We start from the raw sequence: 72,089 nt of genomic DNA on the forward strand, positions 1-72,089 counted from the left end.
GGGAAATTGGAGGGGGAGATGAACCATGAGAAACTATGGACTGAAAAACAATCTGAGGGTTTTGAAGGGGTTGTGGGTGGGAGGTTAGGGGAACCAGGTGTTGGGTATTATGGACAGCACCTATTGCATGGAGCACTGGGTGTGGTGCATAAACAATGAATTCTGTTACGCTGAAAAAAAAAAGAAGAAAATAAAATGAAAACAGTAAAAAATAAATAAAGAGCATTTTAGTGATTTTTAAAAAAAAAAGTATGTTTCAACCAAGATACTGAGAGGTCACAGATAAAGGAGTCAAGAACCCACACATGAGTGAACTGAAGTGAGAATATTTTCTTCAGGAAGGATTCTCTAACAATATCAATATCAATATCAATAATAATACCTAGTGCTTAATTATATTGGAATGGTGTTTTTCAGATTTTAAAGATAAAAAACATAAAAAACATTTTTCAGATAAAAAACATAGTACATGAACTATATGTGTGTATATGTCGCATAATTTTTTTTTTTTAAACTATAGGGAAACTTAGGGTAAGGTTACGCAAGTATTTGACTCCATTTTTCATATGAAAGATAAATTTCAAGGCATTCAAGTCACTTGGCCAAGGATGGTACAAGTTCTGCCATGTTCAATCTTGTTAGGAATCAAAATTTTAAAAGATATTTAATTTTTATTCTTCAAATGCAAAGGTTTTTCAAATGCAGTTAGTTTCTGAATCTATAGATGGATCTGGGAAAGGCTTGGACTTTTGCAGATTTACAGAAATTCACAGAGGATTAAAGGCAGCTGGAGATAACATAACAGGGGGTGCCTAGGTGGCTCAGCGGGTTAAAGCCTCTGCCTTTGGCTCGGGTCATGATCTCAGGGTCCTGGGATCGAGCCCAGCATCGGGCTCTCTGCTCAGCAGGGAGCCTGCTTCCTCCTCTCTCTGCCTGCTTCTCTGCCTCCTTGTGATCTCTGTCTGCTAAATAAATAAATAAAAATCTTAAAAAAAAAAAAAAGGCAGCTGGAGGTATCATAACATGGAACAAAAAGAAGGATTTCTGAGGTCAGCCCACTAGTCTTCCCATGATGTCACGTCTTTTCTTCTCTTTGCAGATTAAACCCTTGTCAAGTGAACCTTACCTGCAGCCACTAGTAAGGTGATGAATAACAGTCTGACTGAATTCATTCTGTTTGGGATGACACAGGATGCAGGAAAGCGGAAAGCAGTATTTGCAATCATCTTGATGTTTTACCTTGCCACACTGTTGGGGAACTTTCTTATTGTAGCGACCATTAAAACAAGCAGGACCCTTGGGAGTCCCATGTACTTCTTCGTATTCTATCTGTCCTTTGCTGATGCCTGCTTCTCTACAACCACAGCCCCCAGATTGATTGTGGATGCCCTTTCTCAGAAGAAGACCATTTCCTACAATGAGTGCATGACTCAGGTCTTTGCAGCCCACTTCTTTGGATACATGGAAATCTTTTTTCGTTTTTATTGAGATCTTTTCATGTGCCCACAAGCCATTTATACATTTTCTTCTGAGAAATGTCTATGCGAGTCCTTCATTTTAATCTGGGTGTTTATTTTATTGTATTTATATTTTTATTTATTTATTTTTCCTTAAAGTCTTTTTATTTATTTGAGAGAGAGAGTGAGCACACAAGCTAGGGGAAGAGGCAGAGCAAGAAGCAGACTCACCACTGAGCAGGGAGCCTGAGGCAAGGCTCAATCCCAGGAGCCTGGGACCAGGATACGAGCCAAGCCTAAGGCAGATGCTCAAACAACTGACTCAACTCCTAGATGCCTTTCATTGTGTTGTAAGATGCAGAAATTCTTTATGTACTCTGGCTATCGATACCTTATCAAATCTAATACTTGCAAATATTTTCTCCACTTGTGTGCATTGTTGTTTCACATTATTGGTGGTGTTGCTTGATGCACAAAAGTTCTTAATATTGATAGAGTACAAATTATCTATTTCTTTTTGCCAGTGTTTTTGAAATCATTGCCAAATCCGAGGTCATGGTTTTTCTTCTATGTGTTCTTGTAAGAGTTTTATACTTTTAGCTAGATTTTAGGTCTTGATCCATATTGAGTTAATTTTTGCATATGGTATGCATTAGGGGTTCAATTTCATTCCTCCTATATGGATATCCAATTTCACAGCACCATTTTTTGAACCACCTGTCTCTACCCCATGACTACTCTTGATATCTTTGTTGAAAATCATTGAGTATATATGCAAAGATTTATTTCTAGGCTTGAATTTTATTTCATTATGATGTCTGTTTTTTTGTCAATATCACACTCTTTTGATTATCATAACTTTGTAGTAAGTTTTAGAACCAGGAAGTTTTCCATTGTTGTTGTTGATGTTGTTGTTGTTTTCTTGCCAATATTATTTTCTCTGTTTGAGTTCCTTGACATTCCCTGTGAATTTTTGGATGGATTTTTCTATTTCTCAAAAAATTTATTATATTTTTTTTGTATTTTTATAGGGTTTACACTGAATCTATAGATCAGATTAGGTAGCATTAACATCTTAATGACATGAACTATATCAGTTCATGATAGTCTTTCCATTTCTTTGTGTCTTTCAGATTATCTTTCAGCAACATTTTATAGTTTTGAACTATAGAAGACTTTTGTCTCCTTACTTATGTTTATTCTTAAATATTTATTTCTTTTAATAGTGTTGTAAAAGGAATCATTTTCCTAATCCTCTCTGGTTTGTTCACTGATAAGAGAGAAATTCTATGTATTTTCATGAAAAAAGTTACCTTTCAAAAATTGGGTAGAGAAGGAATGTACCTCAACATAAAGGGTCATTTATGACAGATCCACATGTAACATCACACTCAGCAGGCAAAGGTTGAAAGCTTTCCCATCACAATCAGGAATAAGATGAGAGTGCCCAGTCTCACCCCTCCTTCTCCCAAAAGCATTGAAAAAAAAAATCCCTGTGATATTTTTAGCAATTTCTACTATAGATTAGGCCATCAGTGAAGTGAGATCATTTTACTTACTTACTTAAATTTTACTTAAAGTTATTAGCTATGACAGTGTTTCTGATGGTAGCAACTATCTCAGTTTAAGCATCATCTTTGAAGAAAGGCCTTCACTGATCATATTCTTCCTAGTAGAATTCTCCCTGAGTACCTTGTTTGTCTTCTTATTAACACTGAAAAGATTATGATTCATATATTGAATTGTCCCTTTATTTATTGTCTGATTCTATTATGAGAATATAAGGTCCTTAGAGGAAGACACTTTTGCATATTTTTTGCCTATTTCATTAATTGCTGTGTCCTCACTCATAGCAGGGTTCTTGGCAGTAAATAAGCACTCCAAATGTAAAATTTTAAATTTAAAAATAAAAAAAATGGGTAACTATTATGTCTAAATCAGTGAATAAATATGCAGAACATCTAACCACACTGCAAGGTAACATAAATTGACTATTAAAAGAAAGGAAAGAAAAACTTGCTATGACAAGTGGGGAAATACATGATAAATTAATCTTCCTTAACACAACATAGCGGAGCTGAAATTTTATTCTTGACTGGTGGTAGTCTTACAATCGTTCTCATGATATATTTCTTTTTATGTAATATCTTGCTGACCCTAACTATGTGATCTGACGTAATACTTCTTCCTATAGATACTTTTAAAGATTTTGTGGAAATTCCCATTGAATTTAATTAAGCAAGAATTAGTCCTGGACACTTCCCAATTCTAGAACTTAATGAGGTGTTTGGTTAGAAGGCATAAAATGCTCAGCGATCTTTGCTTGTGTTGGGAAGAAGATACTATGCTCCTAACAACTGATATATATTTTTTAGGGGAGTTCTGTTAGTCTTACAGCATTACCTAAAGAAAAGCACAAGGATGTCTCTTAAAATATCAAGTCAGCTAATCTGAGCAAACCGACAGGACAGAATGAAGTTGACTAATGAGTTTAACGGTATTTTTCTATTTAGACATTAGTAGGAAAGAAGTTACTTGAGAGAAGTCTTCCTCGGGAATGTCTGGTTGCTATCACCTTATGTAAGGTGTCTTTTCGATGAATTCTCCTAATTTGATAAATTTTTGATTTCTGTGTGGACCCTGGACGTCCTAGGAAGTAATTTACAGTACAAATAAAAGCAACTTTATGAATAACCAGAAGACTCCACAGAGAGAATGGACAGGCAGTTGAGTGAAATAAAATATGTCCTCAAGTAATAATGCAGCTTTTTACCCTCTCTTGTCAGACTGGATGATAGAAGAAGTCCACGTTCCTGTGAATGAGTAAAAAGTGTTCCTTCAGATTGCGGACATATTTTCATAAGGTAAGAACAACAGTAAATAGTGGATACCAGGCTTTGCAATTGTGTATCTTTATTATGTTAAAGATTACTTTAGATAAAGCAAATTTGGATTGCAGTTCTAGATTTATCATAAAGATTTATCTTAAAAATGAATGACTTTGGAAAAATTAACTAGATGTTCTGAGTCTCCATTTTTCAACTATGAAATGAGGATTATAGTTCCTGTTACTGTAATAGAAATGTGATTCTTTAAGTTGTGAGCCTGTGAATGGAATCCCCTGTAGTTGTTGTGAGCAGTGGAATGATCAGATCAGAATCAAATCTAAAAAGGATCATTTGGACTGCATCAGGGCCACAAACTGATGGAAGCCAGAATGAAAGGGGAGGGATGTTGTGGGAGGCTAGTGCAGTGGACCAGAAGTGGTGCGGGGAGGGGAATGATCAAGTTAGTGTTCTATTTTAGAGGGGGTTAATAAGATTTATTAAAGGTATCAGTAAGCTATACAAGAGCAAGAATGGCATGAAGGACATGGTGATATTTCTTGTCTGAGCAATGGTATGGGAGGTGGTACTATTTAATTAGATGGGAAACCTGTTTCTTGATGAACATTAAAAATTTCGTTTCAAAAGTACTGAATTAATATCCAACTGGAAAAGTTCAGAGTTGGAGATCATATATATACATATATATATATATATATATATATATATATATGAATTCATATATATATATATGAATATATATGAATGAATATATATGAAGAACAACAGTGGAGTGCTTTCCCATTTACTGGTCAGGGAAAGAGGGCATATCCATCCAAAGATTCTAAGAAAAAAGTCTCAAGGAAGATGCAATCCAGGGCCGCAAACTTCCATTCCTTGTTTGATCCACTCACTTCAAATATGTCAATTACCTTAAAGAGGCCTCAAGTATTTAACTTTTATGACTTTATAAATTGTGTATCTTTGCATGGAATTCCCTTGCCTTCTTTTCTTGTCCTTTCAGTTTTCCTTTGCAACTCAGTTAAAGCGTTGCTTCCTCTAGGAAGCCTTCTCTGACTGCTGTTTGCTTGTGACCTTCACACTGTGCAACTATTTGTATATTATCACTTATTACATTGGTGAGTATTACGTATGTTATCACTGAGTGTTGAAAACCATGGCTTATTCAACTTGGAAATCAGAATGTCTGTGATACATGTGACATAAACAGGTACTCCTGCCACAATCTTTTCATTGAATGAGTCAATAAAAGATTAATCTTATAATGCATTTAAAAGTTTTCCCCCTTGTTTTGTAGACCACTTACTTCTATTAGGAGACGTCAGGTCCTATGAAGGCTACATGGAACCAAGAAACAATGTAACTTACTTTGTCCTCTTGGGCCTCACCCAGGATCCAAAGGAACAGAAGATCCTTTTTGTTATGTTCTTGCTCTTCTATATTTTGACTGTGGTGGGAAACCTGCTCATTGTGGTGACTGTAACTGTCAGTAAGTCCCTGGACTCACCTATGTACTTTTTTCTTGCTAGCTTATCATTTATGGATGTCATTTATTCATCTTCTATTTCTCCCAGATTGATTTCAGACTTGTTGTTTGCAGAAAATACCATATCCTTCCAATCTTGTATGACTCAGCTATTAACAGGACATTTTTTTGGTGGCTCAGAGGTCTTCCTTTTGCTGGCAATGGCCTATGACCGCTATGTGGCCATCTGCAAGCCCTTGCATTATTTGGTGATCATGAGGCAGTGGGTGTGTGTTGTGCTGCTGGTAGTGTCCTGGGTGGGAGGTTTTTTGCATTCAATAACTCAAGTTATCACTATTTATAGGCTCCCATTTTGTGGTCCCAATGTCATGGATCATTTTTTGTGTGACATGTACCCCTTATTGAAGCTGGTCTGTACTGACACGTATGTCATTGGCCTGTTAGTGTTAGCCAATGGAGGGCTGATCTGCAGTATTGTGTTTATGCTCTTGCTCATCTCTTATGGTGTCATCTTGAACTCTCTAAAACACCTTAGTCCAGAAAGGAGGTGGAAAGCCCTCCAGACCTGTGGTTCGCACATCACTGTGGTGGTCTTCTTCTTTGTTCCATGTATTTTCATGTATGTAAGACCTGCTAAGACCTTCGCCATTGACAAATCATTGAGTGTGTTTTATACAGTCATAACTCCCATGCTGAACCCATTGATCTACACCCTGAGAAATTCTGAGATGTTAAATGCTATGAAGAAGCTTTGGGGAAGAAATTTTATATCTTTGAGTAGATAAATGTATCATTCACCATGAAGAGAAGTATTTGACATTAGGGTCCATATCTTTGGATTGCAGAAGTCCTCTTTTTTTATTTTTTTAAATATTTTATTTATTTATTTGAAATAGAGATCACAAGTAGGCAGAGAGGCAGGCAGAGAGAGGGAGAAGCAGACTCCCCACTGAGAAGAGAGCCTGATGGGGCCTTGATCCAGGACCCTGGGATCATGACCTGAGCCGAAGGCAGAGGCTTAACCCACTGAGCCACCCAGACTCCCTTCAGAAGTCCTCTTAAGTTTGATCGGACTTCCTTTATTTGTAAGAATTTAAGTAAATTATAATTAAAGTATGAAGAGTTTCCCTTGTGGCTAGAATGTAAGGTCCATAATACCTTGTTAATCTCTTCACTTAGAAATGTGTAATGCCTCTATAGCAAAGAATCCATGCTATGTAATGAATCACTGAGGACATTTTTTTTTATGATTACATTAATTTTTAGTTATTTAAAAATTTTTTAAAAACATTTTTTCTGAGACAGTATTATTTTTTTAGAGTCTATCAGTTAAATTTATCCTTTTTGTTATATTATTTGTAATAATGCTATGTAGACTTCATTATTAATTTTTAGGTTGCTTTAGATAAACATATTTAGACTAATACTTTTAGCTTACATAAGAAAAATTGAAGTGTAATAGATAAAAATAATAATATTGAAAACCTTACAGAAAGAGATAAAGTATAGAATAAAGTTCTGTTTAACTCTCAGCATTGTTTCCAATTCTCTTACCCAGAGGCAGTTGCTTGATCTGTATCTTTAAGCTCCTCAGGGAATAATCTATACAAATTCAAGAGTAAATATCTATGTGTGAGTCTTCTATGTGTATGCAAATGCCTTACTATAGAACTTTTATTAAAAGATTTTATTTACTTATTTGGCAGAGATCACAAGCAGTCAGAGAGGCAGGCAGAGAGAGAGGATGAAGCAGGCTCCCCGCTGAGCAAAGAGACTGATGCAGGACTCCATCCCAGGACCCTGGGATCATGACCTGAGCAGAAAGCAGAGGCTTAACCCCCTGAGCCACCCAGGCACCAGTATTGATTTATTTTTAATTGAAATATAGTTGACATAAAATATTACACTAGTTTCAGGTTTATATCTTCGTGATTCAACAGTTAAGTACACATGATAGTCGGTGGGATTAGGGAGGGAGAGAGGTCTTGAGCAATCCCTTGGAGAGCCCTCATTTTTCCAGACCCCTTGACTTGGGCTCCCTCTGTTTTTCATGGCAGGAAGCCTGGCCTCTGACTTGGCATTCTTGTATCCACAAGGGGATGGGGGTGGAAGGGATGGGTGGGAGGCCTAGAGCACTACTGGGTTAAGCCTCTCACCTGGCTGACCATCCTTTATCCTCCTGGTGGGTCAGGAATAGAATCAGAGCTGTGGCCAGATGTGGAATTTTGGGGGATTTCCCTATGTCTCCCTGCCATATGAGTTCTGCAGAGGGACAGCATACCGTAGACATCAGGTTAGGGTGGAGCGGGTGCTCCTAGGCAGCCTCAAGACCTCTCAATGGGAGGGCAAGCTAGGAACTGAAGTGGAAAGCCAGCTCCAAGGATGCTTTTCTTGAGCAGAGGAAAAGCTGGAGATTAACCCTGCAGAGTCCCAGAATATCAAAGTTCTGCAGAAAGATCTGGAATGATTTGCCAAGCCCTGAGGCAGAAGAGGATCACTCTAAGATATACCCAGGCCCACGTGTGGCTCACCCTGAAGATTCTTTTGGGAAGGTGTTTCACCAAATAACCTTATCTGACCCTTTGAGCCTCAGTACCTCAGTTTCTACAACACATGTAAGCTTCGGCCCCTGCTACAAAAGTGGATAGTGGAAGCTGACAACAACGAAAATCTGCAGGAGATATACAAAGTAGGGATCCTTGTGCGGGCCCGAAAGAGCAAGTGAACAAGTCTGGAGAACCCTGTGAAGTAACCTGGAGAACATGCTCCTGTAGTGCCTGAAACTCACCCATGTGCAGATCAGCCCCATTGCCCAGCAGCTGGGGCATGAGAAGAATGTGGTCTGACTGGACTTATGCAATGGTCATCAGCAGGGACTACTGGCCAGGAGAGGATTTTGAGGCTGCTGGGTCTCTTTTTTCAAGGGTACCAGTATCCTTTCTTCCAGGACCAGGGCCCAGCTAGGTACCCCTGCCTATGGGACTCCCACTTCACTACCCTATACTCCTTGATTCATTTCCCTGAGGGTGGAGCCTTTCCCTCAGGGTCTGTCACCACTCTAGGCTCTCCCATGCTTTCAAACTGAGGTGTTGGCCCTTCCCAGGAATAGGGGTGGGGGACAGAGGAGAGGGGAGAGCTAGGGAACAGTACCTGGGGTTTGTCCCAGGGCTTTGGGACATTCATTCACTGAGAAAGGATTTGGGAACACAAAAGATGTAGGGGCTAGGAGTTTGGGGGGATTAGTTGGAGGCAATTCAAAGTTCAAGGATCCTTTTTTTTAATCCCTGAATCACTCATCACTTTGTTCTTAAAGAAGCCTGGGACACAATAAACCAAAAAGTCCATTACAGAATGCTGGTCATGAAAAGTGTAGCTTCCATCTGTTACCATCCATGACCAGCCAAAGTCCCCACAATATTATTGATTATTCCTGCTAGGCTGTACTTTTCATTCTTGTGAGTTATTTATTTTATTTGCCAGATATTGTACCTTTCAGCCCCTTCACCTACTTCCCTGATCCCTCCACTCCCTTCTCCCTGGAAGCAGGTATTTATTCTCTGTATTTATGAGTCAGTTTTTGTTTTTTGTTTGTTTCAGTGTGTTGATTAAATTCCACATAAAAGTGAAATCTTTTGCAATGTCTTAAAGATATGCCATACTAGTCCATATAGATCTCTTTGTTTTTCTTATACTCCAGATACTCACTTAAATATATACTAAAATAAATATCTCCATTCCTCTTCATGTTATTACTTTTTTCTGTAATGAAGAAATTTATAATTGTGTGTTTGTGAATATGTGCAGGTATGAGTTGATAGGAGAGGACTTGTTAGGAATGTATTTGAGTCAATGGTCAGATAGCTAAATGTTGAATTTCATAGTTATTGCCAAATTGTTGTCCTTGAGATTGTACTAATAGCTACCCTGCTGCTCAGTCTGTGAAAGTACTTCTGTCCATATTCTCCACAACCACTCACAGATACATATTCATGGTATAAGGCAACCAGAAAAATTGCAATCTTTCTCATATTATTGAGTTTGGATATCTTTTCATGTGTTTAATGAATCATCTATTTTTTTTTTGTCTATTTTGTGTAATTGTTGATCTTTTCTATACTGTTATTAGTGAGTACTATCCTTTACTGAAGAAATTATCTCCTCCACTGTTGTATAAGTATTTGATATTTTTCTGTTATTGAACTTGTGATGTGTTTTAATACTTGTATACATTATAGAATGCTTTTGGCATGTGAGTAATGTCCTTACTAATTTAATATTAAATTATTTTTGGCTTATATATCTTCCTTAAAAAGACTTTCCCCATTTCATTCATACCAAAATATTCTTCAATTGCTTTTATAGCTCTTAATTTTAAAGCTTTGTTGAGCTCATATAACTTACATTAAAACTTTTGATCCATCTAGAATTTATTTTTTTATAGGCATTAAAGAGGTATGGATTTTTTAGTTGGTTTTCTAAATTGCAGTGTTTTTAAAGTTTCATAATTTTCTTTATGTCATTGACTTGAAGTCCTATTATATCTAGAGCTCCATATACACTAGGATCCCATCTAAGATTTAATTCTGTTTCATTTATCTCTATTCCTGTCCCAGTTGGTACACAATAAAATTGCTTTATATGTAAAACATTTTGTATATACCTCATTTTTTATTCAGATTTATGTCTATGCTTATATATTTACATTTCAAAGAAGATTTTAAAATAAAAAATGGTTTTACACTGAAATAAAATAAATAAGTTTAACATTAATGGAGGGCATGTATTGCATGGAGCACCAGGAGTGGTGTGTAAACAATAAATTCTGGAACACTGAAAAGAAATTAAAAAAAATAATAATGGGAAATAATAAATTGACAGATTAAAGTAAGTTTAAATAAAATAATTTTAAAATAAGTTTAAAATAGTTTAGATACAAGACAGTATTATTTTTAAGAAGATCCCATTTAAGAAGATTAATTTAGGAAGAGTTTACAGCTTTCTAGTACTGAGAGTTGTTATCCATGAGTAGGTCTTTTCATTCAACAAGTCATCTTTCATGACCTTGGGTACCGCTTCCATTTTCTGCCCAATTGAGTTAACACTTCTAGGTATCTGCTGTTCTCCATCCATGGCGCCTGAATGCTGCTTTGCACTTTTTTTTTTTTTTAAGATTTTATTTATTTATTTGACAGAGAGAGATCACAAGTAGGCAGAGAGGCAGGCAGAGAGAGAGAGGAGGAAACAGGCTCCCTGCTGAGCAGAGAGCCCGATGCGGGACTCGATCCCAGGACCCTGAGATCATGACCTGAGCCGAAGGCAGCGGCTTAACCCACTGAGCCACCCAGGGGCCCTGCTTTGCACTTTTGCTTTAAGGAAAACCATCTCTTTCAGGAAGTGTGTCTGAAGTCTTTGCTGAGCATCCATGTGTTCATGTGCAAACATCTGTACTATGAAATCATCACAACTGATGGGGATAAGGGTTCCTCTTTCAGTTGGCATGTGCTAGAGCCTTTGTCCTTGCAACCTTTCAGGTCCTCTTCACAGTGTGGCTGCCTGTGTGTGCTTCCACTGTCATAGACCACTCATGCATGACATAAACCTTTGGCTGAAACTTATCTGCATAGACACTCATTCTCTTGGTCTCTTTGTTGGTGTCAACAGTAGGTTCATACCCCAAATAGCCAAAAGAATGTTGAAAAAGAAAACCAAAACTGGAGGCATCACAATTCCAGACTTCAAGCTTCATTACAAAGCTGTAATCATCAGATCAGTTTGGTGCCTGCATAAAAACAAACAGATCAATGGAACAGAATAGAGAACCCAGAAATGGAGCTCAATGCTTTGGTCAACTAATCTTGGACAAAGCATGGAAGAATATCCAAGTGAAAATAGTCTCTTCAGCAAATGCTGTTGGGGAAATTAGACAGCCACGTGCAGAAGAATGAAACTTTCTTATGCCATACACAAAAATAAGCTCAAAATGGATGAAAGACCTAAACATGAGGCAGGAATCCATCAAAATCCCACTGGGCAGCAATGACCATTGTTCATCATCCTTGGCCTCTGATACAGCAACTTCTTACTAGACATGTCTCAAGAGGCAAAGGAAACAAAAGCAAAAATGAACTATTAGGACTTCACCAAAAGCATCTGTAAGCTAAGGAAAAAATTGAAAAGGTAACCTCTGGAATGGGAAATGATATTTATATGTGACATATCTGATAAAGGGTTAATGTTGAAAATCTATAAAGAAGTTATCAAATTGAGCACACAGAAAATACTCCAGTCAAGAAATGGTGAGAAGACATCCAGATGGCTAACAGACATATGAAAAGATGTTCAACATCCCTCATCATTAGGGAAATACAAATGAAAACCATGATGAGAAACCACCTCACACCTGTCAGGATGGCTAAAATGAACAACAGGTGTTTGTGAGGATGGGAGAAAAGGAACTCTCTTACAGTGTTGGTGGAATGCAAAGTGGTGCAGTCACTCTGGAAAACAGTATGAAGTCTTCTCAGAAACTTAAAATGGAACTATCTTATGATACAGCAATTGCTCTACTAGGTATTTACCCAAAGGACACAAAAATACTGATTTGAAGGCACACATCCATCCTGATGTTTATAGAAGCATTATCAACAATAGAAAAATTATGGAATAAGCACAACTATTCATTGATTAATGAGTGGATAAAATAGATATGTTGTGGGTACACACACATACACAGACACAGACACAGACACACACACACCCTGAAATATTACACAGCCACCAAAAAGAATGAAATCTTGCCATTTGCAGTGAGGTGGTTAGATTTAGAGTGCATTATTCTAAGGGAAATAAGTCAGTCAGAGAAAGATAAATACCATATGATTCCACTCAAATGTGGCTTTTAAGAAACAAAGCAGGTGAACATAGGGGAAGGGGAAAAGTAAGAGAAGGAGGCAAACCACAAGAGACTCTTAACTACAGAGAACAAAGGGTTGGGGAGGGGAGGAGGGTGGAGGATGGGTTAGATGAGATGAGTATTAAGTATTAGGATGAGTATTAAGGTGGGCATTTCTTGTCATGACCACTGGCTGTTATATGTAAGTGATAAATCACTGATTTCTTCTCTTGAAACTAATACTACACTATATCTTAACTAACTAGAATTTAAATAAAAAAACTTTAAGAAGGAAATAAAATAAAAAAGAAAAAGGAAATTTCAATTTGCATAAAGAAATAGAGCCCACGAAGAGTCAAATTAAGGCAAAATAAAATATTTTATTTATCTTAAGAATAAATTTAAACTTTGAAAGAAATTTCAAAAATAATTTAAACTCTATATAATTTTTCCAGTAGTACAAGAAATTAGATGCTCTGTAAACATACTAAAATGTAAAATAAAAATCATTTAGAGAGTGAAATAGGAAAAAAAACATCTTAACAAATTGGGTATAGAAGGAATTTACCTCAACATATAAAGGCCATATATGGCATATCCATAGCTAACATCATACTCAACAGGGAAAGGTTGAAATCTTTCCCACTGTAATTGGGCACAAGATGAGTGAGCCCAGCTCCCACCTCCTTTTCACATAAAAATGGACTAAAAATCCCTGTGAAAACTGAGCCTTTTGTACATATAGGTCATGCCATCAGTGAAGTGAGAACAAATTACTTAGAATGTTTTCTTAATTTTACTACCTATAACAGTGTTTCTTATCAGAGTCACTATCTATCCTTGCATTGCAGCTTTAACCTTACCTTCAAAGGAAGGCCTTCCCTGATCGACTTCTCCATGTAGAAATCTCCATGAGTACACTGTTCACTTATTATTAGCCTTGAGAAGACTATGTTTAGTTTACTAAATTGTCCCCTTATTTACTGTCTGACTCTCTTATGAGAATATAAGGTCCATGTAGGAAGGACATTTTGCATAATTTTTTCCTTAATTGCTATGTCCTTACAGCAGGTTTCCTGGCAGTAAATAGGAACTCCAAATTAAAGAAATTATTAATTTAACAAATAGTTATTATGCCTAAATATGTGAGTAAATAAAATGTCTAACCACACTAAAATTGACTATTAAATAAAAGGAAAGAAAAAGTTGCTATGACAAGAGGGAAAATATGATGAATTAATCTTCCCTAACACAAAATGGCTGGGCTGAAATTTTGTTCTTGACTTGGTAGTAGTTTTACAATGGTTGTAAATGTATGTTTTTTGTTTTTTTGTTTATGTTACCTCTTTCTGACCCTAATCATGTGATTTGGCCTAATAGTATCATTTTTTTTAAAAGATTTTATTTATTTTTTTGGCAGAGATAGACACAGCGAGAGAGAGGGAACACAAGCAGGGAGAGTGGGAGTGGGAAAAGCAGGCTTCTCGCTGAGCAGGGAGCATGATGCCAGCTCCCCAGGACCCTGAGGTCATGATTTGAGCCCAAGGCAGACACTTAACCAACTGAGCCACCCACGCGCCTGACCTAACAGTATCTTTATAGGGATATTTTTTAAAGTTTTTTATGGAAATTTCCAGTGAATTTAATTAAGCAAGAATCAGTCTTGGACACTTTCCAATTCTAGGACTTAATGAGGAATGTGGTTGGAAGGGATAAAATGCCCAGTGATCTTTGATTGTGTTGAGAAGAAGATACTATGCTCCTAAAAAATGATACTCATTTTTTAGGAGGTTTCTGTTAGGCTTAAAGCATCATCCTAATGAAAAACAGAAGACTCTTAAAAATCTCAAATCAGCTAATCTGAGCAAGACATCAGGACAGAATAAAGATGACTAAAGAGTTGAATGATATTTTCCTATTTATGCATTAGTAAGAAAGAAATTACTTGAGAGAAATCTCCCTGGGAAATGACTAGCTGTTCCCCTTCTTATGTAAGTATGGGGTTTTCTTGTCTTTTTGAGAAATTATCTTATTGTGCCAAATTTTTGTTTTTCTTTGTAGACCCTGGAATTCCTAGGAAGTAATCTACAATGTAAATAAAAGCAACCTTCTGAATAACCAGAAGGCTCCACGGAGGAAATAGTTAAATGAAATTAATATATCCTCAAGTAATAATGCAGGATTTTTGCCCTCTCTTGTCAAACTGGATGACAAAAAAATTCCAGGTCCCTGTGAATGTGTAAAGTGTGTTCCTTCAGATTGTGGATATGCCTATACAAGGTAAGAGGAACAATAATAGCAGAGACAGTTTTTGCAATTGTATGACTTATCTTTATTATGTAAATTCAGATTACTTTGAGATAAAGCAAACTTGGATTCTAATCCTAGTTTTATCACTCAAAAATGTGTGACATTGGAGAAATTAATGGGGACTACAAATCCTATTACTGTAATATAAGATGTGATTCATTAAATTGTGAGTGAGTGTTTGGAATCCACTATAGTATTGTGAGCAGTGGAGCCATACATCAGAATCAGATTTAAAAAGGACCATTTGGCTGCATCAGGACAACAAACTGAGGGAAGACAATGCAAGGTGAGAGATGTGGCAAGACCCAGAGTGCAGTGAGAGAAAAGTGAGGGGAGAAGGGAAATGATTATGCTTGTGATATATTTTAAAGGGGGTTGAAAGGATTTGTTAAAGGTATCAGCATGTGATATGAGATCAAGAAATACATGAAGGACACTGTGATATTTCTTGGCTAAGCAAGGATGTGGAAAGTGGTACCATTTAGTGAGCTGAAAACTCCTATGTTTATCATGGAATATTAAAATTTAATTTCATAAGTCCTGGAATGATATCCATTTGGAGATATTCGTAGGTAGAGATATCATATATATGAAGTTCAAGAATTAAGGGAGAGGCACAACACTGGCATGCATTCCCATTTATTGGTCAGGAAAAGGAGGCATATCCAACCAAAGACCATAAGCAAGAGATCTCAGTGAGGGAAGAGACAGTCAAAGGCAGTGATCTTCCATTCCTAGTTTGATCCACTCACTTTGAGTATGTCAGTTACCCTAAATAGTTCTCAAGTACTTCATTTTTGTGACTTATAAACTGTGCACCTTTGTGTGGAATTCCTTTGTCTTCTTTTCTTGTTTTTCCTCTTTTCTGTTGAAACTCAGCTAAAGCATTGCTTCTCTTGGAAGCCTTTCTTGACTGATGTTTGGTAATGTATTCCTACCCCTGATCTTTCCATTGTGTGACTATTTTTGTAATGGCACTTATTTCATTGGTGATTATTATGTATGCTATCAGTGAGGGGAGGAAACCGTGGCTTGTTCGACTGGAAATTATAACATCCATTACACATTTGACAGAAACAGATACGCCTTCCACATTCTTTTAATTAAATGAGTCAATAGAAGATTAATCTTGTAATGCATTCAAAAGTTTTCCCCCTTGTTTTGTAGACCACTTCTTTCTATTAGGAGATGTCAGCTCCTACGAAGGCTACATGGAACCAAGAAACAATGTAACTTACTTTGTCCTCTTGGGCCTCACCCAGGATCCAAAGGAACAGAAGGTCCTTTTTGTTATGTTCTTGCTCTTCTATATTTTTTCTGTGGTAGGAAACCTGCTCATTGTGGTGACTGTAATTGTCAGTAAGACCTTGGGCTCACCTATGTATTTATTTCTTGCTAACTTATCATTTATGGATGTCATTTATTCATCTTCCATTTGCCCCAGATTGATTTCAGACTTATCGTCTGGAGAAAATACAATATCCTTCCAATCTTGTATGACTCAGCTATTTACAGAGCACTTTTTTGCTGCATCAGAGGTCTTTCTTCTGCTGGTGATGGCTTATGACCGCTATGTGGCCATCTGCAAGCCCTTGCATTATTTGGTGATCATGAGGCAGTGGGTATGTGTTGTGCTCCTGGTAGTGTCCTGGGTGGGAGGTTTTCTGCATTCAGTAATTCAAATTATCACTATTTATGGGCTCCCATTTTGTGGTCCCAATGTCATTGATCATTTTTTCTGTGACATGTACCCCTTATTGAAGCTCATCTGTACTGACACGTATGTCATTGGCCTGTTAGTGGTGGCCAATGGAGGGATGATCTGCACTATTGTGTTTGCGTTCTTGCTCATCTCTTATGGTGTCATCTTGCACTCTCTAAAGAACCTTAGTCCGGAAGGGAGGCGGAAAGCCCTCCAGACCTGTGGTTCCCACATCACTGTGGTGGTCTTCTTCTTTGTTCCTTGTATTTTCATGTATGCAAGACCTGCTAAGACCTTCCCCATTGACAAATCATTGAGTGTGTTTTATACAGTCATAACCCCAATGATGAACCCACTGATCTACACTCTGAGAAATTCTGAGATGACAAATGCTATAAAGAAGCTCTGGAGAAGAAATACCATGTCTTTTAGTCGATAAGTGTATTATCCACCATGAGGAGCATTATTTTACATTGGATCCCATTTTCTAAATAGGCAGAATTCTTCTTAAAATGATCGAGTCTCTTTGTTTAAAATTAATTGTTAATTAAAGAATTAACAGGATGATTGTGCTACAATAACATTTTCCTTCTTGCTATGTAAGGTCTACAGTGTCTTGTTGATCACTTTATTAGAAAGGTGTAATGCTTTTATCTCAAGGAGTTAATAATGGGTAATGAATTAGTGAGGAGATTTTTATATGATTACAATAATTTTAATTAAGTTATGTTTTAAAATTTGTTTTCTGAGATGTGTATTATTTTTATTTAGATTCTTGTTATTTAAGGTAATCTTTTTATTATAGTCTTTATATTATTTAATGATGTATAGACTGTCTTGTATATTAAATTTCTGCTGCCTTAGATATAAAATAAGTGTTTTCATAAGAAAAATTGAAGTGTGATGGACAATAGTAAGCAGTACAAGAGCAGATCCTGTACAACTGGAAACAATGTTGAATAAATTACCTACTTCTCTCTCAGTGTGGTCTCTACTCCTCTTGCCCAGAGTTAGTCTTGATCTGTTAAAGACTCATGAGGTAAAAACTTCGCAAATGCATTTTGACTTAAATACAAGTATGTATTTTTTTCTCTGTGTATTTAAATGTTTGCCTTTATTATGCAACTTCTTTTTTAAAAAATACACCTTTAAGTTGGCATAGTTTTGCTTATTTCTATGTTTTTAACTGAAGTATAGTTATCATTCAACATTACAGTAGTTTCAGGAATATAGCATAGTGAGTCAACAATCCTGTACATTAAGAGATGCTTTTAATGATAAGTGTCGTTTTAATGTGTTACCATATAAAGTTGCTACATTGTTTTTGATTGTGTTTCCTGTGCTGTCCTTTTCATTCTTGTGACATATTTATTTTATCACTGAAACTGTGCTTTTCATCCCCTTCACCTATTTTTGCTTATCCCTTCATCCCCTTCTGTTCTGGCGATGACCAGTTTGTTCTCTGTATGTATGAGTACATTTCTGGGTTTTGTTTGTTTCACTGTTTTTTTTTTCTTTTTCTTTTCTTCTTTTGAATTCCACATATAAGTGAAATCTCTTGCAACATTTTGAAGATACTCCACACTAGTCCATAAGATCTCTTAGTTTTTCATGTACTCCATATTACTGATTTATAAACATTTACTAAATAATAAATGTATTCATTTCTGTTCATGTTTTTACTAACCTTTTCCTACAAATTCTTTTTTGCAATAAGTATGTGTTTGTGAACATGTGCAAGTTTGAGTTCTTAGGAGTGGAATTGTTGATCTATGTATTTGAAACAATGATCAGATAGTTAAATATGAGTATTCATAGTTTTCGTCAAACTATCATGCTTGAGATTGTATTAGTAGCTAAACTGCGTCTCATAGTCTGTGAGGGTATTTGTGTCCACATTCTCAATAAACCGTACCTGATAAATATTGTAGTAGAAAATAATCTCATTAATATGAAATCTTTTTCATACTATCGAGTTTATTTTTAATATGATTTATATTCCTTTTTCTGTGAATCACCTATTAATGCTCTTTTATATAATTCATTCAATCATTGATCTTTTCCATAGTGATTTTTATGATTGATTACATTCTGAGGGAAGGATACCTTTATTGTTGTGTATGCAGCAATTATGTTTCTGGCTTGTGATGTATTTTTAGCTTTTGTATAGTTTGTAGAATCCTTTTGGCATGCAAAAAATGTTCTTAAGATTTAATATTTAATGTTGTTTGGGGTTGTTATCTTTAAAAGATTTTCCCACTTCACTTATACCAAACTATTCTTAAACCATTTTTCAGGAATTATTATTTTTAATTTTCTTTTTAAAAAATTTCTTTTCAGTGTTCCACAATTCAGCAGTTAATTTTTAAAGCATTTTTGAGGTTGTATAACTTACATTAAAATTTTAGATCCATCTGAAACTTTTTGATATAGGAGTTGAAGATGTATGGAGGAATAAGTCAGTTTTCTAAATTTCAGGGTTTTTTTTTTTTTAACATTTGCATACTTTTCATTTTGCCATTGACCTGAATCCTGAGTATTATATTCTAAAGTCATATTTTTATTTGGATCCAGATCAGGACTCCTGTTTCATTCATCTCTTTGTTCATGTCCCTACTGATACACAATATTATTGCTTTCATATATAACATATTTGTGTTACACATAGGTTTCTGGATGGACCACATGGATTCTTAGTGACGACTTAAGTCATGCACTTCCTGAAAGAGATGGTTTTTCTTACAGAAAAATGCCAAGCATCATTTCAGAGGTCTTAGATGAAGAACAGCAGATATCTAGAAGGCATAACTCACACAGGCAGAAAATGGAAGCAGTTCCCAAGGTCATAAAAGATGACTTGTTGAATGAAATGACCTGCTCATGGATAACAGTTCTCAGTACTGGAAAACTAAGTCTTCCTAAATTAATCTTCTTAAATTGAATCTTGTTAAAAATAATAACTGAGTTTTGGTTTATATCTAAACTATTTTAAATTTATTTTAACTTATATATAACCCATTTGTTTTATATACATTATCACATACATCATGAGATGAGCAGTCTCTCATTACTATTCTTTTTCAGATTAATGTATATTCTTCCATATTACCTTTCAAAAACAAGTTTAAAATAAAATAATAAATTTACATTGAAATATGATAAATAAGTTTAACATTAAAATAACTTGATAAGTTAAAAGAAGTTTAGAATAGTTTAGTCACAAAACAAGTCATGTATTATTTTTAGGAGATTAACTTTAGGATTAATTTAAGAAGAGTTTTTTTTAACATTTATTTATTTTGAGAGGGAGAGTATAAAGGCCTGTTTAGCGAGAGTGACTATCTCGGTTGAACAGCTCTTTTGTTGTTTATGTAGTAAAATATGGTTGACCGGTCCCACATAACAGAGCTCAAATACAAGGGAAGGTCAGGTCAGGTAGAGATAACAGAGCCCAAATACAAGGGTGGCTGAGGTCAGGTGGAGATAACAGAACCCAAATGCAGGGATGACTCGGGCCAGGTGGAGACATCCAATCATTGGAACACACATACTGTCTCCCTAGCTACCAACAAGTGTGGGCCCCACCTTTTGGGTGCCTTTTGGGTGCCAATTCTGACCAAGGTGATAGGCTAGTTCAAATAGCTTCTATGGAGTGAATTGTAATTCAATTGGCCACCCATGTGTGACCTAACATGACTGTGCAGCTTTCTTTGTGTGTTGCAATCTCATTGGCCACCTGTGTATGGCCAGGCTCAACCACATGGCCTTTGCTCTATAAAAGTTAGTCTGTGAGGCTGGGGGTGTTCGCCCTCTCCATAAGAGGTGGCCCGGACCAGTTGGTTTGATTCTCAATGCTTGGCATGAAATAAAGCTTTGCTTGATCTTCGCTTTGTATCAGTCTCGCTCCTTTGATCACGGACCCATCACAGAGTCTTTGTCCCTAGAGAGCAATTCAACCTCTCAGAGATATGCACTAAAAGGTAAAAATAATCTCTCCCCATGATCCTCAGAGTGTGCTGTCTGGCCAGGTTACCTGCCTGCCTCTTCTACAGGAGTAGGGCAACATCCTCAGATCTCTGTCCTAGCCAAGCCCAGGGACTTCTGAAACTCCTGCGTTTGACGCCCATTGGTTGCAAAAACTTAACGAAATCAGCCACTCTAATTTTCCATTCCAATGGCTTTGAGGAAGTCTACTTCTTGTGTGTATCCCTGTGTGTTCCACTCCCTCTCACCATTCTGTGCAATCAGCAATCCCTCCCCTCTGCATCACTGCATGAAAATGGGTATAGAAATACCTATTTGAGACTGTGATATCCATTATTTTGTGTATATACCCCAAAGTGGAATTGTGGCTCATATATTTTTTTTGTTAATTTTTTTAGGAAGTACCATGCATTTTCCATAGGAGCTACATCAGTGTGCATTCTCAGCAACAATGGAGAGTTGTTTTTGATCTCTCTGCTGTCTTACATGTGTTACAATTTTTACACCTTGTGGGCATTGCTCTCCTGTTGGGTGTGAAGTAGTGTTTTGATTACCATACTTTTGTAGTTAATTTTAGAACCAGGAAGTCTTCCAATTGTTTGTTTGTTACCCCAGGGTTATTTTGGCTTCTTAGCATGCCTTGAGTTTCCACGTGAATTTTAGGATGGATTTTTTTTATTTCTGGAAAAACTTTTTTTTTTTTTTTAATTTTAGTAGGACATGTTTTGAATCTGTAGATCACTTTAGCTAACACTGAAAACCTAGTAGAATGAACCATATAAATTCATGAATGTCTTTCCTTCCTTTTATTTGTGTCTTCTAGAATATCTTTCAACAACACTGCAGTTTTTCAGCATAGAAGACTTTTGGGTCCTTGTTTAAGCTTATTCTTAAGTATTTTGTTCTTTTCAATGTTCTAGTAAAATAAATTGTTTTCTTAATCCCCTATGGATTTTTAAATTGTAGCACAGAAATTTAATATGCTTTCATGTTAAAAAACAAAAACAAAACAAAACTTCTCAACAAAATTGGTATAGAAGGAATGTACTTTAATATAATAATGGCCATATATTACCAAGCCACAGCTAACATCAACTCAGCATGGAAAGGTTGAGAACTTTCCCACCGTAGTCAGGAAAAAGATCAGTATCCATGCTCATCACTCCATTTCACAATAGCACTGGAATAAAAATCCCTGTGAAATTTTTAACCTTTTACATATAGGTGATTGCATCAATGAAGTGAGAACACATTACTTAGAATATTTACTTAATTTTGCTACCTAAAATAGTGTTTCTGATGGTAGCTACTAGCTCTATTTCTCAGCTTAAACATTACCTTTGAAGAAAGGCTCTCCCTGTCATCTTTTTCTGCTTTTTCTGCTACCTTGTTTGCTGTTTTATTAGCCATAGTGAAGCTTATATTTAGTTTAGTAAATTGTCATCATATTTGCTGTCTAACTCATTATAAGAATATAAGGTCCAGGTAGGAAGGAACTTTTGCATAATTTTCCCCACTATTTCTTAATTACTGTATCCCCATTCATAGCATGGCTTCTGGCAGTAGATTGGAGCTCTGAATTAAAGAAATTAATAGTTTAATAGTTATTTTATATATAAACATACATCTAGAACATCTAATCATCTTTTTTTTTAATTTTTTATTTTTTATAAACATATATTTTTATCCCCAGGGGTACAGGTCTGTGAATCACCAGGTTTACACACTTCACAGCACTCACCAAATCACATACCCTCCCCAATGTCCATAATCCCACCCCCTTCTCCCAAACCCCCTCCCCCCGGCAACCCTCAGTTTGTTTTGTGAGATTAAGAGTCACTTATGGTTTGTCTCCCTCCCAATCCCATCTTGTTTCATTTATTCTTCTTCTACCCACTTAAGCCTCCATGTTGCGTCACCACTTCCTCATATTAGGGAGATCATATGATAGTTGTCTTTCTCTGCTTGACTTATTTCGCTAAGCATAATACGCTCTAGTTCCATCCATGTTGTTGCAAATGGCAAGATTTCATTTCTTTTGATGGCTGTATAGTATTCCATTGTGTATATATACCACATCTTCTTGATCCATTCATCTGTTGATGGAAATCTAGGTTCTTTCCATAGTTTGGCTATTGTGGACATTGCTGCTATAAACATTCGGGTGCATGTGCCCCTTTGGATCACTACATTTGTATCTTTAGGGTAAATACCCAATAGTGCAATTGCTGGGTCATAGGGCAGTTCTATTTTCAACATTTTGAGGAACCTCCATGCTGTTTTCCAGAGTGGCTGCACCAGCTTGCATTCCCACCAACAGTGTAGGAGGGTTCCCCTTTCTCCGCATCCTCGCCAGCATCTGTCATTTCCTGACTTGTTGATTTTAGCCATTCTGACTGGTGTGAGGTGATATCTCATTGTGGTTTTGATTTGTATTTCCCCGATGCCGAGTGATATGGAGCACTTTTTCATGTGTCTGTTCGCCATCTGGATGTCTTCTTTGCAGAAATGTCTGTTCATGTCCTCTGCCCATTTCTTGATTGGATTATTTGTTCTTTGGGTGTTGAGTTTGCTAAGTTCTTTATAGATTCTGGACACTAGTCCTTTATCTGATATGTCGTTTGCAAATATCTTCTCCCATTCTGTCAGTTGTCTTTTGATTTTGTTAACTGTTTCCTTTGCTGTGCAAAAGCTTTTGATCTTGATGAAATCCCAATAGTTCATTTTTTCCCTTGCTTCCCTTGCCTTTTGCGTTGTTCCTAGGAAGATGTTGCTGCGGCAGAGGTCGAAGAGGTTGCTGCCCGTGTTCTCCTCAAGGATTTTGATGGATTCCCTTACACCACACACAAAAATAGACTCAAAATGGATGAAGGACCTCAATGTACGATAGAACATCTAATCATCTTTAAGGCAGGATAAATTTAGTAATAAATGAAAGGAAAGAAAAACTTGCTATGACAAGTGGGGAAATACATGAAATTATTTTTTCCCGAATGCAGCATGACTGGGCTAAAATTTTATTCCTGACTGGCAGTAGTCTTACAATGGTTCTAAAGCTATTTTTTTATGTTACATCTTTCTGACCCTAAATATGTGATTTGGCCTCCTAGTATCTTTTCAGAAGTATTTTTTTAAAGTTTTTTTTTTGTGTGTGTGGAAATTCCTAAGGAATTTAATTAAGGAAGGATCAGTCTTGGACACTTTCCTATTCTAAGACTTAATGAGGAACGTGGATAGAAGGGATAATATGTCCAGTGTTCCTTGCTCATATTGGGAAGAATATGTCATGTTCCTAAAAACTGGTACAAATTTTTGAGGATGTTTCTGTTAGGTTTAAAGCATTAGCTAATGAAAAACACAAGAATCTTTCTTAAAAGTACCAGGTCATCCAATCTGAGCTAAGCAAAAGACAGAATGAAGATGAGTAAAGAGTTGAATGATATTTTCCTCTTCAGAAATTAGCAGGAAAGTAATTACTTGAGAAAAATCTCCATTGGAAATGTCTGGTTGCTCTCATTTTATGTAAGGATAGGATTTCCTTTTCTTTTAGATAAATTATCCTAATGTGCTAAATTTTTGTTTTTCTCTGTGGAACCTGGAATTCTTAGGAAGTAATCTACAATATAAATAAAAACAACCTTCTAAATAACCAGAGGACTCCACGGAGAGAACGGGCAGAGAATTGAATGAAATAAAATATGTCCTCAAATAACAATGCAGCTTTCTGTCTACTTTTGTCAAACTGGATGACAGAAGAATTCTTGGTTCTAGTGAGTGAGTAAAAAGTGTTCCTTGAGCATGGACTTGTCTTCCTAAGGTAAGACTTGTTGTTTGCAGATTTGTTGTTTGCAGAAAATACCATATCCTTCCAATCTTGTCATTGTGTGAGTATCTTTATTATGTAAAAGTTAGATCACTTTGAGATAAAGCAAAATTGGTTTCCAATTCTAGTTTTGTCACTTCAAAATTGGTGAACATGGGAAAAATAGATGTTCAGAGTCTCATTTTGTTCAAACATGGAATGGGGATTATAGTTTCTATTACTGTAAATATGAAATGTGATTCATTAAATTGAGAGTGAGTGAGTAGAAGCCACTGTAGATGTTGTGAGCAGTGGACTGATCAGATCAGTATCAGATTTAAACAGGATCATTTGGGCTATGTTAGAAGAAAAAAAAAATAGTGGAGGCCAGAATGAAAGGGAAGAGACAATGCAGATGTCTACTGTGGTGGGCCAGAAGTGGGGAGGGATGGGAAATAACCGACTTTGTGATCTATTTCAAATGGGGCTAATAAGATTTGTTAAAGGTATCAATATGGGATATGAGAGCAAGAAAGGCACGGTGATCTTTCTTGTCTGGGAAGTGATTTGGAAGGTGGAAGCATTTAGTCAGATGGCAAATACCTACATTTGTGGCTAAAAATTAAAAATTTAGTTTTATAATTTCTGAATTAATATCCAGTTGGAGATGTTCAGAGTTGGATATGCTGCATATATGAAGTTTAAAAATTAAAGGAGAGACACAACATTGGAAAGGTTCCACAGTTATTGGTCAAGGAAAGAGGGCATATCCAACCGAAGACTCTAAGAAAGAAGTCTCAGGTAGAGAAGAAACAATCCAGGGCAGTGACTTTCCATTCCTAATTTGCTCCACTCAATTGAAGTGTACCAGTTACCAGGGATCTTGAGTATTTCACTTTTGTGACTTTATAAACTGTGCACCTTTGCATGGAATCCCTTGCCTTCTTGTCCTTCCACTTCTCCTTTAAATCCCAGGAAGGACTTCTTCCTCTGGGAAGCCTTCTTTGTTTGCTATTTGATTAATATATTCATAACCACTGACCTTTGCATTGTGTGACTATCTTTATATTGGCACTTATTTCATTGAATATTATTATGTATGTTATCATTGAGTGTAGAAAATCATGACTTGTTCAACTTGGAATTCACAATGTCTGTGACACAAATAGATACTCCTGCCACAATATTTTACACAATCTTTTAATGGAATGAATCAATAAAAAATTACCTTATAATGCATTTAAAGGCGTTCTTTCCTGTTTTGTAGATCACCTGGCTCTAATAGGAGAAGTCACTCCCATCCAGACTAGATGGACCCAAGAAACAATGTAACTTACTTTGTCCTCTTGGGCCTCACCCAAGATCCAAAGGAACAGAAGGTCCTTCTTGTTATGTTCTTGCTCTTCTATATTTTGACTGTGGTGGGCAACATGCTCATTGTGGTGACTATAGCAGTCAGCAAGACCCTGGGCTCACCTATGTACTTGTTTCTTGCTAACTGGTCTTTTATCGATATCACTTATTCCTCTTGCATTTGCCCCAGATTAATTTCAGATTTGTTGTTTGCAAAAAATACCATATCCTTCCAATCCTGTATGACTCAGCTATTTACAGAGCACTTTTTGGGTGGCTCAGAGGTCTTTCTTCTGCTGGTGATGGCCTATGACCATTATGTGGCCATCTGTAAGCCCTTGCATTATTTGGTGATCATGAGGCAGTGGGTGTGTTGTGATGATGATAGTGTCCTGGGTGGGAGATTTTCTGCATTCAGTTATTCAAGTTAGCACTATTTATGGGCTCCCATTCTGTGGTCCCTATATCATTGACCACTTTTCCTGTGACATGTACCACTTAATGAAATTGGTTTGTACTGACACATATGTCATTGGCCTATTAGTCGTGGCCAATGGAGGGATGATGTTCACTATTGTGTTTGTGTTCTTGCTCATTTCTCATGGTGTCATCTTGTACTCTCTGAAGAACTTTAGTTCAGAAGGGAGGCGGAAAGCTCTCCAGACCTGTGGTTCTCACATCCTTGTGTTGGTCTTATTCTTTGTTCCATGTATTTTTATGTATGTAAGACCTGTTAAAACCTTTCCCATTGACAAGTCATTGGGTGTGTTTTATACAGTCATAACCCTCATGCTGAACCCACTGATCTACACTCTGAGAAATTCTGAGATGAGAAATGCTATGAAGAATCTCTGGAGTAGAAATGTCATATCTTTTAGTTGATCAGTGTTTTATCTACCATAAGGAGAATTCCTTTACATTGGACCCATTTTCTGAGAATGCAGAAGTATTCTTAAAATGAATCTGAGAGTTTTGAAGGGGCGGGGGGTGGGACGTTGGGGTACCAGGTGGTAGGGATTATAGAGGGCATGGATTGCATGGAGCACTGGGTGTGGTGCAAAAATAATGAATATTGTTATGCTGAAAATAAATAAAAAATAAATTAAAAAAATAATTCTGTGTTCCCATTTTTTTCCCCAACAAATTAAGTTAATGATAATTAAAGATGAACTAGATGATTGTGTTATAATAACACTTTCCCTTCCTGCTAGAATGTAAGGCTCATAATACCTGTAAGACTTCATTTAAAGGTGTGATGCCATTATAGCAGGGATTCAACAATAGATAAAAATTAGTGAGGAAATTTTTATATGGTTTTACTAAGCTTTAATAAGTCTGTATTTTCAAGTTTTTTTTTTTTTTTTTCTGATAGCTAGCATTATTTTCATGTCATTTAAGGTAATTCCTTTTGGGCACGAAGGTGGCTCAGTTGGTTAAGTCATCTTCCTCTTGGTTTGGATTCAGGTTATGATCTCAGGGTCTTGATCCCTGGGTCAGGCTCCCTGCGCAGTGTGGAGTCTGTCTTGTCTCTCTCCCTCTGCTCTTTACCCTGCTTTCTCTCTGATTTTCTCAAATAAAGAATTAAAAAAATCTTAAAATAATAAAGTAATTCTTATTATATTATTTGTGATATTTAATGATGCATGGAATGTTTTGCTCATTAAATTTTTGTTGCCTTACATATAAAATAAAACGTGTAACACTTCTGTTTTTATAAGGAAGATTGATGTGTAATAGAAATTAATAGAAAAGCTAGCCTTACACAATGGGATAAAATGCTCAAAAAGTTTTGGTAGTTTATATGTCTCTAGAAATGCATCCATTTCTTCCAGATTACCTAGGTTTTTGGCATATGATTGCTCATAATATGATCTTATAATTGTTTGGATTTTTTCAGTGTGGCATGGTCTTTCCTCTTTCATTCATGATTTTATTTATTTGAGTCCTTTCTCTTTTCTTTTTGATAAATCTGGCCTAGGATTTATCAATATTGTCAATTCTTTCGAGAACCATGTACTAGTTTAGTTATCTGTACTACTGTTCTTTTGGGTTCTATTTCATTGATTCCTGCTCTAATCTTTCTTATCTCTCTTTTCCTGCTGCGTTTAGGCTTTCTTTTCTGTTCTTCCTCCAGCTCCTTAGGTGTTAAGGTTAGGTTGTATATTTGAGACTGTTCTTGTTTCTTGAGAAAGGTATGTGTTCTTACATACCTCCCTCCTAGGACTGTCTTTGCTGAATACCAAGGTTTTGAACAGTTGTGTTTTCATTTTCATTTGTTTCCATGACTTTTCCTTTAATGTTTCTTTAATTTCATGGTAAACCAAATAATTTTTTAGTAGGATGCTCTTTAGCTTTCTTGTATTTGAGTTCTTTTGACATTTCCTCTTCTGATTGAGTCCTAGTTTCAAAGCACTGTTGTCTGAAAATATGCTGGTAATGTTCATGGTCTTGTGGTACTGGTTGAGACCCAATTTGTGGCCCAGGATGTAATGTATTCTGGAGAATGCTCCATGTGCACTTGAGGAGTATGTGGATTTTGTTGCTTTAGGATGGAACATTCTGAATACATCTGTGAAGTCCATCTGGTCCATTGTGTCATTCAAAACCTTGTTTCCTTGTAGATCTTCCATTGAGATGATCTGTCCATTTCAGTGAGGGGGATATTAAAGTCCCCCACTATTATTGTATTAGTATCAATGTGTTTCTTTACTTTTGTTATTAACTGACTTATATAATTGACTGCTCCTTTGTTAGGGGCATAAATATTTACAGATGTTAGACCATCTTGTTGGATAGACCCTTTAATTATGATAGTGTTCTTCCTCATCTCTTATTACATTCTTTGATTTAAAATGTAATTTTTCTGATGTTAGGATTGTCACCTCAACTTTCTTTTGATGTCCATTAGCATGGTAAATGGTTTTCCACCCCCTCACCTCAAATCCAAATATATTGTTGGGCCAAAAATGAGTCTCTTGCAGACTACACATCTGTGGGTCTTGCATTTTTATCCAACTGATATCATACTCTATGTCCTTTGATTGTAGCATTTAGCCCATTTACATTCAGAGTAACTGTTGAATGATAGGAATTTAGTGTCATTGTACTACCTGTAACATCACCATTTCTGTATATTGTCTCTATTCCTTTCTGGTTACTTTTGGGCTCTCCCTTTGCTCAGAAAGTTCCTTTTAATATTTCCTGTAGGGCTGATTTGGTAATCACAAATTCTTACCGTTTTTGTTTGTCTTGGAAGCTTTTTATCACTCCTCTTGGAATGACACCCTAGCTGGATAAAGTATTGTTGGTTGCATATTTTTCTTGTTTAGCACCCTGGATATATCATGCCTGTCCTTTGTGGCCTGTGAGGATTCTGGAGAGTTAGCTGCCAATCTAATATTTCTACCCTGGTATGTTATAGACCTCTTGTCCTGAGCTACTTGAAGGATTTTCTCCTTGTCTCTGAGATTTGCAAGTTTCATTATTATATGTCAGGGTGTTGAACTGTTTTTATAGATTTTAAGCAGGTTCCTCTATGCCTCCTGGACTTGGATGCCTGTTTCTGTCCCCAGGTTAGGGCAGTTCTCCACTATAATTTGCTGCAATGTACCTTCTGCCTCCCTCTCTCTTATCTTTTTTTTCTCATATTCCAATTATTTAAATATTGTTTCTTTTGTGGTGTCCCTTTTCCTAGAATTCTCCCTTCATGATCTAGTAGTTATTTATTTCTCTTTTTTTTTTTTTTTGACATTTGAAGACTATTTTTATTTATTTATTTATTTATTTTCCTTCTTTTTTTTTTTAACTTTTAATTTTTTATTTTTTATAAACATATATTTTTATCCCCAGGGGTACAGGTCTGTGAATCACCAGGTTTACACACTTCACAGCACTCACCAAATCACATACCCTCCCCAATGTCCATAATCCCACCCCCTTCTCCCAAACCCCCTCCCCCCGGCAACCCTCAGTTTGTTTTGTGAGATTAAGAGTCACTTATGGTTTGTCTCCCTCCCAATCCCATCTTGTTTCATTTATTCTTCTTCTACCCACTTAAGCCTCCATGTTGCATCACCACTTCCTCATATCAGGGAGATCATATGATAGTTGTCTTTCTCTGCTTGACTTATTTCGCTAAGCATGATACGCTCTAGTTCCATCCATGTTGTTGCAAATGGCAAGATTTCATTTCTTTTGATGGCTGCATAGTATTCCATTGTGTATATATACCACATCTTCTTGATCCATTCATCTGTTGATGGACATCTAGGTTCTTTCCATAGTTTGGCTATTGTGGACATTGCTCCTATAAACATTCGGGTGCATGTGTCCCTTTGGATCACTACATTTGTATCTTTAGGGTAAATACCCAATAGTGCAATTGCTGGGTCATAGGGCAGTTCTATTTTCAACATTTTGAGGAACCTCCATGCTGTTTTCCAGAGTGGCTGCACCAGCTTGCATTCCCACCAACAGTGTAGGAGGGTTCCCCTTTCTCCGCATCCTCGCCAGCATCTGTCATTTCCTGACTTGTTGATTTTAGCCATTCTGACTGGTGTGAGGTGATATCTCATTGTGGTTTTGATTTGTATTTCCCCGATGCCGAGTGATATGGAGCACTTTTTCATGTGTCTGTTCGCCATCTGGATGTCTTCTTTGCAGAAATGTCTGTTCATGTCTTCTGCCCATTTCTTGATTGGATTATTTGTTCTTTGGGTGTTGAGTTTGCTAAGTTCTTTATAGATTCTGGACACTAGTCCTTTATCTGATATGTCGTTTGCAAATATCTTCTCCCATTCTGTCAGTTGTCTTTTGATTTTGTTAACTGTTTCCTTTGCTGTGCAAAAGCTTTTGATCTTGATGAAATCCCAGTCGTTCATTTTTTCCCTTGCTTCCCTTGCCTTTTGCGTTGTTCCTAGGAAGATGTTGCTGCGGCAGAGGTCGAAGAGGTTGCTGCCCGTGTTCTCCTCAAGGATTTTGATGGATTCCTTTCGTACATTGAGATCCTTCATCCATTTTGAATCTATTTTTGTGTGTGGTGTAAGGAAATGGTCCAATTTCATTTTTCTGCATGTGGCTGTCCAATTTTCCCAGCACCATTTATTGAAAAGGCTGTCTTTTTTCCATTGGACATTCTTTCCTGCTTTGTCGAAGATTAGTTGACCATAGATTTGAGGGTCTATTTCTGGGCTCTCTATTCTGTTCCATTGATCTATGTGTCTGTTTTTGTGCCAGTACCATGCTGTCTTGATGATGACAGCTTTGTAATAGAGCTTGAAGTCCGGAATTGTGATGCCACCAACGTTGGCTTTCTTTTTCAATATCCCTTTGGCTATTCGAGGTCTTTTCTGGTTCCATATAAATTTTAGCATTATTTGTTCCATTTCTTTGAAAAAGATGGATGGTACTTTGATAGGAATTGCATTAAATGTGTAGATTGCTTTAGGTAGCATAGACATTTTCACAATATTTATTCTTCCAATCCAGGAGCATGGAACATTTTTCCATTTCTTGGTGTCTTCCTCAATTTCTTTCATGAGTACTTTATAGTTTTCTGAGTATAGATTCTGTGTCTCTTTGGTTAGGTTTATTCCTAGGTATCTTATGGTTTTGGATGCAATTGTAAATGGGATTGACTCCTTAATATCTCTTTCTTCTGTCTTGCTGTTGGTGTAGAGAAATGCAACTGATTTCTGTGCATTGATTTTATATCCTGACACTTTACTGAATTCCTGTATAAGTTCTAGCAGTTTTGGAATGGAGTCTTTTGGGTTTTCCACATATAGTATCATATCATCTGCGAAGAGTGATAATTTGACTTCTTCTTTGCCGATTTGGATGCCTTTAATTTCCTTTTGTTGTCTGATTGCTGAGGCTAGGACCTCTAGTACGATGTTGAATAGCAGTGGTGATAATGGACATCCCTGCCGTGTTCCTGACCTTAGCGGAAAAGCTTTCAGTTTTTCTCCATTGAGAATGATATTTGCGGTGGGTTTTTCATAGATGGCTTTGATGATATTGAGGTATGTGCCCTCTATCCCTACACTTTGAAGAGTTTTGATCAGGAAGGGATGTTGTACTTTGTCAAATGCTTTTTCAGCATCTATTGAGAGTATCATATGGTTCTTGTTCTTTCTTTTATTGATGTGTTGTATCACATTGACAGATTTGCGGATGTTGAACCAACCTTGCAGCCCTGGAATAAATCCCACTTGGTCGTGGTGAATAATCTTTTTAATGTACTGTTGAATCCTATTGGCTAGTATTTTGTTGAGTATTTTCGCATCTGTGTTCATCAAGGATATCGGTCTATAGCTCTCTTTTTTGGTGGGATCCTTGTCTGGTTTTGGGATCAAGGTGATGCTGGCCTCATAAAATGAGTTTGGAAGTTTTCCTTCCATTTCTATTTTTTGGAACAGTTTCAGGAGAATAGGAATTAGTTCTTCTTTAAATGTTTGGTAGAATTCCCCCGGGAAGCCGTCTGGCCCTGGGCTTTTGTTTGTTTGGAGATTTTTAATAACTGTTTCAATCTCCTTACTGGTTATGGGTCTGTTCAGACTTTCTATTTCTTCCTGGTTCAGTTGTGGTAGTTTATATGTTTCTAGGAATGCATCCATTTCTTCCAGATTGTCAAATTTATTGCCGTAGAGTTGCTCATAGTATGTTCTTATAATAGTTTGTATTTCTTTGGTGTTAGTTGTGATCTCTCCTCTTTCATTCATGATTTTATTTATTTGGGTCCTTTCTCTTTTCTTTTTGATAAGTCGGGCCAGGGGTTTATCAATTTTATTAATTCTTTCAAAGAACCAGCTCCTAGTTTCGTTGATTTGTTCTATTGTTTTTTTGGTTTCTATTTCATTGATTTCTGCTCTGATCTTTATGATTTCTCTTCTCCTGCTGGGCTTAGGGTTTCTTTCTTGTTCTTTCTCCAGCTCCTTTAGGTGTAGGGTTAGGTTGTGTACCTGAGACCTTTCTTGTTTCTTGAGGAAGGCTTGTACCGCTATATATTTTCCTCTCAGGACTGCCTTTGTTGTGTCCCACAGATTTTGAACCGTTGTATTTTCATTATCATTTGTTTCCATGATTTTTTTCAATTCTTCTTTAATTTCCCGGTTGACCCATTCATTCTTTAGAAGGATACTGTTTAGTCTCCATGTATTTGGGTTCTTTCCAAACTTCCTTTTGTGGTTGAGTTCTAGCTTTAGAGCATCGTGGTCTGAAAATATGCAGGGAATGATCCCAATCTTTTGATATCGGTTGAGGCCTGATTTAGGACCGAGGATGTGATCTATTCTGGAGAATGTTCCATGTGCACTAGAGAAGAATGTTATTCTGTTGCTTTGGGATGAAATATTCTGAATATATCTGTGATGTCCATCTGGTCCAGTGTGTCGTTTAAGGCCTTTATTTCCTTGCTGATCTTTTGCTTGGATGACCTGTCCATTTCAGTGAGGGGAGTGTTAAAGTCCCCTACTATTATTGTATTATTGTTGATGTGTTTCTTTGATTTTGTTATTAATTGGTTTATATAGTTGGCTGCTCCCACATTGGGGGCATAGATATTTAAAATTGTTAAATCTTCTTGTTGGACAGACCCTTTGAGTATGATATAGTGACCTTCCTCATCTCTTATTATAGTCTTTGGCTTAAAATCTAATTGATCTGATATAAGGATTGCCACTCCTGCTTTCTTCTGATGTCCATTAGCATGGTAAATTCTTTTCCACCCCCTCACTTTAAATCTGGAGGTGTCTTCGGGCTTAAAATGTGTTTCTTGGAGGCAACATATAGATGGGTTTTGTTTTTTTATCCATTCTGATACCCTGTGTCTTTTGACAGGGGCATTTAGCCCATTCACATTCAGGGTAACTATTGAGAGATATGAATTTAGTGCCATTGTATTGCCTGTAAGGTGACTGTTACTGTATAGGTCTCTGTTCCTTTCTGATCTACCACTTGTAGGCTCTCTCTTTGCTTAGAGGACCCCTTTCAATATTTCCTGTAGAGCTGGTTTGGTATTTGCAAATTCTTTCAGTTGTTGTTTGTCCTGGAAGCTTTTAATCTCTCCTTCTATTTTCAATGATAGCCTAGCTGGATATAGTATTCTTGGCTGCATGTTTTTCTCGTTTAGTGCTCTGAAAATATCATGCCAGCTCTTTCTGGCCTGCCAGGTCTCTGTGGATAAGTCAGCTGCCAATCTAATATTTTTACCATTGTATGTTACAGACTTCTTTTCCCGGGCTGCTTTCAGGATTTTCTCTTTGTCATTGAGACTTGTAAATTTTACTATTAGGTGACGGGGTGTGGGCCTATTCTTATTGATTTTGAGGGGCATTCTCTGAACCTCCTGAATTTTGATGCTCGTTCCCTTTGCCATATTGGGGAAATTCTCCCCAATAATTCTCTCCAGTATACCTTCTGCTCCCCTCTCACTTTCTTCTTCTTCTGGAATCCCAATTATTCTAATGTTGTTTCGTCTTATGGTGTCACTTATCTCTCGAATTCTCCCCTCGTGGTCCAGTAGCTGTTTGTCCCTCTTTTGCTCAGCTTCTTTATTCTCTGTCATTTGGTCTTCTATATCACTAATTCTTTCTTCTGCCTCATTTATCCGAGCAGTTAGAGCCTCCATTTTTGATTGCACCTCATTAATAGCTTTTTTGATTTCACCTTGGTTAGATTTTGGGGGAGGAGTCAAGATGGCGGAGAAGTAGCAAGCTGAGATTGCTTCAGCTAGCCGGAGATCAGCTAGATAGCTTATCTAAAGATTGCAAACACCTGAAAATCCATCGGCAGATCGAAGAGAAGAAGAACAGCAATTCTGGAAACAGAAAAACAACCACTTTCTGAAAGGTAGGACCGGCGGAGAAGTGAATCCAAAGCGACGGGAAGATAGACCCCCGGGGGAGGGGCCGGCTCCCAGCAAGCGGCGGAGCAACAGCGCACAAAATCAGGACTTTTAAAAGTCTGTTCCGCTGAGGGACATTGCTCCAGAGGCTAAACCGGGGCGAAGCCCACGCGGGGTCAGCGTGGCCTCAGGTCCCGCAGGGTCACAGAAGGATCGGGGGTGTCTGAGTGTCGCAGAGCTTGCGGGTATTGGAACGGGAAAGCCGGCTACAGAGACAGAGCCGACAGTAAGCTCGCAGCTCCGTGTTACCTTGAACCGGTCGCAGGCTCGGTGAGCTCGGAGCGCGGCCGGAGGTCAGGCAGACGGGAGTAACTGGGCGCTGTTCTCTGAGGGCGCACTGAGGAGTGGGGCCCTGGGCTCTCGGCTCCTCCGGGCCGGAGACCAGGAGGCCGCCATTTGTATTCCCGTCCTCTGGAACTCTACGGAAAGCGCTCAGGGAACAAAAGCTCCTGAAAGCAAACCCGAGCGGATTACTCACCCCGGCCCCGGGTAAGGGCGGTGTAATTCCGCCTGGGGCAAAGACACTTGAGAATCACTACAACAGGCCCCTCCCCCAGAAGATCAACAAGAAATCCAGCCAAGACCAAGTTCACCTACCAAGGAGTGCGGTTTCAATACCAAGGAGAGCAGCAGAATTCCAGAGGAGGAGAAAGCCAAGCACGGAACTCATGGCTTTTTTCCTGTGATTTTTTTTAGTCTTGCAGTTAATTTAATTTTTTCTTTTTCATTTTTTTTTTTTCTCGCCTTCGGGTAAAATTTTTTTTTAACTGTTACCTTTTTCTTTTTTAACGATTTTTTACTAGTTTATCTAATATATATATATATATTTACATTTTTCTTAGGTGTTTTCTTTCTTTAAAAATATTCTTTTCTTTTCTTTTTTTTTTTTTTTTTTCTTTTTTCTTTCTTCCTTTTTGAACCTCTTTTTATCCCCTTTCTCCCCACTCACGATTTTGGATCTCTTCTAATTTGGTTAAAGCATATTTTCCTGGGGTTGTTGCCACCCTTTTAGTATTTTACTTGCCCCTTCATTTACTCTTATCTGGACAAAATGACAAGACGGAAAAATTCAACACAAAAAAAAGAACAAGAGGCAGTACCGAAGGCTAGGGACCTAATCAATACAGACATCGGTAATATGTCAGATCTAGAGTTCAGAATGACAATTCTCAAGGTTCTAGCCGGGCTCGAAAAAGGCATGGAAGATATGAGAGAAACCCTCTCGAGAGATAGAAAAGCCCTTTCTGGAGAAATATTTATTTCTCTTTTTTCTGAACTTCTTTATTCTCCATCGTTTTGTCTTCTGTATTGCTAATTCTTTATTCTGCCTCATTCATCCTAGCAATTAGAGCCTCCATGTTTTATTACATCTCATTAATAGCCTTTTTTATTTCAACTTGGTTAGGTTTTTAGTTCTTTAATTTCTCCAGAAGGGGATGCTCTAGTGTCTTCTATTTTTTTTTTTCTCCCAATCCTAGCTAGTATCTTTATAATTGTTATTCTGAATTCTAGTTCTGATATCTTACTTAGGTACATACTGATATGGACCCTGGCAGTCAGTTCTTCCTCTTGTTCTTTTTTGAGGTGAGATTTTCTGTCTTGTCATTCTGTCCAGAGAAGAATAGATAAATGAGAGAAGAAAGTATTAAAATGGAAACAACAACCCCAGAGAAATATGCATTAAACAAATCTGAAGAGACCCAAAATCAAACCCAAAAAGAAAGAAAAAAAAGAAAAAAAGAGAATATAGTCAGATAGATGAACAGAACAATACAGTGAATCCTGTGTCCTGAATCCTTTTAAGGGCTTTTCATTCATACCAAAGTATTCTTCAAGTTTATTTTAGTACTTAATTCTTAAAATATTTTTGAAGGGTGCCGGGGTGGCTCAGTGGGTTAAAGCCTCTGTCTTTGACTCAGGTCATGATCCCAGGGTCCTGAGATAGAGCCCTGAATTGAGCTCTCTGCTCAGGAAGGAGTCTGCTTCCCTTCCTCCCTGTCTGCCTGCCTCTCTGCCTACTTGTGAACTCTCTTTCTGTCAAATAAATAAAATATTTAAAACAACAACAACAACAACAACACATTTTTGAGGTTGGGGCATCTGGCTGGCTCAGTCCTTAATCATCTGCCTTTGGCTCAGGTCATGATCTCCAGGGTCTTTGTATTGAGCCCTGCATGGGTCTCCTTGCCCAGTGGGGAGCCTGCTTCTTCCTTTCCCACTCCCCCTGCTGTGTTCTCTCTTTCTTTGTCTCTTTCTCTGTCAAGTAAATAAATAAACTCTTTAAAAAATATAACATTTTTGAGGTTGTATATCATACATTAAAACTTTTGCTTCATAAGCATTTTATTTGATAAAGGAGCTAAAGAGGGATAAAATTTTAATTGCTCTTCTAAAATTTAGGTTTTTTTAATACTTGTATAATTTTCTTTGTACCATTAACTTAAAATCCTGACTATTATATTTAACTACCAATATATATTTGGATCTGATTCAGGACTTAATTCTGTTCAATTGGTCTCTTTATTCATGTTACAAGTGATATGTAATATAATTGCCTTGATATATAACACATTTTGATATGTGATAAGACTAATAGTTCCTCATTACTCTCCTTTTTCAGAATTATGCATGGTCTTGCATATGTACATTTCCAAATCAAGTGTAAAACAAAATTGTTAGTTTACATTTAAATAAGAAAAGTAAATTTAACATTTAAAATAATCTTACAATTAATTTCAATAAGTTTATCATGGTTTAGTTGTTAGAAGAAAAAACAATTACTATTTTTAAGAAGATTCAACTTAGGAAGATTAATTTAGGAAGAGCTTACAACTTTTGCCTACTAAGAACTCTTATCCATGAAAGGTGTTTTCATTCAACAGGACATCTTTCATAACCTTGGACACTGCTTCCATTTTCTACCTGTGTGACTCATCCCTTCTATATATCTGCTGTTATTTATCCATGACATTGCCCCCACCCCACCCACCATGAAATGCTACTTGGCACTTTGCTGTAAGAAAAACCATCTCTTTCAGGGAGTATGTGACTTAAGTCTTTGCTGAGCATCTGTGCAGCCATCTGTAAAGCTCTGTACTATGAAATCATCACAAGTAACAGGGATATGGCTTCCTCTTTCAGTTGGCATGTACTAGAGGCTTTGTCCTTGCAACATTTCGGTCCTCTTCACAGTGTGCCTGTCTGTGTGTGGCTCCATTGTCATAGACCATTTGTGCATGATATAAACCTTTGGCTGAAACTCATCTGCATGGCACTCATACCTGTGGTATCTCTGTTTCTGTCAAAAGTGGGTTTATCTGCCTGTGAAATTATTCCTCCTGATGGTCTCCTAGTTGGTCATCATATGCTCACTACGGACCTGTAGCTTGGAGGGGAGACACAAATCTATGCATGTGTCTCTCATATCACTGTTGTGGTCTTAGTATTGTGTCCTGCATATTTATGTATTTGCACCCATTCACCACCTTGTCCACTGATCAAGCTCTGACTGTGTTGTATAGCATGGTGATTCCCTTGTTAAACTTAAACCTGCACTCAGAAATTTGGAGGTGAAAAATGCCATGAGGAAGTTTTGAGGTAGAAGATGTAACTTTGAGAGATATCTACCAGTTCCTAAAATAAATTTGTCTATTAAATGGAATGAGAAAAGAAGATAATTTGTACAGAAGCACATGAATAGTATTTGTTCAAAGTATGTTTATTTTGACATACAGCACTGGGAAGACAGATCCAGAGGGGAATTATTTGTCATTATAAAAATATCCTATTTAGATTTACCTAATGTCCAGTTCATGGTCAAAGGTCAATGTCCTGTGAGGATTAGTTAGAGTTCTTGCACAAAGCAGATTGTCAGGACACATAGCTCTGGAGATTTGAATTTACTTGTTTAGTTGTTGGGTTTTATATGTACTATCTCAACAGGTGAATGTAAAGCCAATGATGTGTGCGTATCCTCTAGCCATTGTGCTATAATTTATGTTGATATCATTCACCTGTTAATAAAGGCAACTTATTTTTTAAATGCAGTTTTTAACTTGTAGTAAAATACAAATAACAAAAATTATATTTTTAACCATTTGTAAATATACAATTCAGTGGCATTGAGTCAATTCAATGATGATGTCAGTTCAGTGATGTCATGATGGTTAATTGACATTAATTGACATTTGTAATGTGGGCACCAGCACCACCCATCTCCAGAGCTTTTTCATTTTCCCAAACTGAAATTCAACACACGTTAAACATTAATTCCCCATTCCCTCTCTCTGGGCCTTAGGCAGCCACCATTCTGTTTTCTTATTGCTTATGAATTTGGCTACTTTAAGTACCTGTGTGTATGGAATCATACAATATCTGACTTTTGTGTCTCATTTCACTTGGCAGAGTGAATTGTTGGATGTGTATGTTTCAACACATGTCAGAATTTCCTTTATTTTTAAGAGTGAATAATAATCCATTCTGTGAATATACCTCATTCTGTTCATACATTTATCACACTTTGAACACACTTTGTCTGCTTCTACTTTCTGGCTATTGTGAATAATACTGCCATGAAAATGGATATAAAAATATCTATTTGAGACTGTAATGTTCATTATTTTGTGTATATATCACAAAGTGGAATTGTGGCTCATATAATATTTTTCTGCTTATTTTTTGGGGAAGTACCATAGCGTTTTCCATAGCAGCTACATCATTGTGCATTCCCACCAGCAATGGAGAGTTGTTCTGATCTCTACACTGTCTTACATGTGTTACAATTTTAACATTTTGTGGTCATAACTCTCCTGTTGGGTGTGAAGTAGTATTGCATTATAGTTTTGAAATGTGTTTCCCTAATGATTACTGATATTGAGCAGCTTTTCATGTGCTTATATGGCATCACATATCTTCTTTGGAGAAATGCCTATTGAAGTCCTTTGTTCATTTTTAATCAGTTTTTTTTCTTTCTTTCTTTCTTTTTTTTTTGGTATGTGTGTTTTTGAGATGTGTAAATTTGTTACGTATTCTGGATACCAGCAAATTATCAAATAAATCAATTTCAGATATCTTCTCTCATTTGTGGGGTGATTTTTCTCTCTGTTGATATTGTGTTTTGATGTAGAAAAGTTCTTAAATTTGATAAAGTGTAATTCATGAGGTTTTTTCTTTTCTTGTGTGTGGTTTTGGTGTCCTATCCAAGAAATCGTTACCAAATCCAAAATTATGAAGTTTTCTTCTAAGGGGTTCATAGTTCTCGGTGGTAGTTTAGGTCTCTGATCCATTTTGATTCAATTTTTGTGTATGGTGCATGTGATTAAGGATTGAACTTCATTCTTTTGCATGTGGATATCCAGTTTCACAGTACTATTTTTTGAAGCATCTGTCCTTTCCCAATGAATGCTCTTTCATCTGTTGAAAATCATTTGAACATGCAGGCAAAGGTTTATTTCTAGGATCTGTATTTTATTTCATTGTTGTGTCTGCCTTTATGCTGATATCACAAAGTTTTGATTATTGTACTTTGTAGTTATTTTTAGAACCAGGAAGTCCTCCAATTCTTTGTTTGTTACCCCAGGGTTATTTGGCTGCTGGGCATGACTTGATTTTCCATCTGAATTTTAGGATGGATTTTTCTATTTCTGGAAGAAAACTTTTTTTTTTTTTAAATTTTAGTAAGAATTGCTTTGAATCTGTCGATCACTTTAGATAACACTGACAACTTAATAGCATGAAACATAAAAATTCATGAATGTCTTTCCTCCCTTTTATCTGTGTCTTCTAGAGTACCTTTCAACTGCACTGTACAGTTTTTCAGTTTTAACATCATCTATGAAGAAAGAAGACTTTTGGGTCCTGTTTAAGATTATTCTTTAGTATTGTGTTTTTTCCATGTTCTAGTAAAAGAAATTGTTTTCTTTTTTTTAAGATTTTATTTATTTGACAGACAGAGGTCACAAGTAGGCAGCGTGGCAGGCAGAGAGAGGAGATAGCAGGCTTCCCGCTGAGCAGAGAGCCCAACAAGAGCCTCAATCCCAGGACCCTGAGGTCATGACCTGAGCTGAAGGTAGAGGCTTTAACCCACTAAGCCACCCAGGTGCCCTAAGAAATTGTTTTCTTAATCCTCTATGAATTATTAATTGGTAGCACAGAAATTCCAATATGTTTTCATGATTAAAAAAATAAAATTTTCATAGAAGGAATGTAACTCAATATAATAATGGTTATATATGACAGATCCACAACTAACACCATACTCAGCAGGAAACGTTGAAAGCTTTTCCAGTTTAATCAAGAAAAAGATAAGAGTGTCCATGCTTACCACTGTATTTCACAATACCATTGGAATAAAAATTCCTATGAATTTTTTAGCCTTTTTTACATATAGGTCATGCCGTCAGTGAAATGAGAACAAATTAATTAGAATGTTTACCTAATTTTACTACCTATAACAGTGTTTCTGTGGTAGCTTCTCTCTGTCCTTTACAACTCAGTTTTAACATCATCTTTGAAGAAAGACCTTCTCTGATCACCTTATCCATAGAAGAATTTTCCCTGAGTACTTTCTTTCTTCTCTTATTAGCAGTGGTGATAACTGTAATTAGTTTATCAAATTGTTCCTTTATTTACTGACTTTATTATGAGAATATAGGGTTCCTTCAGGAAAGACCTTGTTTGTGATTTTTTTTCCCTTTCATTAATTGCTGTATCCTCACTCATAACACATTTCTTGCTAACATAGGTACTCCATTAAAAAAATAATTAAAAAAAAATAAAAAAAAATAAAAACCAAAACCAAAACAAAACCTTGCATAGACATTACATTTAAATTTGTGAATATTTAATATATATAACCACACTTCTAGGCAGAATAGATTCATTATTAAATAAAATGAAGGAAAACTAACTTTGGGGTCACCTGGGTGGCTTAGTGGATTAATGCCTCTGCCTTTGGCTCAGGTCATGGCCCCAGAATCCTGAGATCGAGACCCACAATGGGATCTCTGCTCAGCAGGGAGTCTGCTGGCTCCTCACCTCTCCTTGCCTGGCTCTCTGCCTACTTGTGATCTCTGTCAGTCAAATAAATAAATAAAATCTAAAAAAAATAAAAACTTACTCTGAAAAGTGAGGAAATAAATGATAATATTATCTCTACCAGAAAAAAAATGACTGGCTGAAATTTTATTCTTGACTGGCAAAGGTCTGATAATGGCTTGAAGACTATTTATTTTCTCCACATCATGTCTTTTAGACCTTTATTGTATAATTTAGTCTACTATTATCTTTACATTTAAATGTACTTTCAGATTTTTGTGAAAATTCCAGTGAATGCAATTAAACAAGAATCAGTCTTGGACACTTTCTAACTCTAGGACTTAATGATAAATGTGATTAGGAAGGATGAAATGTCTACTGATCTTTGACCCTGTAGGGAAGAAGACGCTATGCTCTAAAGAACTGATAAAATTTTTAGAAAGTCCTCCATAAGCTTAAAACATTACCTATGAAAAAGGAGGAGCTTCTCTCAAAATTTCACGTCAACTGTTCTGGTCAAACTGATACAATGGAATGAGAAGGACTAACCAGATGAACAGTATTTTCTATTTAGAAATTATGAGCAAAGTAGTTGCTTGAGAAAAATCTCCCTGAGAAATTGCTGGTGGCTATCTCCTTATGTAAGGATAGGATTTCCTTGTTTGTTTGTTTGTTTGTTTGTTTTTGTAACTTTCCTACTGTGATAACCTTTGTTTTGCTATGTGGACTATGGAATTTCTATGAAGTAATCTACAGTGCAAATAAAAATGAAATCTAAATAATCGGAAAACTCCATGGAGAAAATGGATAGACAGTCAGATGAAATAAAATATATCCTTAAGTAATAATGCAGCTTTTTGTCCTTTCTTATCAACCTGGATGACAGAAGAATTCAAGGTTCCTGTGAATGAGTAAATCATGTTCCTTCAGACTGTGGATATGCCTACAGAAGGTAAAACTAACAGTAAATAGTGGAAGCCAGGCTTTGCAATTGTGTGACTATTTTTTTTTAAGATTTTATTTATTTATTTGACAGGCAGAGATCACAAGTAGGCAGAAAGGCAGGCAGAGAGAGAGAGAGAGAGGGAAGCAGGTTCCCCGCTAAGCAGAGAGCCCAATGTGGGGCTGAATACCAGGAACCTGGGATCTTGACCTGAGCCAAAGGCAGAGGTTTTATTAGATCACTTTGAGATAATGTGAACTCCATTTCAAATTCTAGTTTTATCACTTAGGGTGAACGTAAGGAAATTAATTAGATGTTCAGATTCTCAGTTTGTTCAACTACAGAATGGGAATTACAGTTCCTATTACTGGAAATATGAAATGTGACTCATTAAATTATGATTGAGTGATTGAAATCCACTGTAGATGTTGTGAACAGTGGAATGATCAAGTCAGAATCAGATTTAAAAAGGATTATTTGGGCTGAATTCAAACAAACTGGTGGAAGATAGAATGAAAGGGAAAGGACTTTGGAGGTAGTGCAGTGGGCCAGAAGAAGTGTGAAGGGAAGGGAAATGACCAAGTTTGTGATCTATTTTCAGGGGGATAATAAGATTTGTTAAAGGTATGAGTATGTGATATGAGAACAAGAAAGGTATGGAAAGCACAGTCATATTTCCCGTCTGAGCAATGACATGGAAGGTGGTAACTTAATGAATTGTGGAACATTATAATTATAATGAAAAATTTAAGAAAATTGCTTTTATAAGTACTGAGTTGGTATCCAACTGGAGATATCTAGAGTTGGAGATGTTCCATATATGAAGCTTAAAAATTAAAGGAGAGAGAAACTCTGAACTACTTTGGATGCATTTATTGGTTAGGAAAAGGGGGCATATACAACCAAAGACCATAAGAAGTAGGTCTCAGTGAAGGAAGAGACAATTCAGGACAGTAACTTTCCATTCCTATTTGTCTCACTCACTTTGAATATGTCAGTTACCCTAAATGAGTCTCAAGTATAAACTGTGCACACTTACATGGAATTCCCTTGCCCTCGTGTACTTCCACTTCTTTAAATTTCAGGATGGAGAGCTTCCTCTGTGAAACCTTCTTTGATTGCTGTTTGGTTGATATATTCTTACCCCTCATCTTTGCATTGTTTGACTATCTTTATATTGACACTTATTTCATTGAATATTATTATGTACCCTGTCACTGAGTGTAGGAAACCATGATTTCTTCATCTTGGAAATCACAATGTGACACAAATAGGTACTCCTGCCACAATCTTTTACAACAATCTTTAATGGAATGAATCAATAAACGATTTACCTTATAATGCATTTAAAGGCTTTCTCTTCTGTTTGGTAGATCACCTCATTCTAATAAGAGAAGTCACTCCCATCCAGACTAGATAAACCCAAGAAACAATGTAACTTACTTTGTCCTCTTGGGCCTCACCTGGGATCCAAAGGAACAGAAGGTCCTTTTTGTTATGTTCTTACTCTTCTGTATTTTGACTGTGGTGGAAAATGTGCTCATTGTGGTGACTATAGCTTTCAGTAAGACCCTTGTGTCACCTATATACTTGTTTCTTGCTGACTTGTCTTTTATGGATGTCACTTATTCTCTTGCATTTGCCCTGGATTGATTTCAGGTTTGTTGTTTGTAGAAAATACCATATCCTTCCAATTTTGTATAATTCAGCTATTTACAGAGCACTTTTTTGGTGGCTCAGAGGTCTTTCTTCTGCTAGTGATGGCCTATGATCATTATGTGGCCATCTGTAAGCCCTTGCATTATTTTCAGTGGGTGTGTGTTGTGCTGCTGGTAGCATCCTGGGCTGGAGGTTTTCTGCATTCAGTTATTCAAGTTAGTACTATTTATGGGCTCCCATTTTGTGGTCTCAATATCATTGGTAATTTTTCCTGTGACATGTACCCCTTAATGAAATTGGTTTGTACTGACACATATGTCAATGACCTGTTAGTGGTGGCCAATGTGCACTATTGTGTTTGTGTTCTTGCTCATCTCTTATGGGCCAGAAGAAGTGTGGATGGAAGGGAAATGACCAAGTTTGTGATCTATTTTCATTATTTCAAAATCTATTTTCCCCGAGCCACCAGTGTGCCTGAAAACAGGCACAAGTCATCTTGCACTCTCTAAAGAACTTTAGTTCAGAAGGGATGCAGAAAGCCCTCCAGACCTGTGGTTCCCACATCATTGTGGTGGTATTCTTTCTTGTTCCATGTATTTTCATGTACATGAGACCTGCTAAGATGTTCCCCATTGACAAATCATTGAGTGTGTTTTATACAGTCATAACCCCCATGCTGAACCCACCAATCTATACTCTGAGAAATTCTGAGATGAAAAATGCTGTGAAATAAGTTAGTGTATCATCTATCATGAATAAAGCATTTTAACATTAGTGTCAATCTTCTCAAATGTTAAAGTTCATTTTACTGTAAATGCATTTGTAGTCATAGTCAACAAATAATGTGCAGTGAAAGAGTCAAATACTTGTAGAGTTATACTAATTCATAATTAATTGATATGTTTACTTTTATTACTTTTCATCTCATTCATAATTCTATTTCTGGTCAGTTTCCTGTCTTTTATCTTCATTCTTTTCATTGTTAAAATAATTCTATTATATAGACTATCTTCTCAATTTAATTTCTTTTCATAGGAAGTTTTTTTTTGTGTAACATTTTACTTTTTAAGATATACCTGAGCAAAAAAAAAGATAAAATAAATATTAAAAATGAAATCCTTACAAAGAGGAAATGGTGTGCAATGAACATCCTATCTGTCCCTCACCAGAGTCTCCCTATTCTTCCATATGCATTATTGTACTAAGATTGTTATTGTTCCTAAGATTGTTCAATTAATATTCTTTGCTAACAAAAAATCTTATTTACATGTATGTCTTTGTCTTTGTGCCTAGGTTTTGTATTTACTACTTGGCCTGTTGAAGATCTCTCCATACCAGTATACAGATAGAACTCATTCTTAGGTTCCTCCTACTGCCTAAAGCTTCTTAATAAAGGTATAGCTAAAGGAGACCTTTATGGGGGGGACACAAGATGGCGGGGAAGTAGGAGGAGGTGCCGTTTCAACCTGTACCCTAAAGTGAGCTAATTACCTACCAAGAACTCTGATCACACATGAAATCATCCTGAGATCAGAATTATACACGTCTGGATCTCTACAGGGGCAGAAGACAATAGTAGGAAGGTAAAGTGGAGTGGGAACATCAGACTGATATCAGAAGATAAACAAAAGGGGGAGGGAGCCACCAGAAATGACCAATTGGAAAGTAATACTCCAATACGAGAGTGCCCTGCATCTGGAGACCAGTATTAACTTGGAGTCTGGTTGAAAGCACTCAAAAAGAGCAAAGGATCACAGGGGGGAAATTGTGGGAATCAGGGCGGTAGGGACAGGGGCTTAAATCCCCGGATCTAGGACAGCCACCCTGATGCTGAACTAGAGAGAGTGTGGTGGAGAAACCAGGTCTTGTTCCCTGAGCCACCAGTGTGCCTGAAAACACGTGGGGTCCAGCTCCAGTGAGGGGCTGGGAGCATCGCCAGTTGGCAGAATGCCGTGTCGTGCTATCAGAGCCTGAGATGTGTATACCCCACACCCTCCCCTGAAAGAGGTGCACGATGGCACCAGCCTGGCACTCTTGGACCTGGAAAAGCCAGGCACTCACAACCTGGGCCAGCGGGAAAATCTCAGTGTGTGATCACTGCTTGGAATCTCTCTGGAGTTCTGAAGCTGCCCTGACAGCCTCCGCTGCTGTGGTTTTGGGTACAAGCAAGAGTTCCTGGGTCCCCAGGAACCATGACTCAGAACCTGCTCTGCCAGCAGCCGAGGGGGAACTTATGTGCTCTGAAGCACCCACAGGGGAGCAGACTGAGGCTTCATTTTGGGGGGCACTTTGCTTTCTTCCAAACATCCAAAAACCATCAAAAGCTGTCAAAGCTAGAGAAAACAAATGAACAAATATAAAAACTTTAAGAGAACAAAACCCTGAAAAACTGGTTTCCTCAGAGCCCGCCCCTTGAGGGGGGCAGGAGGACTTAACTCAGGGAACATCATTGACAGAAAACCAACGGGGGTGGGGGTGGGGACAGATGACAAGAGAACAACCACCACTACTTCATAGATACAACTTTTATTTTTAACTCATTCCCACTATTTAGGTTCATTTTTTAAAAATTTTTTTAAATTTTTTATTTATTTTCAGCATAACAGTATTCATTATTTTTGCACCACACCCAGTGGTGCAATATGTACCCTCTATAATACCCACCACCTGGTACCACAACCTCCCACCCCCCTGCCACTTCAAACCCCTCAGATTGTTTTTCAGAGTCCATAGTCTCTCATGGTTCACCTCCCCTTCCAATTTCCCTCAACAACCTTCTCCTCTCTAACTCCCCATGTCCTCCATGCTATTTGTTATGTTCCACAAATAAGTGAAACCATATGATAATTGACTCTTTCTGCTTAATTTATTTCACTCAGCATAATCTCTTCCAGTCCCGTCCATGTTGCTACAAAAGTTGGGTATTTGTCCTTTCTGATGGAGGCATAATACTCCATAGTGTATATGGACCACATTTTCCTTATCAATTCGCCCGTTGAAGGGTATCTTGGTTCTTTCCACATTTTTTTATATAATTTTTTAACTTATTTACCATCACTTTGAGATGTCCAGTACATCAAATTCTATAATAACCTTTTAACCTGAACTTTTTGATATATATACCCATGTTTTTCTTTTGCTTTTCTATTTTTTAATTTTTTTTTAAATTTTAGTTTAGTTTAGTCTAGATTATTCTTTTTAATTTTTATTTTCTAATATTTATATAGAGTTAAACTTCAAGGTAATCCCCTTTCCCCAATTAATGCTACCCCTTTAGGTAAACCAATTTTTAATCCCCCTTTATTTTAGGAAAGTTCAGTCCTTTAACAAAGATATCAAGATACATCCAGGAAGAATCAAAACAACCTTCCTCACCCACACTGAGAATTTATAACCACTCTCCCATCTTTTCCTTCTGCCAGTGTTTTTGTGTATTTGTGTTTGTCCTGATAGTATATAAATCTTATACTTGGGGTTCTTCTTGATGAGGATCTTCCTTTTTTGGCTTTTACATATTTATATATATATATTTTCTCTTGTCATATACTTTTATCAGTCTTTTTATTTGTCTGTTTTTGTTTGTATACTTCATAAATCTTACCTTGGAGCCCATTTGGGCTGAGCCTTCTCTTTTATTTCCCTTTTTTTTCCTTCTCTGTTTCTCTCTATATATCTCTTTTTTTTTTCTTATTCTTTTCTTTTTTCCTCTCATTTGGGTGGGAATTGTGATTGCTCAGAAGTGTTCCAGGATGCACCTTGACTGCACCACGGTCAATACATCCAGCTACATCTGTTCAGTCATCTCTCACCAAAATGACTAGGAGGAGGACTGCCCCAGAAAAGAAAAAGTCAGAGGATGGACCTTCTGCAACAGAGATAATGGCTATCAACATAGACAATATGTCAGAAAGGGAATTCAGGCTAACAATTATCCAGGCAATAGCTAGGTTGGAGAAAGCCATGGATGACCAAATGGAATTGATTAGGGCAGAACTGAAAGCCATCAGGGATGATGTTCAAAATGTCCTCAATGAGTTCCAATCTAATCTAAATTCTCTAAAAGCTAGGGTAACTGAGACAGAAGATAGAATTAGTGATCTGGAGGACAAACAGATAGAGAGAAAGGATCAGGAGGAAGCCTGGAACAAACAGCTTAGAAGCCACGAAAACAGATTCAGGGAAATAAATGATGCCATGAAACATTTTAACGTCAGAATTATTGGAATCCCTGAAGAGTAGGAGAAAGAAAGATGTATAGAAGAGATACTGATACAAGTTCTCCATGAAAATTTTCCCAATCTCACGAATGGAACCAGTGTTCATGTACTAGAGGCAGAATGGTTTCCCCCAAGATTATAGATTTTCAAAAGTCCTCGAGACACCTAATAGTAAGAATGAATAAATACAATTGTATGCAGACCCTCTTGAAAGCAGCTAGGACAAAGAAGCTCCTTATGTATAAAGGAAAGCCCATCAGAATAATGTCAGACCTTGTCCATCCACAGAGACCAGGCAAGCCAGAAAGGGCTGTCAAGATATATTCAGGGCACTAAATGAGAAGAACATGCAGCCAAGAATACTTTATCCAGCAAGACTGACATTCAAAATGGCTGGAGAGATAAAGAGTTTCCAAGACTGGCAAGGGTTAAAAGACTATATGACCAACAAGCTGACACTGCAGGAAATATTAAGGGGGGTTCCTTAAAAGAGAAAAAAATCCTAAAAATATCTTTGAACAGAAATATAGAGATAATCTACAAGAATAAAGACTTCAAAGGTAACATAATGTCAATAAAAACGTATCTATCAATAATCATTCTCAATGTGAATGGCCTAAAAGCATCCAGAAAATGACACAAGGTTGCAGATTGGGTAAAACAACAGGACCCATCCATATGTTGTCTACAAGAGACCTATTTTGAACCTGAAGATACATCCAGACTGAAAGTGAAGAGATGGAGAAGCATCTTTCATGCCAATGGGCCTCAAAAGATGGCCGGAGTAGTGATTCTCATATCAGATAAATTAGATTTTAAACTAGAGACTGTAGTCAGAAATACAGAAGGACACTACATAATTCTTAAAGATGATATAACAATTGTAAGTATCTACACCCCCAATACGGGAGCAGCCAATTACATAAGAAAACTATTAATCAATCTAAAGAGTCATATTGATATGAATACATTAAAAGTAGGAGATCTTAACATGCCTCTCTCAGTAATAGACAGATCATCCAAGCAGAAAATCAATAAAGAAATAAGAGCATTGAATAACACATTGGGCCAGATGGACCTCATAGATATATACAGAACCTTCTACCCTAAAACAACAGAATACTCATTCTTCTCAAGTGCACATGGAACCTTCTCCAGAATAGACCACATACTGGGTCACAAATCAGGACTCCACCCATACCAAAAGACTGAGATTATTCCCTGCATATTCTCAGACCACAATGCTTTGAAACTAGAGCACAATCACAAGAAAAAGTTCAGAAGAAACCAAACACCTGGAAGCTAAAGACCACCTTGCTTAAGAATGCTTGGATCAACCAGAATATCAAAGAAGAACTGAAACAATTTATGGAAACCAATGAGAATGAAGACACTTCAGTCCAAAACCTATGGGATACAGCAAAGGCGGTCCTAAGGGGAAATGCATAACCATCCAAACCTCCCTCAAAAAAACTGAAAAATCTAGAATACACCAGCTGTATCTACACCTGAAAGAGCTGGAGAACCAACAACAAATTAAACCAACTCCACACATAAGAAGGGAAATAATCAAGATAGGAGAGAATCAATAAGATTGAAAAACCATTGGCCACACTAATCCAAAAGAAAAGAGAGAAAGCCCAAATTAATGAAATTATGAATGAAAAGGGAGAGATCACCACTAACACCAAGGAAGTAGAAACAATCATCAGAAGTTATTATCAACAGTTATATGCCAATAAGTTAAGCAACCTAGATGAAATGGATGCATTCCTGGAAAACTATAACTGACAAAATTGAACCAGGAAGAAATTGACAACCTGAATAGACTGATATCTAGTAATGAGATTGAAGCAGTGATCAAAAACCTCTCAAAAAACAAGAGCCCAGGACCTGACAGATTCCCTGAGGAATTCTACCAAACTTTCAAAGAATAAATAACACCCATTCTACTGAAGCTGCTTCAGAAAATTGAAGCAGAAAGAAAACTTCCAGACTATTTTTATGAAGCCAGCATTACCCTGATCCCCAAACCAGGCAAAAATCCCACCAAAAAGGAGGATTTCAGACCAATATCACAGATGAATATGGATGCAAATATTCTCAACCAGATACTAGCAAACAGGATCCAACAGCACATTAAAAAGATTATCCACCATGACCAGGGGGATTCATCCCTGGGTTACAAGTGTGGTTCAACATTTGCAAATCAATCAATGTGATAGATGAAATCAATAAGAGAAGAGAGAAGAGCCACATAGTCCTCTCAAATGATGAAGAAAAAGCATTTGACAAACTCCAGCATCCGTTCCTGATTAAAATGCTTCAAAGTATTATGGAATCAGAAGAGACCCTAAATTTCTAAGGAAATGTTGAAAATCAAAAATAAAACTGGGGCATTACATTATCTGATTTCAAGCTTTACTACAAAGCTGTGATCACCAAGACAGCATGGTACTGGCATAAAAACAGACACATAGACCAGTGGAACAGAGTAGAGAGCTCAGATATGGACCCTCAACTCTATGTTCAAATAATCTTTGACAAAGCAGGAAAAAATATACAGTGGAAAAAAGACAGTGTCTTCAGTAAATGGTGCTGAGAAAAATTAGACAACTATATGTAGAACAATGAAACTCTACCATTCTCTTACACCATACACAAAGATAAACTCAAAATGGATAAAAGACCTCAATATGAGACAGGAACCCATCAGAATCCTAGAGGAGAACATAGGCAGTAACCTCTTTGATATCAGCCACAGCAACATCTTTTAAGATATATCTCCAAAGGCAAAGGAAACAAAAGCTAAAATGAACTTTTGGGACTTTATCAAGATCAAAAGCTTCTGCACAGCAATGGAAAGAGTCAAGAAAACAAAGAGGCAACCCACGGAATGGGAGAAGATATTTGCAAATGACACTACAGACAAAAGGTTGATATCCAGGATCTATAAAGAACTTCACAAACTCAACACACACAAAACAGATAATCATGTCAAAAAATGGGAAGAAGATATGAACAGACACTTCTCCAATGAAGACATCCAAATGGCTATCAGACACATGAAAAAATGTTCATCATCACTAGTCATCAGGGAGATTCAAATGAAAACCACATTGAGATACCACCTTACACCACTTAGAATGGCCAAAATTAGCAAGACAGGAAACTACATGTGTTGGAGAGGATGTGGAAATAGGGAACCCTCTTCCACTGCTCGTGGGAATGCAAGTTGGTGCAGCCTCTTTGGAGAACAGTGTGGAGATTCCTCAAGAAATTAAAAATAGAACTTCCCTATGACCCTGCCATTGCACTACTGGGTATTTACCCTAAATATACAGATGTAGTGAAAAGAAGGGCCATCTGTACCCCAATGTTTATAGGAGCAATGGCCACAGTTGCCAAACTGTGGAAAGAACCAAGATGCCCTTCAATGGACAAATGGATAAGGAAGATGTGGTCCATATATACTATGAGTATTATGCCTCCATCAGAAAGGATGAATACCCAACTTTTGTGGCAACATGGGCGGGACTGGAAGAGATTATGCTGAGTGAAATAAGTCAAGCAGAGACAGTCAATTATCATATAGTTTCACTTATTTGTGGAGCATAAGAAATAACAGTGAGGACATGGGGAGATGGAGAGGAGAAGGGAGTTGATGGAAATTGGAAGGGGAGGTGAACAATGAGAGACTATGATCTTTAAAATACAACCTGAGGGTTTTGAAGGGGCGGGGGTGGGAGGTTGGGGGAACCAGGTGGTGGGTATTAGGGAGAGCACATATTGCATGGAGCACTGGGTGTGGTGCAAAAAACATTGAATACTGTTACGCTGAAAAGAAATAAGAAAAAAAAGGAAAAAAAAGAAAGAGGAAAAATGCAAAGATTTAAATAAAAAAAATATATATATAGCTATTTAGTGTTTCCAGTACTTGTCCTGTTTTCCTGAGTCTTTTTCTACGGTAAATAGCTTTGCAGTGAAGTTTTAGAGATTTTCTAATATGAGTTTTTAGCAGTGCAATTGTTTGATCAGTTGGTAGATGTATTTAAAATTTTTGATGTTCATAGTTATTGCCCAAGTGCCATCCATAAGCTTGTACCAACTCATGTTACTTCCCTCAGTTTAGAGTTTGTACACATTCTCAACAAGAAGTTCTTGATGAATATTTATAATATTTGTAATTCTGGGTTTTTTAAAGATTTTATTTATTTGATAGATAGATAGAGAGAGAGATCACAAGTAGGCAGAGAGAGAGGTAGAGAGAGTGGAAGGGAAGCAGGATCCTTGCCTAGCAGAGAGCTCAATGTGCGGTTGATCCCAGGACCCTGGGATCATGACCTGAGCTGAAGACAGAGGCTTTAACCCACTGAGCCACCCAGGTACCTCGAGATTCAGATTATTAAAAACATTGTATTTCATTTGTTTACTGTAATTGAAATTCAGTAAATATAATTGAATTTGATTCTCATGTTTAAAATTATTTGTGTTCATCTTTTATGAATTATTATTGAGTTTTACATGTTTTGTTTGATTGCTGCTCTTTTCCATATGAATTTTTATGACTTAAGCATGCACTAAAGACATTATCCTTTTCACCATTCTGTAAGTATTTTTCTAGCCTATGATTTAGTTTGGATGTTCTTGCTTTATGCAGAATATCTTTAGTAAAATTTTACATATACATAATCTATTAATACCTTCTATTAATTAATGTATTGATTAATCTATTAATACTTTCTTTTACCTTTGTATCTTTCTCAGAAAGACTTTCCTATTTTGATGTTTAAAATACTCTTCCAGGGGCACCTGGGTGGCTCAGTGGGTTAAAGCCTCTGCCTTCGGCTTGGGTCATGATTCCAGGGTCCTGGGATCGAGCCCCACATCGGGCTCTCTGCTCAGCGGGGACCCTGCTTCCTCCTCTCTGTCCCTGCCTCCTCTGACTACTTGTGATCTTTGTCTGTCAAATAAATAAATAAATAAAATCTTAAAAAAATAATAAAACACCATTAAAAAAATACTCTTCCACATGATTTTCAACATTTAATTGTTTGTTTTGTGGTTTTACATTTTATGCTAAATAATTTTTTTTTAAAGATTTTATTTATTTATTTGAGAGAGAGACAGTGAGAGAGAGCATGAGCAAGGAGAAGGTCAGAGGGAGAAGCAGACTCACCACGGAGCTGGGAGCCCAATGTGGGACTCTATCCCGGGACTCCGGGATCATGATCTGAGCCGAAGGCAGTCGTCAAACCAACTGAGCCACCCAGGCGTCCGTTATGCTAAATTTTTGATCCATCTACACTTTGATGTAAATACTTAATTAGGGATTAAATATTATTTATTTTTCTAGGTGGTCATTTGTAGAGATATATACTTATCTTTCCCTGCCATTTAAGACATAATGGAATTACACTTAATTTGTAAGACACTTAGATGTCTGATAAGCTTAGTTCTCCTTCTTACCATTCCTTATCAGAGCCATATTTATTCTGTAAACATATTTATGTTTAAAAATAAAATTTTAATAGGCCACTCTAATAAAAGTTATGTTTAGTTTGTGTTTTCAATATGAGTTGATTTAGGAATAGTTAATAGCTTTAGAGAATTAAGAATTCTCATCAAAACCTGGGTAGTTCTTTTCACCTAAAAAGCTTTCTTTGGTGTTCATATAGAAACAGTATGTTTCTTTGTAAATTTAGTCTTTTTGAGTTTTATGCTGTTTTGCAAATAGAATCTTATCTTCTACTTTCCAAGTGTCTGTTGTTTCAATGTAGAAAATCTGCTTTTTCCCAGTCTTATATAAGATGTAATCTTCATAGTACATCATTCATCCTTTTTAGTCTAAGTTCTGCACATTTTGACACATACAGTTATGTAACCACATCACAACCAATGTACAAGCGTTTCATCACCCCAAGTAATCCCCCATGCACCATTGTACTCCCCTTCTACCCTAGCCTCTAACCCTATGCTGACAAATGCTGATCCCTTTCTATTCCTATCATTCTATCTTTTCTAGAATGTTATATAAATTGAATCTACAGTATAAAATTCTTTTTTATTTTAGCTTTTTGAGGTATAATAGACTAATCGAAATTGTATATATTTAAGATGCAATGTGTGATGATTTGATATATGTATTCATTGTGAAATGGTTACCATTACCAGCTAATGAGAACATCTATTACCTCACATATTTTTTTTTTTCTTCATGAAGGCCACTTAAAATGTACTCTTAGCAAATTTCAAGTAAACAATACAGCATTATTAAGTGGAGCCACCATGCTGTATATTAGAGCCTTAGAACTTTTTCATCTTTTAAAAAATATTTTATTTATTTGAGAGAGTGGACACAAAAGGGGGGGGGTAGGGGAGAGTAAGGGCAGAATGAGAGGGAGATGCAGGCTTTACCCTAAGCAGGGAGCTTGATGAGGGGCTCGATACCAGGACCCTGGGATTCTGACCGGAGGCAAAGGCAGAGGCTTAACTGACTGAGTCACCCAGGTGCCCCAGAACTTATTTTTCTTATAACTGAATGTTTGTAGTTTTTGAAAATTTCCCCAACCTCCAGTACCTGATAATCATCATTCTCTTCCCTGCTTCTATGAATTTGACTTTTTTTTTTTTTTTAAACTACCACATATAACTGAGATCATGTAGTATTTGCCTTTCTGTATCTGGCTTATTTCACATAACATTCTCCTTCAACCATGTCTTAAAAAGCAGAATTTTCTTTTTTTTATAGCCAAATACTATTTCATTATTTATACATGCCCCATTTTTTGCCCATCCATCCATCAATAGAGTGGTTTTTTTTTTTTTTTTTATCTTGTCTATTCTTCAATGTGGGCCTTGATACCAGGACCCTGAGAATGTGACCTGAGCCGAAGGCAGAGTCTTAATCCACTGAACCACCGAGGCACCCCTATTGTGAATAATACTTCAATAAACACTGGGTGCAGATATTTCTTCAAAATACTGATATTATTTCCTTTGGATAGATGCATAGATGTAGGATTGCTGTATCATAGGATAGTTTTACTTTTAACTATTTTAGGAATTTCCATACTGTTTTTCCTAGTGGTCACACCAGTTTATGTTCCCACCAACAGCATACAGAGTTTTAAATTCTTACGTCTTCACCAACACACTTCTTTTATAAGGGCATTTATTTCATGCCCTCATGATCTAATCACCTCCCAGAGGCACATCTCTTTATACCATTACATCAGACATTAGGATACGAAAATATGAATTTGTGGTACGCAAACATTCAAACAATAGCTCAGGTCCAATTTCATTCTTTTGCTAATTGATATCCGGGTTCCTAGCACAACAAAGTGGCTTTCCTTTCTCTATAGTGTATTCTTGGTGCCCTTTTCAGATATTAGTTGACTGCATATGCATGGGATTATTTCTGAGATTTCTAGTCTCTTCCATTTGTCTACATACCTGTTTTTATGTCAGAATCATAACCTTTTGATTACTCTACTTTTGAAATGTATTTTTGTGATGTTGCTAGTTTTGTTCTTTTTCAAGATTGTTTTGGCTATTTGGGGTCTTTTGTAGTTCCATATGAATTTTTTTTTTTCAGTGCCATTAAAGTTTTGACAGGGGTTGTATTGAATCTATAGATACATTGGAGAGTATGAAAACTTTAGCAACTTTATTCTTTCAATCCATGAACACAGGATATCTTTCCCTTTATTCATATCTTTAATATCTTTCATCAATATCATATAATTTTAAGGGTGAAAATCTCTTACTTCCTTGGTTAAATTTATTCCTAAGTATTTTATTCCTATTGATGGAATTATAAATGAAATTATTTTCTTAACCTGTTTTTTGGATAGTTTGTTGTTATTATGTATAAATGCAACTGGTTTTTGTATGTTCATTTTGTATTTTGTAAGTTTGCTAAGTTTTTAAAAAATTAATTATAGCAATTTTAGTGGAGACTTTAGGGATAATATATATTATATATAATATATATATAATATATATAATCATGTCTAGTATGTAGTATTTTAAATCTGGCTTCTTTCTTTTCCATAATGCATTGGAGACTTATGCATAATGTGTTTATCAATATTATTCCATCCTATGGCTGTGTGAGAGGTTTATTTATCCCTTTTTCAATTAATAGGTATTTTGGCTGTTTCCAGATATTTGAAATAATGAGAAAAACTACTATAAACATTCACTTAAAGGTTTGTTTTTTTGTTTGTTTTTTGGGGGGGGTTGCATGAACATAAGTTCCAATTACAATTGAATAAATTCCTAGGAGTGGAAGAGATGGATTTTATGGTAGGTGTATGATTTCCTAAAACATCTTTAAACTGTTTTCTAAAGTGTAGCATATTACTTACAGCAAATGCCATTTCTAGGTTTTCTCTCTGTCAGAAAGTGGCATTATCAAGTTTTTAATTTTGCCTTTGAATAGTCAGTAGTGTTATCTTCTTGTGGTTTTAATTTGCATTTCCCAAATAGCTAATGATGTTGAACAATTTTCATGTGCTTTTTTTGCCAATTGATGTATCTGTTCTGGTGAAATGTCTGTTCAATTCCTTCGACCATCATATACTGAGTTGTTTATTATTATTGAAAGTTGAGAGTTATTTATGTGTTCTGAAACAAGTCCTTTATCAGATATATAATTTGCAAATATTTTCTCACAGACAGTTTCTTATCTTTCATTTTCTTTAAAAAAAATATCCTTCAAAGAGAATAATTTTTGTGTTACGGAGTTCAAGATATCACTTTTTAAATTGACTATGCATTTATTGTTATACCTAGACAATCTTTGCCTAATTCAAGGTCACAAAGATCTATGAGCCATTTGGATTAACTTTTATTTATGGCTTGAGGTGCTGGTCAAGTTTCACTCTTTGCAAAAGATATCCTTTCGTTGCAACATCATTTGTTGAAAAGGTTATCATTTCTTTATTGAATTACCTCCATGCATTTATCATAAGTCATCAGATATGAGGGTCTGTCTCTAGGCTATTTGATTTCATTGACCTACATATGTACCCTTTCTCCAATACTATATATTAAGTCTAGATATCAGGTAGTCTAACTCCTTGAACTTGTTCTTTTCAAAATTAAATATGGCTATGCTATTATTTTACTTTTCTTTTTAAAAATATTTTATTTACACTGGGCTCTATTCTCAGCTCTTATGCAAATAACTTAATCTTTCTAGGCTTCAGTTTCTAAATATACTTAAATATAACTTAATGTACTTAATGTAACTTCTAAGGTTGCTTTTTAAATTTTTTTAAAATTTTTTAAATTTCTTTTCAGTGTACCAGAATTCATTGTTTATGTACCACACCTAGTATTCCATGCAATATGTGCTTTCCATAATACCCATCCCCCACCCCTTCAAAATCCTCGAAATTTTTTCATTGCATAGTCTCTCATGGTTTTTCTCCCCCTCCAATTTCCCTCAACTCCCTTCTCCTCTCCATCTCCCCATGTCCTCCATATTATTTCTTATGCTCCACAAATCAGTGAATCCATATGATAATTGACTCTCTCTGCTTAACTTATTTCACTCAACAATCTCTTCCAGTCCTGTCCATGTTAATACAAAAGTTGGGTATTCATCCTTTCTGATCGAGGCATAATACTCCATAGTGTATATGGACCATATTGTCCTTCTCCATTCATCCGTTGAAGGGTATTTTGGTTCTTTCCAAGTTTGGCAACCTTGGCCAATGGTGCTATGAACACTGGGATACAGATGGCCCTTCTTTTCACCACATTTCTAGCTTTGGGGTAAATACCCAGTAGTGTAATTGCAGGGTCACAGGGAAGCTCTATTTGTATTTCCTGAGGAATCTCCACACTGTTCTCCAAAGTGGCTGCACCAACTTGCATTCCCACCAACAATGTAAGAGGGTTCCTCTTTCTCCACATCACCTCCAACACATATTATTTACTGTTTCATTAATTTTGGCCATTCTAACTGGTTTAAGGTGGTTTCTCAATGTGGTTTTCATTTGAATCTCCCTGATGGCTAGTGATGATGAACATATTTTCATGTGTCTGTTAGCCATTTGGATGTCTTCGTTGGAGAAGTGTCTGTTCATGCCTTCTGCCCACTTTTTGATATGATTATCTATTTTGTGCATGTTGAATTTGAGGAGTTCTTTATAGGTCCTGGATATCAGCCTTTTGTCTGTACTGTCATTTGCAAATATCTTCTCCCATTCTGTGTGTTGCCTCTATTGTTTCTATTTTGTTTTGTTGACTATTTCCTGTGCTGTGCAGAAGCTTTTGATCTTGGTGAAGTCCCAAAAGTTCATTTTCACTTTTATTTCCTTTGCCTTTGGAGACATATCTTGAAAGAAGTTGCTGTGGCTGATATCAAAGAGGTTACTGGCTTTGTTCTCCTCTAGAATTCTGATGGATTCCTACCTCACATTGAGGTCTTTTATTCATTCCAAGTTTATCTTTTCATATCATGTAAGGGAATGGTTGAGTTTCATTCTTCTACATATAGCTGTCCAGTTTTCCCAGCACCATTTATTGAAGAGACTGTCTTTTTTCCAATGTATATTTTTTCCTACTTTGTTGAAGATTATTTGCCCATAGAGTTGATGGTCCATATCTGGGCTCTCTACTCTGATCCACTGGTCTATGTGTCATGCTGGTACCATGCTGTCTTGGTGATAACAGCTTTGTAGTAAAGCTTGAAATCAGGTAATGTGATGCCCCCAGTTTTATTTTTGTTTTTCAACATTTCCTTAGCAATTCAGAGTCTCTTCTAATTCCATACAAATTTTAGGATTGTTTGCTCTATCTCTGAAAATTTTCGGTTCAATATTGATTGGAATGACATTGAAGGTATAGATTGCTCTAGGCAGTATAGACTTTTCAAGAATATTTATTTTTCTGATCCGTGAGCATGGAATGGTAGTCCCATCTTTTTGTCTTTTTGGAGCTATCTTCTTTAATTACTCCCTTGACTTAAGAGTTAGTCATCATTAACCATTATGTCAATTTTATCTTCCTTGGAATGGAATCATAGTTTGTTCTTCAGAAGCATGCTTAACCAGTTTTGTCCCCCTTTCACAGCAGGGAGCCTTGGAATTGGAGGCAGTGGGTAAGCCTAAGTGCTAATAATGGGTAAACTGGCTTAGAAAAGGTGATTGAATAAACTCTGTCTCAGAGGAAACCAGACTAGTCTTTTCATGCCATCTACACCATAGAGACAGAAATTAATACAGTTTGTGTGAGCAGTTCCCAACCAGTTGTTCTTCATTGTTAGTTGGGTTAGCTTTGATACTTAAAGGTGCCATCCCAGTGTGTAAAAAAATGGTCAATACAAGTGTATGCTTAATATAGGTCACAAAATATCAAATAAATTAGCAAAATATTCAAAATAAAAGTTATTTTATTTACTTATCTAATTGTGAGAGAGGGAGTATTTTAATTTCTCCTTATGCTTGAACATATTTCTGTGAGATTGATATTGTGCTTTGATTAATTTTTATATAAGATAATTGATAAATTTGTATGGGAGTGAAATTTTTACTTTGGGAAGGGAAACATTTTACATAATTAATAAAGGTATTAATTTATTTAACAGTATTAGATTATTCCAGTTCAATAATAATAATAATAATAATAATATTATTATTTAAGTAATCTCTAGAACCAACATGAGGCTTGAACTCATGACACTAAGATCAAGAGTCACATGCTCTAATGATGAGCCAGAAGGCACCCCAGTTTATTTTAGTTTTTAATTATTTTTCTGTGTCTCTTTAGAAAGTTGTATCTTTCATAACAGAGCTCCACTTTCTTAGATGGCAGAAATTCATTTATGATGCTCTGTTGTCATTTTCAGAGCAGCAGAATGGAGGGATGGAGCTTTCTTAATTCTTGATTCTTATCCTTTGGTTATGGTTCTATCCTAGCAATATGGGTCTATCCATTTTGCTAGGAACGTATCAGTTTTATGAATCTTTGAAAGAACAACTTCCTGGATTTACATATTTTATCTATTCTATCTTGTATTCCAGTTTCTATTCAACTAATTTCTCTTTCTATGGTTTCTATATTTTATTTAGTATTTCCATTCTACCCCATGTTCTCTGGGTTTATTTTGGTTTTCCTTTGCTCAGGTTCTTAAGATAGAGGCTTGACTTCATTTCATGTCTCTTGGTTCCTAATACTTCTATTTACAGCTATCCATTTCTTTCTAAACACTCCTTTAACTTCACCCAGTATACACACACACACACACACACACACACACACACACACACCTTTCATTATCATTCTGTTGAAACTTCATTTTAAAAACTATTCACTGAGATGTCAGGGTTCCTCAGTCAGTTAAGCACCTGCCTTTGGTTCAGGTCATGATCTCAGGGTGCTGGGATCTACTCCCTCACTGGGCTCCTTGTTCACTGGGGATTCTGCTTCTACTTCTACCTGCTGCTCCCTCTGTGCATGCTCTCTCTCTCTCTCTGGCAAATAAACAAATAAAATCTTACAAAAATAAAAATAATTAAAAAATATTTACTGATATTTCTTCTTTAATTCATGGTAACTTAAATTTATGTTGCTTAAATTGTAAATAATTGGGAAACAGTGTTATATTTCTGTTGAATTTCATTATATATATTCTGTATGATTTAAATCCTTTAAAATGCATTGCAATTTGTTTTTCGGCCAAGTGTAGTGTGTATTTTGGTGAACATTCTCTGAGCACTCTGACATAAGTGGAAACCTCCCACAGTGTTTTCTCCCTTCCCACTACCATAGTAACACAGGTTCTATCAACTTGTCTGTGTGCCCCTATCTGACAAACTCAAGACTCTTCCCCTTAGGGGAGAATCTTGCTTCATCCACATTTGATACAACTTTTAAATAGGTCATACACAATTTACTTTTGTGATGCCCTGGAAGTCAGTTTAGGTGTCTGTGTGCAAAAACATAGCTTAAGTGTAACAAGAACAGGTATGCCTATTTTGAAAGTCATGCTTGAAAGAAGAGAGTCTTTACATATTTTATTTCTGTCCACACTGGACATTTCTCTTTTGGTGATTCAATCTCAAGTTGTTCTTTTGTGATTTCTCCCGAAGAGGAAAAGTTTAAGTCCTGTTGTACATGGTTATTATCCTCATGGCATCTCTGGAGATGTAGGCTTACCCTCACAATTATGTTGAAGGTCCCAATGAATTTAATTAGGGAAGAAACAGTCTTGGAAATGTACCAGTTCAATGACTCAACAATCTGTGTTGCAGTTCAAATGCAGAGGAAGTGTTTACACACCATTGTCTTGATCTAGGAGTGTTTGGATCAGTGTTCAATGACCAGCTTTATCAAAAATTGAAAGAAAGGACTCAAAACATAATGAAGTATGTATATGAAATTATTTTCCATACAGGGAATCGAAGGTTTAACTATACTTTGTGAAGACAGAACAGTATAACTGACCACATAACCACATAAACTTTCCTAACAATTCACAACTTTCTCTCTTTTTTTAACCTGCAAAGTTAAACTTTTTATTTTTTTAAAAATATATTTTTTTAATTTGTTGGAGATGGAGCACCTGGATGGCTCAGTGGGTTAAAGCCTCTTCCTTCGGCTCAGGTCATGATCCCAAGATCCTTAGAATGAGCCCCACATCAGGCTCTCTGATCAGCAGAGAGCCTGCTTCCCCCACCTCTTCTCTCTGCCTGCCTCTCTGCCTACATGTGATCTCTAGCTGTCAAATAAATAAATAAATAAAATCTTAAAAAAAAAATTGTTTGAAAGAGAGCTAGTGAGTGAGTGAGACAGAGAACTCACAAGGAGGGAGAGAGGGCATAGGCAGAGGGAGGAAAACACACACACACACACACAAAACTCCCCTCTGCACCAGGAGCCCTACATAGAACTTCATCCCAGGACCATCGGATAATGACTTGAGCAAAAGGAAGACACATAACTGATTGAGCCACCCAGGTGCCCACTTGACAACCTTCTTCTTCTTCTTCTTCTTCTCCTCCTCCTCGTCCTCCTCCCCCTTCTTCTTCTTCTTCTTTAACCTCAAAATGTTGGTTTAACATTCTTTTGTTATTGAGACAAATCTGCTATCAATGAAGATTTGGGGTCTCTTTGTTCACAGCCATTATTCAGACTTGTTTAGGTTATAGGAACTTTGTATTCATTTGAAAATCCCAGAAATTTGAGGTAACCCTTTTCTGAAAGACTGAAATGAATAAGACTTTCTGCAAACATAGAAAGCATTGTTCACATGGAAACAGTTCAAGATCCTGTGATGATGCATGTGTTTTCTTGATCTGTGTGCACAGAGATGGTATCAGTGCACAAAAGAGATGGGAGAAAGGACTGCAACCTTGAATTGAAAGGTGTTTCATCATGCAGGTAACCCAGAAATTGTAACTAGAAGTGAGATTTTAAAGTAGATTTTATGTTTTACATCTTGGTGGTGTTGGGATTCAGTCTTTTAAAACTTCTGCTGTGTGAATCTGATAATTATATTAGGTATCAACTATATTCTAATATAGCTATTAGAAAATATGGGAATTAGCTCAGTTCTGAAATACTCCTTTTGGCTAATTTTATGTATCAAGATACAGACTAAATATACTTTCCTAACAGTATTTTTAGAAACTAGTTTCAGGCTTAGGGATATTTTAATGGGCAAGATATTTCTAACTCTACAGATGGTTTCAATTGATGTGTTTTCTGGGCATTGTTTGCTGATCTGTTGAAATTTAGAGAATGCTGTAGCATCCACAAACTTGAGTGAATGATTTTGAAGAATCCAAGGTCATACTTCCATAATCAAGCTCTTACTTCAGTTCCTATGTTTCTGTTTACAGATGAGTTTCAACATCATCGCATATGACTGTTGGCTATTCCTATAAATGCTTCTCTATATGACTTACCAACTTGCCATTGGTTTCTTTCTTTTCTATATTTTACTTGCCTAAAGCTCTGTGTATTTTGATATTAACTCTGTGTATGGCCTCCGAAATGGAATTCTTTCTCCCCATCTGTTTTTATCTATTGATGTCATGGTATCTTTTTAAAGTCCTTGAGATGTTTTGATACCATAAAATGTATCAATTTTATTTATGAATTAAGAGGATTCTGGAAGTTAGAAAACATCTCTTGTGTTAGCTGAGAAGTAAATACAAATCTTTCTATAGTATTTCATTAAATCAATGCAGTTGAAAATTTTTATATGAAGAATTCACTACATGTACAATTTTACTAGCTTCAAGTTGGAAAGTTGGTTGTGGCCTTCCATTTATATATTACTGTGTCCTTTTCCTACAATGTTTTTAGTGACTTATTTCTGCCTGAGTAAGCAATACTGGTGAGGTTAGGGAAAATATTTTCATCCACTTTGTATTTTGTAATTTCTGAAAGTGCTGGAACATAAGGAACTATAATGCCTATTAGGTAAATGAATAAATAGATTGTGTTAGATTTCAGGAAGTCATCAGTAATCATTACATTTATAGCTAATTTTTTCTTGAACTGTGAAATAAGGAGAAGCAAAAGAACATATGGAACACAGGAACAATGTGACTGAGTTTGTCCTCTTGGGGCTCACTCAGAGCCTCCAAGGTCAGAAAATACTGTTTGTTGTGTTCTTGATCATCTACATCCTGACAATGGTGGGCAACTTACTCATTGTGGTAACTGTGGTGGTCAGCCCATCCCTGGATACCCCTATGTACTTCTTCCTTGGTTACTTATCATTTATGGATGCTGTTTATTCTACTACAATTACTCCAAATATGATTATAGACTTACTCTATGAGAAAAAAACCATTTCCTTACAAGCTTGCATGTCTCAGCTCTTTATAGAGCACTTATTTGGTGGTGCTGAGATTTTGCTCCTGGTGGTCATGGCCTATGACCGCTATGTGGCCATCTGCAAACCTTTGCATTATTTGACAATCATGAATCAACGGGTGTGTGTTCTGTTGTTGCTGTTGGCCTGGGTTGGAGGATTTCTGCATGCTGTTGTTCAACTTCTCTTTGCTTATAACCTTCCCTTCTGTGGTCCCAATGTCATTGACCATTTTATGTGTGACATGTATCCGTTATTAAAACTTGCCTGCACTGACACCTATGTTATTGGCTTCATTATAGTTGCCAATGATGGAGCAATCTGTGTGGTCATCTTTACGGTCTTACTCATTTCCTATGGGGTCATTCTGCAATCTCTGAAGACCCACAGTCAGGAAGGGAGGCGCAAAGCCTTATCCACTTGTGGCTCTCACATTACAGTGGTGGTTCTCTTCTTTGTCCCTTGCATTTTTACATATGTGAGACCTCCTTCTCCTTTACCCATTGATAAATCCTTGACTGTATTTTACACAGTTATCACCCCTATGTTAAACCCTCCGATCTATACTCTGAGAAATGGAGAGATGAAAAATGCTATGAAAAAGCTGTGGAAGAGAAGAAAATGATGCTGAAGAGAAATTATCACCTTTTTTCAATGAAGAGTAACTCCACCCAGGAAAGGATTATTAATTTTTAATGAATTTCTCCTCAGATTTAATGAACTTGGGTATGATGAAAGCATTTAAGGTGTAAATATTATAATGATCAAAAATGATTTCTAAGATTTTCATAAATTGTTAGTTAAGTAGGTTTGTGGCTTTTGGGCATAAAACGTTTTTTTTTTTTTTTTTTTTTTTTTGAAGCTATAGGTTTGTGTTCCATGTGATGAGTTATGCTAAAATTAGTTTTGTATCTTTATTTTCATTACTGGACAATTTTCATGGGCTTCTCTTTTGTCCAATTGTTCTTTTTCAGAATTAATAGTGATCATTATATATTTCAGGGAAACATTTTAAGAAATGGAACATAAACACTTGGTTCACTCCTCCAATACAAAGACAACTCATTCTTAATACTCGAAGTATATAACTTATTTTTATAACTGCAAGATGTTTAAGTATATAATTTAGTTTATATTACTTAGCTAATAGGATTGAAAAGGAATTCTGCTTCCAAATTGTAATATTAATGTTAAAGAAGTTAAGGCAAGAAAAATATCCAAACAAAAGGCTTAGATATGATAAGTAAGATTTATTTATTTTTCTAATTAGGGAATCCTTTTATTTCTTCATGTGGAGAAGCTTTGTTCGGTGTTCTATTTTCATTGAGATGATCCATTAATCTTCCCTTATAGCTTAAAACATTGGATAATATCTCTGCCATTTTAAAGTATCTCCATCTCTACTTTTGCTTATAGTGCTTCATCACTTTCTTTAGGGACCTTGGCCCTTCCTTTTATATGTGGAATTAACATAATCCATACTTCATGAGATTCAAGTATGCAATACAGAACCTGACACCAGATATTTTAGGTGATATCATTTGTAAGAAAGATGTTGACAGGGGTGCCTGGCATCGGGCTCTACACCCAGTAGAGAACCTTCTTCCTCCTCTCTCTCTCTGCCCGCCTCTTCCCCTATTTGTGATCTGTCAAATAAATAAATAAAAATCTTTAAAAAAATGTTGACAAAAAAAAATGTTGACAATATGGCATGCCACTTTTACCTCTTCTCTTAATGGAATGCAGATTATTGAGTAATAAAGAGGTCATAATATATATATTGATTTCTTTAACAGATATCTCTTTCATAAGTCTCCCTCTCTCTGAATGAGATTTGAAAGAAAAATGTAATATGGCTCTAATAGTGTAGGAAGCATGTGATCAAAGAAACTCATGTTTCTGCCTCCCTTATTTAGTCTGGATTCATGGGGTGTCCTGGCTATGGGGAATAGAGCCTTTTCACTGGTAAGTCACAGTGTATGAAAAACTTTATAGCCCAATTTATATCAATTATTACTACATGGAGATTTCTTTTGTCACCTCAAAGTCTTACCAAATAGGACACTATCATTAATAGTAAACAGAAGTTATATCATTAGGTCATCTACTTTTGGATGTTGCTATAGACTGAATATTTGTGTTCCCTCCAAAATTCATTAAATTCTTTATAATACATGATATTTGGAGGTGGGGTGTTTGGGAGCTGATTAGGTCATGAAGGTTGAGTGCTCATAAATGTAACTACTGTCTTTAAAAAGAGACACCAGTCAACAAAACAAAGAGGCAACCCATGGACTGGGAGAAGATATTCACAAATGACACTACATACAACGGGCTGATATCTAAGATCCAAGACGGGTCTGATGCCCTGTCCAAAAATGGGCAGAAAATATAAATAGACACTTCTCCAAAGAAGACATACAAAAGGCTAGCAGACACATGAAAAAATGTTCATCATTAGCCATCAGGGAGATTCAAGTCAAAACCACATTGAGATACCACCTTATACCAGTTAGAATGGCCAAAAATTACAAAGCAGTAAACAACAAGTGTTGGAGAGGATGTGGAGAAAGGGAACCCTCTTACATTGTTGGTGGGAATGCCACTTGGTGCAGCCACTTTGGAAAACAGTGTGGAGATTACTCAAAAAACTAAAAATAGAGCTACCCTATGACCCTGCAATTGCACTACTGGATATTTACCCCAAAGATACAGATGTAGTGAATAGAAGGGCCATCTGTACCCCAGTGTTCATAGGAGTAATGGTCATAGTCACTAAACTGTGGAAAGAGCCAAGAAACCCTTCAAAAGATGAATGGATAAATAAGATATGGTCCATATATACAATGGAGTATTATGCCTCCATCAGAAAGGATGAATACTCAACTTTTGTATCAACATGGACAGGACTGGAAGAAATTATACCAAGTGAAATAAGTCAAGCAGAAAGAGTCAATTATCATATGGTTTCACTTACTTACGGAGCATAAGGAATAAGATGAAGGACATCAGGAGGAGAGAAGGGAGTTGGGGGAAATCAGGGTGGAGGGAGACAAAAATAAGAGACCGTGGACTCTGAGAAACAAACTGAGGGTTTTGGAGGGGAGAAGGATGGGGAGTTGGGTGAGCCTGGTGGTGGGTACTATGGAGGGCACATATTGCATGGAGCTCTGGGTGTGGTGCATAAACAATAACTTCTGGAACACTGAAAAGAAATTAAGCAAAATGAAAAAAAAGAGAAAAATCTACAGTAATTTCAATTTAAGCATATACTATGAATGATAAAACAAATTCACTGTTAAGGAACTGTATGATTCATTCTTATTCTAAATAAGAGCAACATGAATTACCTAAGAGAGAGAGAGAGAGAGAGAAACCAGAGACCCCACTTACTTTTTCTCCAATGCGAGGACACAGTGAAGACAGTTATCTATGAACTAGGATACAAGCTCTCACCAGATATGGAATCTGTAAGTGTCCTAATCTTGGACTTCCCAGACCCCAGAACTGTGAGAAATAAATGACTTTTGTTGAAGCCAATCAGTCTGTGGTATTCTGTTAAAGTGACCCAAATGGACTTAGACATTTAGTTAATTTCCAAATTTGTGCCATTATTTCAAGTGATAAGATAAAAATCTTGATTAATTATTTATGTTAATTATTCTATAAGTTCCTTTAAGCCATGAAAAATTACTCAACTGTCTTATACTCTGTATTTGCACAATGTGTGACATAGAATCCACTCCATGAACTTTGATCAGTTACTTGCATTCTTGTATTCTTGATCTCTTGAAGAGTTTTTACTGATGAATTTTCAAGAACTATTTCTACATTAAATATGTGCATTTGCTACAATAGTCTTCTTTGATATTTGCTCAAAACATTTATCTTATTTATGTTGTAATTATGGGTGTTTTTCTATAATGATGTTCCCATATTCTTTAACTTCTGATTTCTTCTATCCCATCACTCTTGGAAAATTTCATTGACTTTCATTTGGTGGATTTATAAATTTCATCATCTTTTTAAAAAATAAATATAACTCTCAAAATTTTTTTTCTTTTATGTGACCTAGGATTTATTTTTGTTTGCAATAAGTACAAATCTAAGCCTGTTTTCCTTAAACAGGAAAAATAATCTTTCAAGGTTATTATTAATTTTTAGTGATAATTTAAAATTTTCTATTTAATATGTTAAATTTTATACAATTAGTGTTTTGGATTTGTGGTCAATTTCCCCTCCTCCTATGCTGCTCCCTCCCCCTCCTCCTCCTCCTGCTCCTCTTCCCCTTCCTCCTTTTCCTTTGGTGTATTTCCCTACCACTATCATTCTATGTCAGTAGTCAAGGATTTTAAGGTATATTTTATTTTGTAGGACTAATCTCCCTTAATTACTCAGCCTTTTCAAGTCTCTTGCAATTTCTAAATATTTATTTTTCCTGATAAACCTTAGGATTATTTTGTGAAGTTTGAAACCTTCCCATAAATCTATATTTAGAATTTCATGACCCTCCACATTGATTTTGAGGAAAATGGCATTTTTCATATCTTGTTTTCCCATCCAGAATGAGACATGTACTGTGAAGTCTTGATAAATGTCTCAGTAAATTTTTAAACATTTGTAAACGTTTCCATAGAATGTACATAAATCTTGAGTTTTGGTTTTATTAATTAAATACTAGCTTTTCTTATTTGCATTTGATTCACATTTTCTTTTTTTAAATTTAAATTCAATTAGTCAACAAGAAGTGCATCATTAGTTTCAGATATATTTATCAGTTGCATGTAACACCCAGTGCTTTTCACATCACATGACCTCCTTAATGCCCATCACACATTTACCACACCCCCCCACTGACCTTCCCTTCCATAACTCTCAGTTTGTTCACATTTCCAATGAGTTTTTCAGGAAGGGATCAGTGTCATTTGCTGGCATGAATTATAGCACAATATTCAAAGGCATGTGTGTATCTTTGCATGAAAAAGTTCATAGGCCTACATTTGAAAAGACACAAGTAGGTATTCAACCACAGAGATCTCTATCTGATCTCATGTAGCTCTGTATAATCACAGGTTATATATAAGTACATTGTTCAATGATCTGTAGGTCTATAACTAATTTCATATATGTGTCTATACACGAACACAGAAAAGTCTGTTACCAACAACATATAGATAAGTATCTGACCACCCATATGAATGCTTATGTGTATATATAAGTATTTGATATGATCACACACAGTGTATCTGACTATATACAGGACTATATCTTGCCATACAGAAGTCTTTGTCTAACTACATGTGATTTTTGGGAGGGCTTGACTGAACCATTCTGTTCCTGGTGGCATGGACTAAAGTTCCTCTCTGGTATTCAGCTGATTAGGGGCTTTGAGGGTGTGTTTAGGATGACATTCTTCATGTGAGCTGTGCCTTGGCAGAGATGGCTAAAAGGTTGGAATATTCTGGGTCACTCTCCTTCTCCATGTAGCCTGTCACTCCAGTGAGTATATCAGACTTGTAAAATGGCAGTTCAGGGCTCCCAAAAGGATGACACAGAAGGGATTAGGCCAGTGAAGATCTCATCCCATCCTGACATGATCTTGAAGTTCAGGATTTCAAGTTGTAAATCCAGGCTACTTCGGCACCAAAAAAAAAGCAACCTATGGAATGAGATAAAATATTTGCAAGTCATATACCTCAAATAGATTAAATTTCAAAATTTATACAACTCAGTAGCAAATGCAAATCAAAACAAAAGTTGATTAAAAAATAAACAAATAATAAACAAATAAAATAAAAAATAGACATTTTCCAAAGAAGACTTACAAATGGCCAAGAAGATGGAAGGTTGCTCAACATTATTAATCATAAGGGAAATGCAAATTAAAACCACAATGAGATACCATATTACATCAGTCAAAATTTCTAAAATTAACTAGACAGAGAACAAAAATTGTTGACAAGGATGTGGAGAAAGGGCAACCTTCTGACCTTCTGCTCTGGGGCAACCTTCTGGGAAATAGAAACCAAAAAAAAAAAAAATAAAAAAAATTAGCACAACAGATCAACAAAAAAGGACCCAAATAAATAAAATCATGAATGAAAGAGGAGCAATCACAACCAACACCAAAGAAATACAAACAGGTATAAGAACATCTTATGAGTAAAGCTCAGAGATCTGCTGTGATCTTCCCTGTTTCTCTTCTGCTAGGTTTAGGCTTTCTTTTTTGTTCATTCTCCATCTCTTTAAGTGTAAGTTTAGGTTGTGTATTTGAGATCTTTCTTGTTTCTTGAGAAAGGTTTGTATTGCTATATACTTTCTTCTGAGGATTACCTTTGGTGTATCCCAAAGATTTTAACAATTGTGTTTTCATTTTCATTTGTTTCCACAAAATTTTTAAATTATTCATTAATATCCTGGTTGACCCATTCCTTAATAGGATGCTCTTTAGCTTCCACGTATCTGAGTTCTTTCCAACTATCCTCTTGTGATTGAATTCTAGTTTCAAAGAATTGTGGTCTGAAAATATGCAGGGGATGATCCCAGTCCTTTGGTACTGGTTGAAACCTGATTTGTGACCCAGGATGTGATCTACTCTGGAGAATGTTCCATGTGCACTAGAGAAGAATGCATATTCTGTTCTTTGGGATGGGATGTTCTACATATATATGTCCCTCTGGTCCAGTGTGTCATTCAAAACCTTTATTTCCTTGTTCTTTTTTTTTTTTTTTTAGATGATCTGTCCATTTCAGTGAGGGGTGTTTTAAAGTCCCCTACTCTTATTGTATTATTGTTGATGTGTTTCTTTGATTTGGTTATCAGTTGGTTTACATAATTGGCTGATCCCATATTAGGGGCATAGATATTTAAAATTGTTAGGTCTTCTTGTTGTACAGACCCTTTAAGTACGATATAGTGTCCTTCCTCATCTCTTATTATTGTCTTTATATTAAAATCTAATTTAGCTGATATAGGGATTGTTGCCTCAGCATTTTTTTTTTTTTTTTGATGTCCATTAGCATGGTAAATTGTTTTCCAAAAATGCCTCACTTAAAATCTAGAGGTGTCTTTGGGTCTGAAATCAGTTTCTTACAGACAACATATCAGTAGGTCTTATTTATTTATTTATTTATTTAAATCCATTCTGATATCCAGTGTCTTTTGATTGGGGCATTTAGCCCATTTACATACATACATACATACAGAGTAACTATTGAAAGATATGAATTTAATGCCATTGTACTTCCAGTAAGGTGACTGTTACTGTATACTGTCTCTGTTCTTTCTGGTCCATGTTACTTTTAGTCTGTCTCCCTTTCAATATTTCATGTAGAGCTGCTTTTGTGTTTACAAATTATTTTATTATTTGTTTGTCTTGGAAGCTTTTTATCGCTTCATCTAATTTCAATGACAGCTGCATATTTTTCTTATTTAGTGCTCTAAATATATCATACCAGTCCTTTCTGACTTGCCAGGTCTCTGTGGATGGATCTGCTGTCAATCTAATATTACTACTGTTGTATATTACAGACCCCTTGTCCTGAGATATTTTCAGTATTTTCTCTTTGTCATTGAGAGTTGTAAGTTTTACTCTTAGAAGATGTGCTGATCTATTTTTACTGATTTTGAGGAAGGTTCTCTGAGCCTTCTGGAT

The 72,089-nt window shown here is 36.4% G+C and overlaps 3 protein-coding genes and 3 pseudogenes across 3 annotated transcripts; all 6 read left to right on the forward strand.

Moving 5' to 3' along the window:
* The first annotated feature begins 5,644 nt into the window (after positions 1–5,644).
* Positions 5,645–6,574, forward strand: LOC131822477 (olfactory receptor 4A47-like). The gene has a single exon (XM_059158794.1). The coding sequence runs from the start codon at positions 5,645–5,647 to the stop codon at positions 6,572–6,574; it is 930 nt and encodes a 309-aa protein (XP_059014777.1).
* A 14-nt stretch (positions 6,575–6,588) lies between these two features.
* On the forward strand, positions 6,589–8,874 carry LOC131807924 (POU domain, class 5, transcription factor 1-like; annotated as a pseudogene).
* A 7,328-nt stretch (positions 8,875–16,202) lies between these two features.
* Positions 16,203–17,132, forward strand: LOC131822488 (olfactory receptor 4A47-like). The gene has a single exon (XM_059158804.1). It carries the CDS (start codon positions 16,203–16,205, stop codon positions 17,130–17,132), a length of 930 nt encoding a protein of 309 aa, XP_059014787.1.
* An 8,657-nt stretch (positions 17,133–25,789) lies between these two features.
* On the forward strand, positions 25,790–26,714 carry LOC131822499 (olfactory receptor 4A47-like; annotated as a pseudogene).
* A 16,640-nt stretch (positions 26,715–43,354) lies between these two features.
* LOC131807987 (olfactory receptor 4A47-like) lies at positions 43,355–45,107 on the forward strand (annotated as a pseudogene).
* Positions 45,108–64,145: 19,038 nt separating this feature from the next.
* Positions 64,146–65,060, forward strand: LOC131822511 (olfactory receptor 4A15-like). The gene has a single exon (XM_059158825.1). It carries the CDS (start codon positions 64,146–64,148, stop codon positions 65,058–65,060), a length of 915 nt encoding a protein of 304 aa, XP_059014808.1.
* The last annotated feature ends 7,029 nt before the right edge of the window (positions 65,061–72,089 follow it).

The sequence above is a fragment of the Mustela lutreola genome, chromosome 1 (assembly GCF_030435805.1).
Source record: "Mustela lutreola isolate mMusLut2 chromosome 1, mMusLut2.pri, whole genome shotgun sequence".
Classification (NCBI taxonomy): Eukaryota; Metazoa; Chordata; class Mammalia; order Carnivora; family Mustelidae; genus Mustela; species Mustela lutreola.

What these genes read in the sequence shown, in the direction of transcription:
- LOC131822511 (XM_059158825.1), top strand. Translation starts at nt 64,146, where the DNA reads ATGGAACACAGGAACAATGTGACTGAGTTTGTCCTCTTGGGGCTCACT.
- LOC131822477 (XM_059158794.1), top strand. Translation starts at nt 5,645, where the DNA reads ATGGAACCAAGAAACAATGTAACTTACTTTGTCCTCTTGGGCCTCACC.
- LOC131822488 (XM_059158804.1), top strand. Translation starts at nt 16,203, where the DNA reads ATGGAACCAAGAAACAATGTAACTTACTTTGTCCTCTTGGGCCTCACC.